At 41.4% G+C, this 70889-nt stretch overlaps 5 protein-coding genes across 8 annotated transcripts in view; 1 reads left to right on the top strand and 4 right to left on the bottom strand.

Annotated features, from left to right (window-relative positions):
* Window positions 1-4676, bottom strand: part of LOC117486890 — a 7063-nt gene extending 2387 nt beyond the window's left edge. Inside the window, 17 exon segments of the mRNA XM_034135477.1 lie at window positions 337-431; window positions 511-680; window positions 757-871; window positions 974-1173; window positions 1249-1363; window positions 1447-1658; window positions 1741-1774; window positions 1776-1898; window positions 2314-2534; window positions 2975-3077; window positions 3369-3536; window positions 3625-3702; window positions 3835-3978; window positions 4072-4193; window positions 4278-4364; window positions 4439-4497; window positions 4583-4676. Of these exon segments, the coding sequence (XP_033991368.1) occupies window positions 337-431; window positions 511-680; window positions 757-871; window positions 974-1173; window positions 1249-1363; window positions 1447-1658; window positions 1741-1774; window positions 1776-1898; window positions 2314-2534; window positions 2975-3077; window positions 3369-3536; window positions 3625-3702; window positions 3835-3978; window positions 4072-4193; window positions 4278-4364; window positions 4439-4497; window positions 4583-4605 (2069 nt within the window). The 5' untranslated portion in view covers window positions 4606-4676.
* Window positions 4677-12170: 7494 nt separating this feature from the next.
* Window positions 12171-13208, top strand: LOC117486914 (putative nuclease HARBI1). Its single transcript, XM_034135503.1, has one exon. It carries the CDS (start codon window positions 12171-12173, stop codon window positions 13206-13208), a length of 1038 nt encoding a protein of 345 aa, XP_033991394.1.
* Window positions 13209-16961: 3753 nt separating this feature from the next.
* Window positions 16962-24025, bottom strand: LOC117486892. 2 transcript variants are annotated; one of them, XM_034135481.1, is made up of 21 exons: window positions 23932-24025; window positions 23788-23846; window positions 23627-23713; window positions 23421-23542; window positions 23184-23327; window positions 22974-23051; window positions 22719-22886; window positions 22325-22427; window positions 21665-21885; window positions 21090-21246; window positions 20796-21007; window positions 20599-20713; window positions 20324-20523; window positions 20105-20219; window positions 19859-20028; window positions 19685-19779; window positions 19052-19182; window positions 18442-18631; window positions 18154-18295; window positions 17212-17308; window positions 16962-17074 (listed from the first exon to the last, which is right to left on the bottom strand). In XM_034135481.1, the coding sequence occupies exons 1-21, from the start codon at window positions 23952-23954 to the stop codon at window positions 16998-17000; spliced, it is 2706 nt and encodes a 901-aa protein (XP_033991372.1). In that variant the 5' UTR covers window positions 23955-24025; the 3' UTR covers window positions 16962-16997. The 2 variants fall into 2 exon arrangements, with proteins under 2 accessions (XP_033991372.1, XP_033991371.1); XM_034135480.1 differs by having other exon boundaries at window positions 20324-20713.
* Window positions 24026-36318: 12293 nt separating this feature from the next.
* LOC117486891 lies at window positions 36319-43386 on the bottom strand. Of its 2 annotated transcripts, XM_034135479.1 has the most exons (21): window positions 43293-43386; window positions 43149-43207; window positions 42988-43074; window positions 42782-42903; window positions 42545-42688; window positions 42335-42412; window positions 42080-42247; window positions 41686-41788; window positions 41027-41247; window positions 40454-40610; window positions 40160-40371; window positions 39963-40077; window positions 39688-39887; window positions 39469-39583; window positions 39223-39392; window positions 39049-39143; window positions 38416-38546; window positions 37806-37995; window positions 37511-37652; window positions 36569-36665; window positions 36319-36431 (listed from the first exon to the last, which is right to left on the bottom strand). In XM_034135479.1, exons 1-21 carry the CDS (start codon window positions 43313-43315, stop codon window positions 36355-36357), a joined length of 2706 nt encoding a protein of 901 aa, XP_033991370.1. In that variant the 5' UTR covers window positions 43316-43386; the 3' UTR covers window positions 36319-36354. The 2 variants fall into 2 exon arrangements, with proteins under 2 accessions (XP_033991370.1, XP_033991369.1); XM_034135478.1 differs by having other exon boundaries at window positions 39688-40077.
* Window positions 43387-55679: 12293 nt separating this feature from the next.
* Window positions 55680-62728, bottom strand: LOC117487053. Of its 2 annotated transcripts, XM_034135718.1 has the most exons (21): window positions 62644-62727; window positions 62500-62558; window positions 62339-62425; window positions 62133-62254; window positions 61896-62039; window positions 61686-61763; window positions 61431-61598; window positions 61037-61139; window positions 60376-60596; window positions 59804-59960; window positions 59510-59721; window positions 59312-59426; window positions 59037-59236; window positions 58820-58934; window positions 58574-58743; window positions 58400-58494; window positions 57769-57899; window positions 57159-57348; window positions 56863-57004; window positions 55930-56026; window positions 55680-55792 (listed from the first exon to the last, which is right to left on the bottom strand). In XM_034135718.1, exons 1-21 carry the CDS (start codon window positions 62664-62666, stop codon window positions 55716-55718), a joined length of 2706 nt encoding a protein of 901 aa, XP_033991609.1. In that variant the 5' UTR covers window positions 62667-62727; the 3' UTR covers window positions 55680-55715. The 2 variants fall into 2 exon arrangements, with proteins under 2 accessions (XP_033991609.1, XP_033991608.1); XM_034135717.1 differs by having other exon boundaries at window positions 59037-59426; window positions 62644-62728.
* Window positions 62729-70889: the final 8161 nt, after the last annotated feature.

Below are 70889 nucleotides of genomic sequence, written 5' to 3'. Positions count from 1 at the left end.
ATGGTTAGCCTACAAAGTCTCTGTATTTGTTTTTAAATTTGGCGTCAGACTGTCAGTTTACATAATGGTGAACATGAATGTTTACGGCTGCAAAACCCAGATTTCTTTTAATAATGTCCAAGCTGAGAATTTCTCTTTTCTGACCAAAAGTCTAAAACCCAATGACCTGAAGTTTATCATGTTAAGACAAACAGAAAGCATTAAAAAGCTGACATTTAGAAAACTGGAAGCACTTTTTGTTAATTAATCTTCCATGTCATTTTTCAAGCAACAGCTTTGATAATAAATTAATCATCCAACCTTCAGCTTGGTGATTCCAAGTCTCGAGATACTCACACAAACTCCGGCTCCTTCAACTGTGACAGCTTTCTCAATTCAAGTTCATCTGTGATGGAGATTTCATTCTCATACACCATCATATTGGGCAAAAACTAAGAAAAGACAAATGGAAAATCATTTCTCAGTTTTAAACCTACCGCAATCAGCAAGCTGTTCAGCAGCATGCTTTACCTTTCTGGTCGTCCCACAGGTGTTTGCAGTGAAGACAAAATAAGCGTACTGGTCGTTGCTGTATGTGGGGCCACAGGCGGGGTTTCTGAGGGTGAGCCGTCGGGGGTTCAGACTGGGAACAGACTCCATGGTTATAGCCAGAGCCGTGATGGTCCCATTAGGGAAACACCCTGAAAAAGACGATCAGACATTTGTATGCATTGGAGATTCAAGCCTACATAAGAAAACGTATTCTCTTTAACAAACCGATCAGCTTTGTGACGAAGTTGCAAGTCAAGGAGAAGTCTTTGATATGTTTGTTGGTCTTCGGATATCTCAGAGTCACATCCAGTCTGCTCTTGATGGATGACTCCTCAACAGCCTGAGAAGTTTTCAGAAACAATACATTGATTTAAAGAGGACTATAATCGTGACAAATGTTGATAAATCCCTGCACATTTAAAACTTTGGTTAAGAGTCATACCTCGACCGTAGCATCAGCTGCAGAAGATGGTACAATCAAACTGAAATGTGTGTCGTTGCCCATTAAGCCGTACTGCTGAGCCAGGCTCAAGGTCAGCATTCGTTTTCCCATTATGGTCTGAAAGTTTAATCCTTTGGTCCCGTATTTCACGAGGACATGGAAATTCTTATCATCACAGCTACCTGAGACAGAGGGAAGATCTGCAGAGGGAGGAAAATACTTTGAAACATCTGTGCTCGTTTTGTTATGAATTCCTCTTATCCATGGGTACAGACCTATGTCTTCTAGTTTAGCTCTCAGATAAGCAGTGGCAGTAAATGGAGCATGCTTTGGCAGGACCAGGAAGCCAAAGGTCAGATGAAGATTGTAAATTGTAACTCCCATTTCTTTCTGTTGGGAGAAACAGATAGTTATTAGCTGACAAAATTAAATAAAAAATGCATTTCATTTCCCACGTTGAGTGTAAGGCTCACCCTTTGTCCTACGACACGGTCCGTGAAGGGCACTTCAACAGTATAGACCTTTGAGAAGCCGTTAGGGGACATTTGTTCAAAGACTTTAAAGCCTCTGGCAATGCAGTCGGCCAAGGACAAAACCTCAGAGGGGGAGCTGATGTTCTTTAGTGTTACATCAAAGCCCACCGGCCCAATCAACGCCTTAAACATCATCTCCTTGGGAACAGTGGCTGTAGGTCAAAAATGAAGAAATTAAGGCAGGTTGCAATTTATGTAAAAAAGTAACATGAGTACCAAGATAATATGACTCACCGTCAATGACTTGTGGAGGTTGAAGCTGCAGGGGGGGTCTCGACGGGGAGGAAGACTTTGTATCTCGTGTCCTCATTAGTGTCGTCTTCAGTCCAGAGCAACTCGAGCATCAGCTCAATCATATAAGAAGTGAAGTACTGACCATCCTGGACATGACTCTGCATAAACAAACATCCTGAGTAAGGCCTTTCCTGAATAACATCATCATCTACAGATTTAAAGAAAAAGGGAAATTTGTCTGGCAATGAAGCACTAGATGTTGCAACAGTCAAACATACTCACACGATCTGTTTACATTTGTTTTGTACATACCAACAGGATTTCAGTAGTGTTATTTTCCATGAAACAACAAAGTGTGATTGCTTGTTAAACTGTGTCTCTAAAGTCTAAAATGACTTGAATGTACCATTTAACTACGCTGATTTCTCCACTGTTGTGAGAAATTCTTTAGATCCAAGAAATATAAACATCTACATTTTGCCCTTTTGTAGTATTTTAGATGTTTTTTTTGCATAGCTGCATACATGACTAAAACGACCTCGTCAATGTATGGACTCAATTGTTTTATCTAACCTTGATCTGGCAACCAGCAGCCCCAATAGGGATTTCAACAATGACGTAAAGGTCATCGAGAGTCAGGGAATAGTTTCTGGCCGAAATCTCTGTAGCTTCGAGCTTCCTTCCATCGACGCCCATGTTCATCTCCAACAGTCTGAAGTGTTTCGAGTAAATCAGAGGGTCAATGCGCCTCGGCAGGAACCAGCGGATTGAGGTTTCAGTAAAGAAAACCCCACCTGTACACCAAAAAAAAGCTAATAAATACACTTAAAGAAAGGTCTAACATGGAAAGATTTAAGGAAAAGGGCTAACGTTTCGGAAATAGTGAAATCCTCAAAACATTTTGACTGAACAAATAGTTAATCATTCGTATTTTATTTAAACAATCTGAAAAAGGAGAATTCAAATTATGAATGTAGCAGTTTTACAGCCACATACAGTAACAAATCCTTAAAGTGTCATTTAAAAAAAAAATAAAGCACTTCTTCCTGGATACAAGTTCTGGTGGGGAAGATATTTTTGGCTCCATTTTTAGAAAAGTTTGATATTTAAAAAAAGCTGGAATCAGAAATAATACTGGCAGATGTGTTTTTTTAATTCCTGACAGTAGAAAGTGCCCCAAATTCCGAGTGAAAAACACTAGAAGACATGACATCAGAGAGTCTCTTTACATTACCCTGAGCTTGAGGACAAGCGGCTCGTGCATAAAGTTGAGTAGTCAGCTTCGTCTTCTCAAATATAATCAAGGTGCTGAGCACAGTCATCGGCACACCTGCTACCTGCGGGGGGAGATTACACAACATGTGGATGTAAATGCATACTGTGGTAACATAATAATTTCCCTCGTAAAAATATGGGGGGGTTATAAATAAGAACTCACTGATTTAAGAGTGCCAACTGGATTCCAGACAAAGTAATGCATTTGAAAGGCTGTCTGATTACATTATTTTATCTATGGCTGCAAGTGTAAGCAAGTACCTAATGGGCTGCAAATGATTTAACAAGTCTGCCTGAGGGGAAAGATATCAAGTGAGAGTTGTTTGAATCTCAGTGAACTGCAGTCCACTTACATCCTTGGTGTATGTTTCACGTGAAGGATTTGGGCTTCGCAGCAACAGCCTGGTAGGAGTGCTTGAGATCCCATAACCATTTCTCTGGGCTTCGTCCACCTGCATGACCCTCTCCTCAGGAGTGAAGAACACCACTGTGTTGATTCTGAAGCTTGCGTCCATGGGTTGCTGTGAGGCAAATATCAAGACATTACATACAAGATGTTTCTAGAATAAGAAAAGAAAAAAAAGGCAAAATGAGCCAGTCTTACTGTACCTCAGCAGCTTTTCGGGGATCCGAGTCGGAGTATGCAGGCAGGTTATATTCATTTGGAGCTGCTTTTTTCACAGACACCTAGAAATGAGGCCACTCCATAAGTGATAATCAATCTCTGCAGTGACATGCAATGTACCGGCCTTGACACTCATACGAGGCATCAAGCCACTAATCATATAGACGGGAACATGCCATGCTGCGTTCACTTACCTCCATGTAGTTGGGTTTACAGATAATTTCCCGGGAGGCCCAGGGAGAGTAGTAGCAAGTTTCTTCCACCAGGTGAAACTCGTCTTCAACCACATTGTCAGATTGTAGCCGCAGACCTAGTTTTGTTGTGAATGCTTTATCATCCTAAAAACACATGGAAACAAGTCTCAAAATTAATTGCCATGTCAAAAGCAATATTTGGTGCTGCGTCACAAACTAGCATTCAGTCGTTTTTACCACATTTTGAGCAAAACAGTTTTGGACGGAGGCATAGATCACAGCGTTTCCCCTGTGGTCTTTCTTGATGGTGAAGCCACACTGAGAAGATAGACTTGGCATGAGGATGATTGAAGAGTTATCTGAGGAAACGAACAAGAAAAGTTCGAATTAAAAAAAATGAGATTAAGTTAAGAAAAAGCAACACATTTGAAATGTCAGCTTACTTATGACAGCGGACACTTCAAGAAAACTTCCTCCAAGTCCACTGACATCCACACGCAGCAAGTTTCCAAGGCATTTAGAGTTGATTTCTGGGATTAAAGATTTATATTAGATAGCAGCACACAAGTGTGTTGAAAAATATATCAAAAGGACAAAAACATACTTATTGGGTGCTTATTTTGTGCCTCAATGTTAACAACTGCTACAAGGAGAATGAACCACCTGAAAAAGATTGAATACATTTTAAATGTATAAAGAAAAATAAACCTTAATTTAAAATATATAGATAAAAAACAAAACTACAAACCCCAATCCAGCTGAACAACCCATGGCAAGAGTTGGGAGACTGGTGAAGGTCCCTGGTTTTTGCACTTTTTAAATGAATTTGTTGAGGATGAGGGAGGGTCCTGCTCAGCAGATATAACCACACACAGGTGGAGCACATTACTGCATAATGAGGTGATTGAGCAGGCCTGTGTGTAAAGTCTGAAGGGAATCCCAACATTTAGGGCGTTGAGGGTAGCAGAATGGCTGACTGAGCAGGGGAGAAGTATAGAAATATCTTTCATTAAAAAAGAAGCTGAAGCAATAATACTGAAGCATGGCCAAAGCAGTCGGATGAAGTTAAAAATAACTGAGAACAGCTAAATCTGTTAATCAGCTACCCAGTTTAGAGATTAGTAAGTATTTGGCATGAACATTAAGTTAATTTACTTATTTGTTTTGAACAATATTATATATTTGGTATGTTTCTTTTTTTCTTTGCATACACTTTTATGTTTAAATACTATACATTTTGCTGATATACTCACTTACTTTTACTTAAGTAACGTTTCTAATGCAGGACATATACTTGTATCAGAGAGAGTATTTTTACTGTGTAGTTTAAGAACTTTTACTTAAGTAAAATATCTGAATGTGTGTACAAGAAACTCCCTCTAAAAGGAAACTTTGGGATTGTAGCTTTTGCACACGGCCAGGAGTTCAAAACTTTAATCTCAATCAGATCCGACCAGATTTTGAAATCCCATTTTTTGTGATCCAGGATCCACAAATCGGCCAGATTTTGTCCCTGTAGTTCAAAGCAATTCAGGATAGGATCACCCTGATCCAGATTACGACTTTTCAAGATTACTAGATCCTGAATATCAGTGCTTTAATCCTACCGATCGCCATCTAGTGGATATGAAAAATAATACAAGGAAGACAAGAGACCACATTGCAGAGACATCTATAATGTTTAATTATATTTTTAAATACATAAAGGACATTAAATCAGAATGGAATTGTAATTTTAAAAAATACTCTCACTAGGGTAACAACAAAAAAACATTCATTCAAAGGCAGCTGGATCATCCAGGCGTGCTTTGAGGAGCTGAATTCTTAGTGAGGTTTCAGTTTGCTGAAGCCGGCACAGCTGTATTTGTTCTTCTGCCAGACGGATCTGAATCTCTGCCCTCTCCGTTTCACGGCTCAACAGTGTCTCGTAGGCATCATCCCTCTGCTCTGGAACTGGTGATGGACTTCAGACGGCGCCAACACTCCCCCCGACACCAGTGAACATCCAGGGAGCGGACATTGAGATTGTGGAATCTTACAAATACCTGGGTGTTCACCTGAACAATAAACTGGACTGGACTGATAATTCTGCTGCTCTGTACAAGAATGGACAGAGCAGACTCTTTCTGCTGAGGAGACTGAGGTCTTTCGGGGTGCAGGGGGTACTCCATACCTGCCAACCCTACCGATTTGGGCGGTAGTCTACCGCTTTTGACATGTTTCTACCACCTACCGATTTAGCTGGCTTTCCCTACCGATTTCAATCTTCCCAAATTATTTTTTTTTTTAAAATGCCCCTTGGCGCACTGACAAGCTGCTCGACTTTGGCTCCTATCCAATGAAATTGGATTTGCTCGTCACGTGATTAGTGTTTGGTTTTGGCGCCCCAGTTAAGTGTTGTTTATTCACATGACACACTGACAGCGACACACTGACAGCAACACACCGACAGCGACACACAGCGACAGGTTTTGATGGTTGTGATATGGAACTTCCCGAGAAGAAGAAGCCCACCAAGCGGTGGGACAATGTATTTAAAGCCAAGTGGACAGCAGGTCACCCGTTCATCAAGGTATCACGGAGAGGAGAGAAGCACGCATTCTGCGAATTGTGTAGGTCCGACGTCTCGATTTGCCATGGCGGACATAACGATGTAGTCAAACACATAGCCCCCGAAAAACACAAAAGTAATGCGATGGCAGTCAAGGGTACTACTTTATCTGTCATGAATATGTTTGTTAAGAAGAACCAGTCAACTGCTGTGATTAATGCCGAACTGTTATTCCAAGGAATGGTGATCGAGCACAATTTACCACTCGCCCTGAATGATCACTACTCAAAGCTGGTGTCTCGGATGTTTCCGGATAGTGAAATTGCCCGGCAATATGCATGTGGACGTACCAAAGCAACACATATAGCGTACAGTGTGGCAAGCCACTCGGTTGACGGACTGAAAAAGGCTGTGGGTTTGAAGAAGGCACCGTACAGCTTGGCAACTGATGGGAGTAGCGACGAAGAAGATAAGTTCTTCCCAGTACTTATCACTCATGTGGATGAAGAGACTGGCCTGATCACAACTTCATTCCTTGACATGCCAGTCGTAAATGAAGCGACTGGTGAGAACATCGCATCGGCCCTCAAGGCGTCCCTTAAACAAGGTGGATTAGATGTTGAACAGTGTGTGGCTTTCTCGTCAGACAACGCGTCTGTAATGACTGGACAGCATCGTGGTGTGATGAGCTACCTCCGCAAGGGCAACAAAGACATCCATTTAGTGGGATGCCCATGCCACCTTAGTGCACTGGCAGCCAAGACTGGTGGGAAAGCGCTGCGAAGTTTCGATGTGGAGGATTTCATCATAGACCTCTACTATCATTTTGATAAAAGGTGGGCAAAGTTATTACTGAACACTTCATATAAAATTCAGGGAATATATTTGCATGCTTTACAATTTAAATGAGTGTTTTATCCTTTTAACCTTAATTTGTTATATTTAATTACTAGACAAATGGCCAGTGGCGACTGGTCATTAGGGGCACAGCCCCACCTAGTGTCAGCAGAAAGTATTAAAAATAATGATTACAAAAAAATAAATAAAAAAATATATAAAATATATTTTAAGATCATGTTTAATCATCTGATTCGTCTGTACATTGCTGTTTTAGTCTGTGTTCTTCTAATTTCTTCCATTTGAAATGGCACATAAATTATGATATTAAACTTATATTCAAGTTCATTATATTAAACTATTTTACATTTCTGTTTCTTAGTGCCAAGAGGAAGCATCAACTGAGGGAGTTTCTCGTCTTCAACGATGTGGTCGTGAGGAAGATCCTGAAGCACGTTTCCACAAGATGGCTCAGCCTACACAAGTGCATCGAGAGGACGCTCAATCTCTGGGAAGGCTTGAGGTCCTACATCTTGTCAACCTTAGATGCTGATGAAGATGACATGGAGCCTCCGTCGAAGAGACAGAGGTAAGCTCAGCATTGGTATTTATTTTGAGAACCATATACAAATATTTAGTAAAAATGTTTAGGCATAGCGTTAATGCTATCATAAATAAATAGGCTACATTCTGAAAAGAATAATAAGTAATCTTGAATAAAACGCCATGATTTAGGTAGCTAATTTATTAATTTAATTAAGTACTATAGAGTAATTATTTACTTATACTCTACATTTTGTGAAAAGTGAAATATATCTCATTAAGAAATATAGACAATTCATGTTTACTTTAAATGTTGTGAAAATAAAATGTTTTGAATGTTCTTCATCAACCAGCATACCTTATTTTTGTATTAATATTTTAACCACCTATTACCTTTCATTTAGGTTGAAGAAGGGTGGTGCTCGTGAACAGAGGCTTCTGAAAGTATTCAAGAGTCCAACAGCAAAGCTGTACATGTACTTTCTACATGCCATCCTGCCAAACTTCGACAGCTTCAATGTACTCCTGCAGTCTGACGCCCCAATGATTCATCGGCTGTATCCATCAATGCTCAAGATCTATCAGGTATTCTAACTATTGTAGATAGCATAAGATTTCAGTCGTATATATGTAAAAAATAACGTTTTATACAATAGAACAATTACACTTGATTATAAATGTAGCACAGGTTTAATGATTCTGGGAACTATTATAAATTGTACATTCTGTGATGAAGCCATATCTTGTTTTGTTAATCCAGACAATTACTTTTTTCTCAGAGCTTCCTGTCCTGTTTGGTGAAGCCAGCTGTACTGCAGGAGGAGAGTGATGTCCTTCAGGTGGACTTCAGAAATCCCTCCAATCAGAAAGACAGCCAGGAGTTGTTCGTGGGGTTTGCAGCAATGCAAATGATCATAAAAGAAGACATGGAGGGCATGCATGAGGTGAAGAAATTCAGGTTGGAGGTCAGGGACTTCTATGTGAATGTGCTGGCCTATATGGCAAAGAAGTTCCCCTTCAAAGACAATCTCATCTGCAATGCTGTTGTGGTGGACCCTGCTGTTCGACAGAATCTGTCTATGAGGTCCTTTCTGAAGCTGCTGGATGAACTGCCCGCCTCTGCTGTCCCAACAGATAAACAGGATGCTGTGTGTGTGGAATTCATGCAGTACCAATCCGCCAAAGACACAGACCTACCCCCTTACACAGATGGAGAGCGGGTTGATGCTTTCTGGGCTGCCATGGCAAAGCTGAGGGATCCTGCAACAAGCCAGCCTTTTTATGAGAATCTCTGCACAGTTGCCCAGCATGTGTTGCTTGTGCCTCACAGCAATGCCTACTGCGAGGCCTTGTTCAGCATGGTGCGCAAGATCACTACTGATCAGCGGAGCCAGCTTGGGCGTGGCAAAGAAGGCCATTCTAAGTCAAGTGTTTACAGTGAAACTTATGGCATCCGAAACACTCTGTGTGGTCTGTTGGCAGGGAAGATAAATATCTTCAAAAAATTCACCTGCTGCAACTGGAAACCAGACCCTGAACTTCTGAAGAAAGCCAAATCCGCCACGTACCAAGCACTAAAATGATTGAACATTCTGTGTAATGATATATTGATGATGTGATGCATGCAATATATTAAATGCATGGTTTATACCAGTAATTCATGTGGTTCCATTTCTTCTGATCACCTAATTCGGGCGTGCACATTTGCCACGCGCAAACCTACCTCTTTTGGATTTGGAAAGGTTGGCATGGTATGGTACTCCTTCAGACTTTTTACGACTCTGTTGTGGCATCAGCCATTTTCTATGGTGTGGCCTGCTGGGGCAGCAGCATCTCGGCTGCTGACGGGAAGAGACTGAACAGACTGGTAAGGAAGGCCAGCTATGTCCTGGGGAGTCCTCTGGACACTGTGGAGGTGGTGGGAGACAGGAGAATGGCAGCCAAGCTGTCCTACCTGCTGGACAATATGTCCCACCCCCTCCAGGACACCCTGTCCTCACTGTGCAGCTCCTTCAGCGACAGGCTGCTGCACCCCAGCTGTCTCACTGAGAGATACCGCAGGTCCTTCCTTCCTGCAGCGGTCAGACTATACAACCAGCACAGCCCCTAGTAGACACCCCCCCCCCTCCCCTACACACACCACAACACAGACTATATCACCCCTTGCTGCTAAATACCAATCAACTATGTGCAATATGTGCTATATGTGCAATATATAAGTATATATATGCCGTTAATAACTGTGTAATTTATAACTGGCTGCTAATCCTTAGAACCGTTACAAGGTGTGTTTTTTTTGCATTTTGTATCTTGTAAATTGTGTAACTTGCTGCAGTTAAATACCATCATACTATGTGCAATATGTGCTATATGTGCAATATATACATTATATACATATGCCATTAATAACTGTGTAATATATACCTGGCTGCTAAATCCTAAGAACTGTTACAGGATTTGTATTTTGGAAAGTATTTTTCTTTTCTTTTTTATATTACATTTTTATTATATCATAACTTAGTACTTTTTTCTTAACATAGGTAACATTAAGCTGTCTGTGGCTCTTTCCTGCTGTAACGATGCAAATGTCCCCTCTGTGGGACTAATAAAGGTATTCTGATTCTGATTCTGATTTTCTGGTGCGCTTGCATTTTCTCTTTCGAGGTGGCTCTTGCAGTGTGTCATCAGGCCTGGCTGAAGGTCCAGCTTCTGGATCCACAAGGGTCAGGAGGACCTCATCTTCAATGGTGTGTGTCACATCAGGTGCATTGACGACCTGAAATGAAAGTTTATCAATATACTTTATACCCCTTAAAGGTAGGGAAGGTAAGTTTGAGAAACCGGCTCGAGATCGCTAGAATTTGAAAATACACAACCGGAGAAAATCTGCCACTTCCTTATAGAGCCCCTCCTCCAACACACACGAACGTGCACATGACCAATGAGGGCACGAGATAAGTTTGTGCACAGATGGAAGGCTGACAGGCAGGTAGGCCATCCAGTTATTTTAGCCGGGCCGGCTAAAATGATTGGTCGTGCTTTTTACAGTATTACGGTTTCCACAGATGACTTTTTTATGGATTTTTTGTCAAAGCACTTAAGATATTCATTGCTATCGGGATGTTAAGAGCATTCCATGGAATATAACAAAAAGTGTATCTCGAGCCGGTTTCTCAAACGTACCTACCCTACCTTTAATAAGATGATCACAAGCATGCAAGCTCCTGGAAAATTGTAGTACTAGGATGCTATATAAAGGCCCTGACACACCAGGCCGAAATTGGCCGTTTTCGTTAGTCGGACGACGAAGCGTGCCCTGTCGCCCAAACTCAATTTGGTGTGTCCCGCACCGTCGGCCGTGACACGCCTTATTTGGCCTTTCATGGTCGTGCGTCGGCCACAGGCAGTCGGACAAAGAAATCACTCTGATTGGCTGTTCAGCTAGCGAATCAGTGCATGAGAAGCGAAACGGTTGCTTGAGAATGTCTTCCACAAGCAACACTCCAATGGCCAACACACTCTCACTCCCTAAACGTCCAGGAGCGACGCTTGGTCAGGGTCCCGTGGCGTGCAGTTGGGACGCGCCGAGGCTCCTTCAGCTTCATAAACGGACGCAAGGAGCCTTCAACTGATTGCAATGTATTCCCATCAGCGGCGGTATTTGACGCTCATGGAAGCACCGCATCCGTTTATGTCGGCGGCTGTTTAAAGGCAATGTGAGCGTCCATTCCCATTGGATAACAGAGGATTTTACACCCGGAAGTAACTATTCTCCTTACTGTCGATTGATTTTACAGTGATATCTGCACTACTCATCAACTCAAAAACACCAGATTATCCTTGCTAATTACACAACATTGATTGGTTTAAATTGTGTGCAATGCTTTTGTATTTTTCCCCTTCGATTTAGGATGGCAGAAGACACTACACTACCCAGAATCCTCAGCTATTGTTTAGGACTACACCATGTGCTTTGTTTGACAAACCCCGTGATTAGTTCTCAAGCTCTGTGATTGGTTGACCTCCAACTGCATTCCATATGAAAAAAACGTTCGAGTCTTGATTTGGATAGTGTGCCATCGATGGGTTTCATTCCATTTCAAAGTGCTGTTTGACGCGGTGTAAACTTTGCGCACTGCCACTCCAACATCCAACAACATCTGCTCAGACCCATCTGCACGGGTCTCAGCAGATGTAAAATTAGGCCCCTTTTTGTCCATCTTTCCAACTCAATGGTTTGGTCAGGTCAGCAATTAGTTTTATAGGTCTGGCCTTGCTATTAATTACATAATTAACCACAGGCCCTAACCAATCTGGACATGCATTCCAGGTGTGTATTTGCAATTACTTATTATTCAGAGACTGATGTAGGCCTACTGACTGAAAGAACAGTCCGAACACAGTCATGGCAGGGATTGTTCACATCTTCCATGCTGGAAGGAGAGGTTACCGCCAAAGGGTCCACACCGAGCGCCCCAAACCTCTCCAACAGTACACAACAGAAGAACTGTACAATCGTTTTCGATTTGGACTTGATGACATCAACTACATTGCTGATCTGGTCAGGCCACAACTGCAGTGCAGAACCTTGCGTAGTCATGCTCTGACTGTAGAGGAACAGGTCCTCATTGCCCTGCGCTTTTACACATGTGGAACATTCTATCAGGTCATAGCTGACAGCATGGGAGTCCACAGGAGAACAGTGGGTGAAGTGGTGACAGCTGTGTCTGATGCACTGGCTCGCCTGCTGGATCACTTTGTGACTTTTCCCAATGATGGCCAGATTGCCAAAGTGAAGCAGCAATTTTTTCTTCTGGGAGACATGCCCAACACCATTAGGGTGATCGACTGCACCCATGTACATATTCAAGCACCTCGTCAGAGGGAGTGGGAATATGTCAACAGGAAAGGGATCAGCATCAATGTGCAAATTGTGGGAGATGCTGACCACCTTGCCATCACCAACTGTGTTGTGAGATGGCCTGGGTCAGTCCATGATGCACGAATCTTCAGAGAGAGCCGGTTGTTCACTGAATTTCAAACCAACAGGCCGGATGGAGTTATATTAGCCGACAGTGCCTACCCACTCCTACCATGGGTGATGACACCTTTTCCCACGGCAAACACTCCCTCACAGATGCGCTACAACAACGCCCATGGAAGAACAAGGTGTGTCATTGAGCGCTTGAATGGAGTACTGAAGAGGCGTTTTGCATGCCTGAACTATCTGAGAGTGGAACCCCAACGAGCATGCTGCATAACACTGGCTTGTATTGTGCTACACAATATCGCTGTCCATCGCAGAGTCCCCCTCTCTGACATCGATGATCCCCCAGAGTCCCTCGCACCTGCTGATGATCTAGGCCCACCTATGGATTTCCCTCTAAATGAGAGACTGAGTGGTGGTGCAATGCGAGATGCTATTGTCCGCAATTACTTTTGAAAGGTGATGACAGATGATGGACCTTTTTTTTGTTGAAGATATTTTTTCTTTAATCTAAATTACATTTGTGATTGACAATCGTTGTTGTGATACTTTTATGAGCATAAACATTTATGTCATCAACATTTGGTTGAAAACAAAATAGGCCACCACAAACGTGAGCAAAAATGGAAAAATAAAATGTATTTCCCATGAAGGCTAAAAATGGTATATTATTTCAGTTAACAAACTTTGCCATCTTATTTAAATTGAAACATATTTTAAAATAAATTGTACAGTACATTTTGCTCTGGTAATCCACCTCCTGGTGGGATCAGGATAATCCATTTTTTTGGGATCAAACTGATCCCAATCCTGTGTTACCCATTTTGAAGATTTGATCCAGATTAAAGCTTGGATTGGATTTCCTGATCTGATCGGATATCAAAGTGATCCTAATCCTGTTTTTTGGTTTTGAACTACCCAAAATCCAAATCTGATCTGATCAGATAGGGATTCAAAGTTTTGAACTCCAGGGCCCAGAACACAGGGAACATCAAGAAAAGCATAATGGGGCTCCTTTAAAGTATCAGATTTGGATAATCACTGTTTAAATGAAGCTCCTCGATGCACTTGCAAGTATGAGTGAAGGTCAAGAGATCAGTGAAAAAGATTTACATTTTAATTTAAACCTACCACAAGTCAAATATTAGCATACATATTTGAAATAATTTGTCAATGTTTAACAAACTAGAGAATACAATTCCTGAAGAAATTGCTAGTGGGAATGCTTTATGCTGAAAAGCTGACGCTGAATTGCTATGCTGAAATGTAATGTGTAAGAAGAAAGTGAAGAATTTAGATTGAAATGATACATGAACACTGGGGGCTTGAATGTGTGATGAGAGAAGAAAAGAAAGTAAAAAGGCTTGGAAAAGCAGCAGAATATTTGAACTGCAAACTTTTGAACTAACTTGATGGCGAATGCTCTATCACCATGGCAACGGCATTTGATGACACCCCATAATACGCTTAGATGTGTTGATGGCTGCATCGTTACCAAACCTGTGAAGTTTTGGGCCATTTCGAGCATTTGAACTGAAGTTGTGAGAAAACCGTGTTTCATAGTGAACGTTATGTTGCCAAGGCAACGGCATTTGAAGAAATCTTAAAACTGTCAAATAGATGTCTTCACGGCTGGACTGTTAGCACACATGTGAAGTTTGAGTTTAAAACCACAGCACTGAGACTGCTCTTGTAAAGGTCTTCAATGACATCCACTTAAACACAGACAGTGGCAGAACTTCAGTGTTAGTATTATTAGATCTCAGTGCTGCGTTTGACACTGTTGACCACAACATATTACTAGACCGACTAGAAAACTGGGTGGGACTTTCGGAAACAGTTCTAAATTGGTTTGAGTCCTACTTAAAGGACAGAAAAAACTTTGTTTCTATAGGTAAATACACATCTGGGTTGACAAATATGACATGTGGGGTACCTCAAGGCTCCATCTTGGGGCCTCTTCTCTTTAACATCTACATGCTACCACTGGCTCAGATAATGAAAAACAACAAAATAAGTTACCATAGCTATGCGGATGACACACACATTTACGTAACAATTTCACCAGGAGACTATGCTCCAATTCAAACACTGAGTAAGTGCATTGAACAAATCAATGACTGGATGTGTCAGAACTTTCTCCAATTAAACAAAGATAAAACTGAGGTAATGGTTTTTGGAGCCAAGGCAGAACGTATAAAAGTTAGCGCTGAGCTTCAGTCTGCAATGTTCAAAACAACAGATAAAGCCAGAAATCTAGGTGTAGTCATGGACTCTGACCTGAGTTTCAACAGTCACATTAAAACAGTTACTAAATCAGCCTACTATCACCTAAAGAATATATCCAGGATTAAAAGACTAATGTCACAGCAGGATTTGGAAAAACTTGTCCATGCTTTTATCTTCAGTAGACTGGACTACTGTAATGGTGTCTTTACAGGTCTCACTAAAAAATCTATTAGAAAGCTGCAGCTAATTCAGAACGCCGCTGCTCGAGTCCTCACTAACACTAAGAAAGTGGATCACATCACTCCTGTTCTGAAGTCCTTACACTGGCTTCCTGTGTGTCAAAGAATAGATTTCAAAATATTGTTGCTGGTTTATAAAGCTTTGAATGGTTTAGGCCCAAAATACATGTCTGACCTACTGCTAAATTATGAACCATCCAGAACTCTCAGGTCTTCAGGGACTGGTCAGCTTTCTGTCCCCAGAGTCAGAACTAAACATGGTAAAGCAGCGTTCAGTTATTATGCTCCAAATATCTGGAACAAACTCCCAGAAACCTGCAGGTCTGCTGCAACTCTTACTACTTTTAAATCCAGGCTGAAGACTTTTCTTTTTGCCGCTGCTTTTAATTAAACTATTCATATCTTAAACTGCACTGTAACTTTTATCCATGTATTTTTTCTTTTAATGTTTATTTTATTATCTTTTATTTTTAATGACTGATTTTAAATGCCATTTTCTTAATGTCTACCATTTTTGTAAAGCACTTTGAATTGCCTTGTGTTGAAAGGTGCTATATAAATAAACTTGCCTTGAGCACTTTTTGACCATTTTCATAGGAGTTATAGCAATATCGTGTTTTACGGCGAGGGATGCATTGCCATGGCAACAGCTTTTGAGGAAAACTCACTAATGGCACATAGACATGAAGGCTGGACCATTAACCATTATCTGAAGTCTGCTGCTCTGAGCATGTCAGTTGGAGTTATGACATCGTGTTCCATGACACAGGTGTTTATATTTGAGCTAACGACGTGTCCAGAGATCAAAGGTTTCCATGGTGATGTGCAGTAATCAGTGAGAGGAGAGCCTTTTCATTGTTCTGAATGAGAGATAAACCTCTTACATGTGAACGTTTTGTTGAACCGTAACAGATATTGGTGAAATTTCAACGTGTGAAGCATCTGAAGGAAGTTGAGCATCTGAAGTGTGCTTTTTGTGTACTTTCGGGTTAATGTGGCCTTTTTGGCAGATTAACTAAAGGTGTGCGGCTAATGCTGTGAGTAAAGATCAGCTTGAATTTACAATTGGCTTTAATGGAGACATGAACGTTTTTGTCACTTCATGCCCTCAAGAGGCATTTGGTTTAATTTATTTTTCAAGCTTAGAGATGTTTTCCTACGTTTGTCATGACAAATTAAGTCTCAGGAGTGTAGTGTTTGGGAATTATGGCAGGTTTAAAAAAAATATATGAAGGCGAATTTCAAGCTGTCCTCCACTCTAGCTTTGAGATCACACACACCTTAATGTTAAAATCTGAAGAAGGCCTCTTTACCAAGGTCGGAACAATGTTTAATATTTCTAAAAGAATGAATCAGATTTAAAAGTTGTTTAACATGAATGTCAGAAAGATATATATTTTTTTTAACTAAATGCTCACTCCAGGCAGTCTCCAACAAATGCATAAATTAGGCATATTTTGAGTTTCAACAATATGAATACTAAAATATGGCACACTTTTGGAAAGGTATTTTTCAAGCCTCAGGAGACTAAAGTTCAAGGTGCAATGTTATGATGAAGCAGTATGTCCGTATTGTATGCCTATTGCATGAAACCGTACACACAGGCAGTTGCTGTACAGTACATAATACATTTAAATATATGTGATTTGGAACGGAAAATTAGTTTGGACCTCCCCATAACCATAGAAAACACAACTATAGATTAAAAAAAACTCCAATATTCCCAAGAAAATACTACAAGTGTGAATTATTTAAAAATATTTTATTAGGACTTTGTTTAGGAGCTCATTATAATGATTGGTCCTGAAGTTACGTGTTTGAAACCAGGGTCATCTGAAACGTCACGATTTTGACCTGTGGGAGAAAAAAGAAAAATATATATCTTAGCCACTTTATTCAAAAGTCATTGTCCCATTTTATAATTTGAGCAAACACATGTAAACCTTATTGTACATTACTGGATAATGAAATCAGCATGTATGAGAGCATACCCTTCATCGTGTTGTCCTGGTCTGAACACTGCACATTACAAGCTGCATCCACTGGATTTCTAACATCACAGATTACCACCTCACAGTGGACAAAGACCTACAAGATATGAACAGATTTAAGGGTTTGTTATAGACAGCGTACTTTTGTTTTCCAAACTCTGATGCTGCGTTCACACCGGACGCGATGCTAATATTCACATCGCTCGAAGCGCTCGAGTTTCACCGCGGCTGCGTTTACTCTCATCATTCAAACAAGACGCGCTGGCTCGGGAGCTACAACTACAACAAAATGAACATATTTTACCGTGATTAAAATTGTAATACACGTTTCTAAATGATGCCGAAGTAACAACATACTGATACCGGTTGGTAAAAACCATAAATTAATGCTTGACAAGTCTGCAGCCAAGACGGCAGGCGAAAAACCTTTTTAAATGCTTGTTGAATGAAGATCGGGTCGACCAGGCTAAGCTAACGTTGTATATGCTCATTCCACACTCATAACAATGAGCCTACAGACATAAATAAACCAGCGACTGTATTCGCCATGACACAGACAGTCTGTGGTTTGTACTCGTTTAACTTTTGTCCAGTTTCTGAACAGATATGAGGAGCTGTGAGCTCTGTGTGCTAACTGCTAATGTTTTCTGGTTGAACGTCAGGCTGAGATCCTCACCGCTGATTGGCTTCTGCGAGAATGCGTCACGTGAATTTGACACTCGAGTTGAAAAAAATTGAACTCTCGCGTTTGACGCGGCACCGTTAAATCGCGTGATTCGCGCCCACCGCTTCATGCTCGCTGTTGGAGCGAATTTGCGTCTGTCCGCGTCTCTGCATTGACTTTACATGTAATTGCGCCACCCCCAAACAGCGCGTCCGGTGTGAACGCACCATGAAGCATCTAAAAATAAAAAGACTATTTATTCTTATGACTGATAGTACCTGGCGGTTCAAGTTATCCTTGTCTTCGGCGAAGGCAAACATCGGGACCTCAAACCGCTTGAAGTTGGAAGGATAATGAACTCTGCCCTTAGGCAAAACAGAGTGGAAGATCACTGGGTGCGGGTCCCTTGAGTTTGCACAACTGAGGGAGAAAAAAAAAAAAGTTATTTTATTTGGGTAAAGATGTCCAAAAGTCTGCAAAATGAGCACCCTATGATTTTAAACCATCCCTTTTGTTCAGTTTGACAAACAGTTAATTGGGACAAAAAATAAATATATACAAGTTACCCATTAACGATGAGGTCCCATCGAGGGAGGGAAGTCTTGTCCTCCTCCAACGTCACCCAGCAGTACGCCAGCTCAAGAGATACTTTAGGGTTGTAAGATCCCATCAGTTCCACCTCGAAATACAGCGGCTGTTGTTGGTACTTTGTGATGGGATCGTCCTCAACGCGCTGAAACACACTGTAGGAGTCGTCTGAAGTGAAGCAGAACATGTTGACCCGAATTAGACAGGAATAGAAACGGCCTGTACACAGAACATTAAGGTGCATAACGCAGAAGAGTTTAACTTGGATTTACATAGTCAACATCCCAGGTGCCAACTCAGTTCATTGGTTTAAAGATTAACTTTATGAAAAAAACCATTCCAATTACTTAAAGCAACTAGATTCATATGAACTGTCCAAGTTACCCAAAATCCTGCATTTTGATAGAAAGTGTTATCCTATCTCTTTGCATTAAGCTTTTTCAACGTGTTGACATGATCGAAAGAACTCTTATTTCCCCCTGTTTCTAGCTTTGGGAGAGTTTCCAAATACTCAAAAAAATGAATCTAATCCTTAGCAAGCATGCAAGACAAAAACAAACCACACAAGGCATGAAGAACTTTCTTTACCCAAAGCAACTCTCATTTCAACCTGCATCTCGCCTCTTGCATCGTCAGTGTACGGTTCACTCCTGCGAGGTCGGGTGTTGAAGCCCATAGCCTGGTTTGTGTTGATGTCATAGTAACAGAACACCTGAAGCCTGAAAGAAGAAAACTCTTACGTGGGAACACTTAGAACTGTTCAATTGTTACCAATTGGCACCGTTAACATCTGGGATTGCACCATAGAAGGATTTATGGCGTACCAGTTGACTTCTGATAAGGAAAATACCATTTAAGAGTCTTTAAAGTTCTAACTTTTGTCACATGGTTAGCCTACAAAGTCTCTGTATTTGTTTTTAAATTTGGCGTCAGACTGTCAGTTTACATAATGGTGAACATGAATGTTTACGGCTGCAAAACCCAGATTTCTTTTAATAATGTCCAAGCTGAGAATTTCTCTTTTCTGACCAAAAGTCTAAAACCCAATGACCTGAAGTTTATCATGTTAAGACAAACAGAAAGCATTAAAAAGCTGACATTTAGAAAACTGGAAGCACTTTTTGTTAATTAATCTTCCATGTCATTTTTCAAGCAACAGCTTTGATAATAAATTAATCATCCAACCTTCAGCTTGGTGATTCCAAGTCTCGAGATACTCACACAAACTCCGGCTCCTTCAACTGTGACAGCTTTCTCAATTCAAGTTCATCTGTGATGGAGATTTCATTCTCATACACCATCATATTGGGCAAAAACTAAGAAAAGACAAATGGAAAATCATTTCTCAGTTTTAAACCTACCGCAATCAGCAAGCTGTTCAGCAGCATGCTTTACCTTTCTGGTCGTCCCACAGGTGTTTGCAGTGAAGACAAAATAAGCGTACTGGTCGTTGCTGTATGTGGGGCCACAGGCGGGGTTTCTGAGGGTGAGCCGTCGGGGGTTCAGACTGGGAACAGACTCCATGGTTATAGCCAGAGCCGTGATGGTCCCATTAGGGAAACACCCTGAAAAAGACGATCAGACATTTGTATGCATTGGAGATTCAAGCCTACATAAGAAAACGTATTCTCTTTAACAAACCGATCAGCTTTGTGACGAAGTTGCAAGTCAAGGAGAAGTCTTTGATATGTTTGTTGGTCTTCGGATATCTCAGAGTCACATCCAGTCTGCTCTTGATGGATGACTCCTCAACAGCCTGAGAAGTTTTCAGAAACAATACATTATGATTTAAAGAGGACTATAATCGTGACAAATGTTGATAAATCCCTGCACATTTAAAACTTTGGTTAAGAGTCATACCTCGACCGTAGCATCAGCTGCAGAAGATGGTACAATCAAACTGAAATGTGTGTCGTTGCCCATTAAGCCGTACTGCTGAGCCAGGCTCAAGGTCAGCATTCGTTTTCCCATTATGGTCTGAAAGTTTAATCCTTTGGTCCCGTATTTCACGAGGACATGGAAATTCTTATCATCACAGCTACCTGAGACAGAGGGAAGATCTGCAGAGGGAGGAAAATACTTTGAAACATCTGTGCTCGTTTTGTTATGAATTCCTCTTATCCATGGGTACAGACCTATGTCTTCTAGTTTAGCTCTCAGATAAGCAGTGGCAGTAAATGGAGCATGCTTTGGCAGGACCAGGAAGCCAAAGGTCAGATGAAGATTGTAAATTGTAACTCCCATTTCTTTCTGTTGGAGAAACAGATAGTTATTAGCTGACAAAATTAAATAAAAAATGCATTTCATTTCCCACGTTGAGTGTAAGGCTCACCCTTTGTCCTACGACACGGTCCGTGAAGGGCACTTCAACAGTATAGACCTTTGAGAAGCCGTTAGGGGACATTTGTTCAAAGACTTTAAAGCCTCTGGCAATGCAGTCGGCCAAGGACAAAACCTCAGAGGGGGAGCTGATGTTCTTTAGTGTTACATCAAAGCCCACCGGCCCAATCAACGCCTTAAACATCATCTCCTTGGGAACAGTGGCTGTAGGTCAAAAATGAAGAAATTAAGGCAGGTTGCAATTTATGTAAAAAAGTAACATGAGTACCAAGATAATATGACTCACCGTCAATGACTTGTGGAGGTTGAAGCTGCAGGGGGGTCTCGACGGGGAGGAAGACTTTGTATCTCGTGTCCTCATTAGTGTCGTCTTCAGTCCAGAGCAACTCGAGCATCAGCTCAATCATATAAGAAGTGAAGTACTGACCATCCTGGACATGACTCTGCATAAACAAACATCCTGAGTAAGGCCTTTCCTGAACAACATCATCATCATCTACAGATTTAAAGAAAAAGGGAAATTTGTCTGGCAATGAAGCACTAGATGTTGCAACAGTCAAACATACTCACACGATCTGTTTACATTTGTTTTGTACATACCAACAGGATTTCAGTAGTGTTATTTTCCATGAAACAACAAAGTGTGATTGCTTGTTAAACTGTGTCTCTAAAGTCTAAAATGACTTGAATGTACCATTTAACTACGCTGATTTCTCCACTGTTGTGAGAAATTCTTTAGATCCAAGAAATATAAACATCTACATTTTGCCCTTTTGTAGTATTTTAGATGTTTTTTTTGCATAGCTGCATACATGACTAAAACGACCTCGTCAATGTATGGACTCAATTGTTTTATCTAACCTTGATCTGGCAACCAGCAGCCCCAATAGGGATTTCAACAATGACGTAAAGGTCATCGAGAGTCAGGGAATAGTTTCTGGCCGAAATCTCTGTAGCTTCGAGCTTCCTTCCATCGACGCCCATGTTCATCTCCATCAGTCTGAAGTGTTTCGAGTAAATCAGAGGGTCAATGCGCCTCGGCAGGAACCAGCGGATTGAGGTTTCAGTAAAGAAAACCCCACCTGTACACCAAAAAAAAGCTAATAAATACACTTAAAGAAAGGTCTAACATGGAAAGATTTAAGGAAAAGGGCTAACGTTTCGGAAATAGTGAAATCCTCAAAACATTTTGACTGAACAAATAGTTAATCATTCGTATTTTATTTAAACAATCTGAAAAAGGAGAATTCAAATTATGAATGTAGCAGTTTTACAGCCACATACAGTAACAAATCCTTAAAGTGTCATTTAAAAAAAAATAAAGCACTTCTTCCTGGATACAAGTTCTGGTGGGGAAGATATTTTTGGCTCCATTTTTAGAAAAGTTTGATATTTAAAAAAAGCTGGAATCAGAAATAATACTGGCAGATGTGTTTTTTTAATTCCTGACAGTAGAAAGTGCCCCAAATTCCGAGTGAAAAACACTAGAAGACATGACATCACAGAGTCTCTTTACATTACCCTGAGCTTGAGGACAAGCGGCTCGTGCATAAAGTTGAGTAGTCAGCTTCGTCTTCTCAAATATAATCAAGGTGCTGAGCACAGTCATCGGCACACCTGCTACCTGCGGGGGGAGATTACACAACATGTGGATGTAAATGCATACTGTGGTAACATAATAATTTCCCTCGTAAAAATATGGGGGGGTTATAAATAAGAACTCACTGATTTAAGAGTGCCAACTGGATTCCAGACAAAGTAATGCATTTGAAAGGCTGTCTGATTACATTATTTTATCTATGGCTGCAAGTGTAAGCAAGTACCTAATGGGCTGCAAATGATTTAACAAGTCTGCCTGAGGGGAAAGATATCAAGTGAGAGTTGTTTGAATCTCAGTGAACTGCAGTCCACTTACATCCTTGGTGTATGTTTCACGTGAAGGATTTGGGCTTCGCAGCAACAGCCTGGTAGGAGTGCTTGAGATCCCATAACCATTTCTCTGGGCTTCGTCCACCTGCATGACCCTCTCCTCAGGAGTGAAGAACACCACTGTGTTGATTCTGAAGCTTGCGTCCATGGGTTGCTGTGAGGCAAATATCAAGACATTACATACAAGATGTTTCTAGAATAAGAAAAGAAAAAAAGGCAAAATGAGCCAGTCTTACTGTACCTCAGCAGCTTTTCGGGGATCCGAGTCGGAGTATGCAGGCAGGTTATATTCATTTGGAGCTGCTTTTTTCACAGACACCTAGAAATGAGGCCACTCCATAAGTGATAATCAATCTCTGCAGTGACATGCAATGTACCGGCCTTGACACTCATACGAGGCATCAAGCCACTAATCATATAGACGGGAACATGCCATGCTGCGTTCACTTGCCTCCATGTAGTTGGGTTTACAGATAATTTCCCGGGAGGCCCAGGGAGAGTAGTAGCAAGTTTCTTCCACCAGGTGAAACTCGTCTTCAACCACATTGTCAGATTGTAGCCGCAGACCTAGTTTTGTTGTGAATGCTTTATCATCCTAAAAACACATGGAAACAAGTCTCAAAATTAATTGCCATGTCAAAAGCAATATTTGGTGCTGCGTCACAAACTAGCATTCAGTCGTTTTTACCACATTTTGAGCAAAACAGTTTTGGACGGAGGCATAGATCACAGCGTTTCCCCTGTGGTCTTTCTTGATGGTGAAGCCACACTGAGAAGATAGACTTGGCATGAGGATGATTGAAGAGTTATCTGAGGAAACGAACAAGAAAAGTTCGAATTAAAAAAAATGAGATTAAGTTAAGAAAAAGCAACACATTTGAAATGTCAGCTTACTTATGACAGCGGACACTTCAAGAAAACTTCCTCCAAGTCCACTGACATCCACACGCAGCAAGTTTCCAAGGCATTTAGAGTTGATTTCTGGGATTAAAGATTTATATTAGATAGCAGCACACAAGTGTGTTGAAAAATATATCAAAAGGACAAAAACATACTTATTGGGTGCTTATTTTGTGCCTCAATGTTAACAACTGCTACAAGGAGAATGAACCACCTGAAAAAGATTGAATACATTTTAAATGTATAAAGAAAAATAAACCTTAATTTAAAATATATAGATAAAAAACAAAACTACAAACCCCAATCCAGCTGAACAACCCATGGCAAGAGTTGGGAGACTGGTGAAGGTCCCTGGTTTTTGCACTTTTTAAATGAATTTGTTGAGGATGAGGGAGGGTCCTGCTCAGCAGATATAACCACACACAGGTGGAGCACATTACTGCATAATGAGGTGATTGAGCAGGCCTGTGTGTAAAGTCTGAAGGGAATCCCAACATTTAGGGCGTTGAGGGTAGCAGAATGGCTGACTGAGCAGGGGAGAAGTATAGAAATATCTTTCATTAAAAAAGAAGCTGAAGCAATAATACTGAAGCATGGCCAAAGCAGTCGGATGAAGTTAAAAATAACTGAGAACAGCTAAATCTGTTAATCAGCTACCCAGTTTAGAGATTAGTAAGTATTTGGCATGAACATTAAGTTAATTTACTTATTTGTTTTGAACAATATTATATATTTGGTATGTTTCTTTTTTTCTTTGCATACACTTTTATGTTTAAATACTATACATTTTGCTGATATACTCAGTTACTTTTACTTAAGTAACGTTTCTAATGCAGGACATATACTTGTATCAGAGAGAGTATTTTTACTGTGTAGTTTAAGAACTTTTACTTAAGTAAAATATCTGAATGTGTGTACAAGAAACTCCCTCTAAAAGGAAACTTTGGGATTGTAGCTTTTGCACACGGCCAGGAGTTCAAAACTTTAATCTCAATCAGATCCGACCAGATTTTGAAATCCCATTTTTTGTGATCCAGGATCCACAAATCGGCCAGATTTTGTCCCTGTAGTTCAAAGCAATTCAGGATAGGATCACCCTGATCCAGATTACGACTTTTCAAGATTACTAGATCCTGAATATCAGTGCTTTAATCCTACCGATCGCCATCTAGTGGATATGAAAAATAATACAAGGAAGACAAGAGACCACATTGCAGAGACATCTATAATGTTTAATTATATTTTTAAATACATAAAGGACATTAAATCAGAATGGAATTGTAATTTAAAAAAATACTCTCACTAGGGTAACAACAAAAAAACATTCATTCAAAGGCAGCTGGATCATCCAGGCGTGCTTTGAGGAGCTGAATTCTTAGTGAGGTTTCAGTTTGCTGAAGCCGGCACAGCTGTATTTGTTCTTCTGCCAGACGGATCTGAATCTCTGCCCTCTCCGTTTCACGGCTCAACAGTGTCTCGTAGGCATCATCCCTCTGCTCTGGAACTGGTGATGGACTTCAGACGGCGCCAACACTCCCCCCGACACCAGTGAACATCCAGGGAGCGGACATTGAGATTGTGGAATCTTACAAATACCTGGGTGTTCACCTGAACAATAAACTGGACTGGACTGATAATTCTGCTGCTCTGTACAAGAATGGACAGAGCAGACTCTTTCTGCTGAGGAGACTGAGGTCTTTCGGGGTGCAGGGGGTACTCCATACCTGCCAACCCTACCGATTTGGGCGGTAGTCTACCGCTTTTGACATGTTTCTACCGCCTACCGATTTAGCTGGCTTTCCCTACCGATTTCAATCTTCCCAAATTATTTTTTTTTAAAATGCCCCTTGGCGCACTGACAAGCTGCTCGACTTTGGCTCCTATCCAATGAAATTGGATTTGCTCGTCACGTGATTAGTGTTTGGTTTTGGCGCCCCAGTTAAGTGTTGTTTATTCACATGACACACTGACAGCGACACACTGACAGCAACACACCGACAGCGACACACAGCGACAGGTTTTGATGGTTGTGATATGGAACTTCCCGAGAAGAAGAAGCCCACCAAGCGGTGGGACAATGTATTTAAAGCCAAGTGGACAGCAGGTCACCCGTTCATCAAGGTATCGCGGAGAGGAGAGAAGCACGCATTCTGCGAATTGTGTAGGTCCGACGTCTCGATTTGCCATGGCGGACATAACGATGTAGTCAAACACATAGCCACCGAAAAACACAAAAGTAATGCGATGGCAGTCAAGGGTACTACTTTATCTGTCATGAATATGTTTGTTAAGAAGAACCAGTCAACTGCTGTGATTAATGCCGAACTGTTATTCCAAGGAATGGTGATCGAGCACAATTTACCACTCGCCCTGAATGATCACTACTCAAAGCTGGTGTCTCGGATGTTTCCGGATAGTGAAATTGCCCGGCAATATGCATGTGGACGTACCAAAGCAACACATATAGCGTACAGTGTGGCAAGCCACTCGGTTGACGGACTGAAAAAGGCTGTGGGTTTGAAGAAGGCGCCGTACAGCTTGGCAACTGATGGGAGTAGCGACGAAGAAGATAAGTTCTTCCCAGTACTTATCACTCATGTGGATGAAGAGACTGGCCTGATCACAACTTCATTCCTTGACATGCCAGTCGTAAATGAAGCGACTGGTGAGAACATCGCATCGGCCCTCAAGGCGTCCCTTAAACAAGGTGGATTAGATGTTGAACAGTGTGTGGCTTTCTCGTCAGACAACGCGTCTGTAATGACTGGACAGCATCGTGGTGTGATGAGCTACCTCCGCAAGGGCAACAAAGACATCCATTTAGTGGGATGCCCATGCCACCTTAGTGCACTGGCAGCCAAGACTGGTGGGAAAGCGCTGCGAAGTTTCGATGTGGAGGATTTCATCATAGACCTCTACTATCATTTTGATAAAAGGTGGGCAAAGTTATTACTGAACACTTCATATAAAATTCAGGGAATATATTTGCATGCTTTACAATTTAAATTAGTGTTTTATCCTTTTAACCTTAATTTGTTATATTTAATTACTAGACAAATGGCCAGTGGCGACTGGTCATTAGGGGCACAGCCCCACCTAGTGTCAGCAGAAAGTATTAAAAATAATGATTACAAAAAAATAAATAAAAAAATATATAAAATATATTTTAAGATCATGTTTAATCATCTGATTCGTCTGTACATTGCTGTTTTAGTCTGTGTTCTTCTAATTTCTTCCATTTGAAATGGCACATAAATTATGATATTAAACTTATATTCAAGTTCATTATATTAAACTATTTTACATTTCTGTTTCTTAGTGCCAAGAGGAAGCATCAACTGAGGGAGTTTCTCGTCTTCAACGATGTGGTCGTGAGGAAGATCCTGAAGCACGTTTCCACAAGATGGCTCAGCCTACACAAGTGCATCGAGAGGACGCTCAATCTCTGGGAAGGCTTGAGGTCCTACATCTTGTCAACCTTCGATGCTGATGAAGATGACATGGAGCCTCCGTCGAAGAGACAGAGGTAAGCTCAGCATTGGTATTTATTTTGAGAACCATATACAAATATTTAGTAAAAATATTTAGGCATAGCGTTAATGCTATCATAAATAAATAGGCTACATTCTGAAAAGAATAATAAGTAATCTTGAATAAAAGGCCATGATTTAGGTAGCTAATTTATTAATTTAATTAAGTACTATAGAGTAATTATTTACTTATACTCTACATTTTGTGAAAAGTGAAATATATCTCATTAAGAAATATAGACAATGCATGTTTACTTTAAATGTTGTGAAAATAAAATGTTTTGAATGTTCTTCATCAACCAGCATACCTTATATTTGTATTAATATTTTAACCACCTATTACCTTTCATTTAGGTTGAAGAAGGGTGGTGCTCGTGAACAGAGGCTTCTGAAAGTATTCAAGAGTCCAACAGCAAAGCTGTACATGTACTTTCTACATGCCATCCTGCCAAACTTCGACAGCTTCAACGTACTCCTGCAGTCTGACGCCCCAATGATTCATCGGCTGTATCCATCAATGCTGAAGATCTATCAGGTATTCTAACTATTGTAGATAGCATAAGATTTCAGTCGTATATATGTAAAAAATAACGTTTTATACAATAGAACAATTACACTTGATTATAAATGTAGTACAGGTTTAATGATTCTGGGAACTATTATAAATTGTACATTCTGTGATGAAGCCATATCTTGTTTTGTTAATCCACACAATTACTTTTTTCTCAGAGCTTCCTGTCCTGTTTGGTGAAGCCAGATGTACTGCAGGAGGAGAGTGATGTCCTTCAGGTGGACTTCAGAAATCCCTCCAATCAGAAAGACAGCCAGGAGTTGTTCGTGGGGTTTGCAGCAATGCAAATGATCATAAAAGAAGACATGGAGGGCATGCATGAGGTGAAGAAATTCAGGTTGGAGGTCAGGGACTTCTATGTGAATGTGCTGGCCTATATGGCAAAGAAGTTCCCCTTCAAAGACAATCTCATCTGCAATGCTGTTGTGGTGGACCCTGCTGTTCGACAGAATCTGTCTATGAGGTCCTTTCTGAAGCTGCTGGATGAACTGCCCGCCTCTGCTGTCCCAACAGATAAACAGGATGCTGTGTGTGTGGAATTCATGCAGTACCAATCCGCCAAAGACACAGACCTACCCCCTTACACAGATGGAGAGCGGGTTGATGCTTTCTGGGCTGCCATGGCAAAGCTGAGGGATCCTGCAACAAGCCAGCCTTTTTATGAGAATCTCTGCACAGTTACCCAGCATGTGTTGCTTGTGCCTCACAGCAATGCCTACTGCGAGGCCTTGTTCAGCATGGTGCGCAAGATCACTACTGATCAGCGGAGCCAGCTTGGGCGTGGCAAAGAAGGCCATTCTAAGTCAAGTGTTTACAGTGAAACTTATGGCATCCGAAACACTCTGTGTGGTCTGTTGGCAGGGAAGATAAATATCTTCAAAAAATTCACCTGCTGCAACTGGAAACCAGACCCTGAACTTCTGAAGAAAGCCAAATCCGCCACGTACCAAGCACTAAAATGACTGAACATTCTGTGTAATGATATATTGATGATGTGATGCATGCAATATATTAAATGCATGGTTTATACCAGTAATTCATGTGGTTCCATTTCTTCTGATCACCTAATTCGGGCGTGCACATTTGCCACGCGCAAACCTACCTCTTTTGGATTTGGAAAGGTTGGCATGGTATGGTACTCCTTCAGACTTTTTACGACTCTGTTGTGGCATCAGCCATTTTCTATGGTGTGGCCTGCTGGGGCAGCAGCATCTCGGCTGCTGACGGGAAGAGACTGAACAGACTGGTAAGGAAGGCCAGCTATGTCCTGGGGAGTCCTCTGGACACTGTGGAGGTGGTGGGAGACAGGAGAATGGCAGCCAAGCTGTCCTCCCTGCTGGACAATATGTCCCACCCCCTCCAGGACACCCTGTCCTCACTGTGCAGCTCCTTCAGCGACAGGCTGCTGCACCCCAGCTGTCTCACTGAGAGATACCGCAGGTCCTTCCTTCCTGCAGCGGTCAGACTATACAACCAGCACAGCCCCTAGTAGACACCCCCCCCCCCCCCCCCCCTCCCCTACACACACCACAACACAGACTATATCACCCCTTGCTGCTAAATACCAATCAACTATGTGCAATATGTGCTATATGTGCAATATATAAGTATATATATGTCGTTAATAACTGTGTAATTTATAACTGGCTGCTAATCCTTAGAACCGTTACAAGGTGTGTTTTTTTTTGCATTTTGTATCTTGTAAATTGTGTAACTTGCTGCAGTTAAATACCATCATACTATGTGCAATATGTGCTATATGTGCAATATATACATTATATACATATGCCATTAATAACTGTGTAATATATACCTGGCTGCTAAATCCTAAGAACTGTTACAGGATTTGTATTTTGGAAAGTATTTTTCTTTTCTTTTTTATATTATATTTTTATTATATCATAACTTAGTACTTTTTTCTTAACATAGGTAACATTAAGCTGTCTGTGGCTCTTTCCTGCTGTAACGATGCAAATGTCCCCTCTGTGGGACTAATAAAGGTATTCTGATTCTGATTCTGATTTTCTGGTGCGCTTGCATTTTCTCTTTCGAGGTGGCTCTTGCAGTGTGTCATCAGGCCTGGCTGAAGGTCCAGCTTCTGGATCCACAAGGGTCAGGAGGACCTCATCTTCAATGGTGTGTGTCACATCAGGTGCATTGACGACCTGAAATGAAAGTTTATCAATATACTTTATACCCCTTAAAGGTAGGGAAGGTAAGTTTGAGAAACCGGCTCGAGATCGCTAGAATTTGAAAATACACAACCGGAGAAAATCTGCCACTTCCTTATAGAGCCCCTCCTCCAACACACACGAACGTGCACATGACCAATGAGGGCACGAGATAAGTTTGTGCACAGATGGAAGGCTGACAGGCAGGTAGGCCATCCAGTTATTTTAGCCGGGCCGGCTAAAATGATTGGTCGTGCTTTTTACAGTATTACGGTTTCCACAGATGACTTTTTTATGGATTTTTTTGTCAAAGCACTTAAGATATTCATTGCTATCGGGATGTTAAGAGCATTCCATGGAATATAACAAAAAGTGTATCTCGAGCCGGTTTCTCAAACGTACCTACCCTACCTTTAATAAGATGATCATAAGCATGCAAGCTCCTGGAAAATTGTAGTACTAGGATGCTATATAAAGGCCCTGACACACCAGGCCGAAATCGGCCGTTTTCGTTAGTCGGACGACGAAGCGTGCCCTGTCGCCCAAACTCAATTTGGTGTGTCCCGCACCGTCGGCCGTGACACGCCTTATTTGGCCTTTCATGGTCGTGCGTCGGCCACAGGCAGTCGGACAAAGAAATCACTCTGATTGGCTGTTCAGCTAGCGAATCAGTGCATGAGAAGCGAAACGGTTGCTTGAGAATGTCTTCCACAAGCAACACTCCAATGGCCAACACACTCTCACTCCCTAAACGTCCAGGAGCGACGCTTGGTCAGGGTCCCGTGGCGTGCAGTTGGGACGCGCCGAGGCTCCTTCAGCTTCATAAACGGACGCAAGGAGCCTTCAACTGATTGCAATGTATTCCCATCAGCGGCGGTATTTGACGCTCATGGAAGCACCGCATCCGTTTATGTCGGCGGCTGTTTAAAGGCAATGTGAGCGTCCATTCCCATTGGATAACAGAGGATTTTACACCCGGAAGTAACTATTCTCCTTACTGTCGATTGATTTTACAGTGATATCTGCACTACTCATCAACTCAAAAACACCAGATTATCCTTGCTAATTACACAACATTGATTGGTTTAAATTGTGTGCAATGCTTTTGTATTTTTCCCCTTCGATTTAGGATGGCAGAAGACACTACACTACCCAGAATCCTCAGCTATTGTTTAGGACTACACCATGTGCTTTGTTTGACAAACCCCGTGATTAGTTCTCAAGCTCTGTGATTGGTTGACCTCCAACTGCATTCCATATGAAAAAAACGTTCGAGTCTTGATTTGGATAGTGTGCCATCGATGGGTTTCATTCCATTTCAAAGTGCTGTTTGACGCGGTGTAAACTTTGCGCACTGCCACTCCAACATCCAACAACATCTGCTCAGACCCATCTGCACGGGTCTCAGCAGATGTAAAATTAGGCCCCTTTTTGTCCATCTTTCCAACTCAATGGTTTGGTCAGGTCAGCAATTAGTTTTATAGGTCTGGCCTTGCTATTAATTACATAATTAACCACAGGCCCTAACCAATCTGGACATGCATTCCAGGTGTGTATTTGCAATTACTTATTATTCAGAGACTGATGTAGGCCTACTGACTGAAAGAACAGTCCGAACACAGTCATGGCAGGGATTGTTCACATCTTCCATGCTGGAAGGAGAGGTTACCGCCAAAGGGTCCACACCGAGCGCCCCAAACCTCTCCAACAGTACACAACAGAAGAACTGTACAATCGTTTTCGATTTGGACTTGATGACATCAACTACATTGCTGATCTGGTCAGGCCACAACTGCAGTGCAGAACCTTGCGGAGTCATGCTCTGACTGTAGAGGAACAGGTCCTCATTGCCCTGCGCTTTTACACATGTGGAACATTCTATCAGGTCATAGCTGACAGCATGGGAGTCCACAGGAGAACAGTGGGTGAAGTGGTGACAGCTGTGTCTGATGCACTGGCTCGCCTGCTGGATCACTTTGTGACTTTTCCCAATGATGGCCAGATTGCCAAAGTGAAGCAGCAATTTTTTCTTCTGGGAGACATGCCCAACACCATTAGGGTGATCGACTGCACCCATGTACATATTCAAGCACCTCGTCAGAGGGAGTGGGAATATGTCAACAGGAAAGGGATCAGCATCAATGTGCAAATTGTGGGAGATGCTGACCACCTTGCCATCACCAACTGTGTTGTGAGATGGCCTGGGTCAGTCCATGATGCACGAATCTTCAGAGAGAGCCGGTTGTTCACTGAATTTCAAACCAACAGGCCGGATGGAGTTATATTAGCCGACAGTGCCTACCCACTCCTACCATGGGTGATGACACCTTTTCCCACGGCAAACACTCCCTCACAGATGCGCTACAACAACGCCCATGGAAGAACAAGGTGTGTCATTGAGCAGCTTGAATGGAGTACTGAAGAGGCGTTTTGCATGCCTGAACTATCTGAGAGTGGAACCCCAACGAGCATGCTGCATAACACTGGCTTGTATTGTGCTACACAATATCGCTGTCCATCGCAGAGTCCCCCTCTCTGACATCGATGATCCCCCAGAGTCCCTCGCACCTGCTGATGATCTAGGCCCACCTATGGATTTCCCTCTAAATGAGAGACTGAGTGGTGGTGCAATGCGAGATGCTATTGTCCGCAATTACTTTTGAAAGGTGATGACAGATGATGGACCTTTTTTTTGTTGAAGATATTTTTTCTTTAATCTAAATTACATTTGTGATTGACAATCGTTGTTGTGATACTTTTATGAGCATAAACATTTATGTCATCAACATTTGGTTGAAAACAAAATAGGCCACCACAAACGTGAGCAAAAATGGAAAAATAAAATGTATTTCCCATGAAGGCTAAAAATGGTATATTATTTCAGTTAACAAACTTTGCCATCTTATTTAAATTGAAACATATTTTAAAATAAATTGTACAGTACATTTTGCTCTGGTAATCCACCTCCTGGTGGGATCAGGATAATCCATTTTTTTGGGATCAAACTGATCCCAATCCTGTGTTACCCATTTTGAAGATTTGATCCAGATTAAAGCTTGGATTGGATTTCCTGATCTGATCGGATATCAAAGTGATCCTAATCCTGTTTTTTGGTTTTGAACTACCCAAAATCCAAATCTGATCTGATCAGATAGGGATTCAAAGTTTTGAACTCCAGGGCCCAGAACACAGGGAACATCAAGAAAAGCATAATGGGGCTCCTTTAAAGTATCAGATTTGGATAATCACTGTTTAAATGAAGCTCCTCGATGCACTTGCAAGTATGAGTGAAGGTCAAGAGATCAGTGAAAAAGATTTACATTTTAATTTAAACCTACCACAAGTCAAATATTAGCATACATATTTGAAATAATTTGTCAATGTTTAACAAACTAGAGAATACAATTCCTGAAGAAATTGCTAGTGGGAATGCTTTATGCTGAAAAGCTGACGCTGAATTGCTATGCTGAAATGTAATGTGTAAGAAGAAAGTGAAGAATTTAGATTGAAATGATACATGAACACTGGGGGCTTGAATGTGTGATGAGAGAAGAAAAGAAAGTAAAAAGGCTTGGAAAAGCAGCAGAATATTTGAACTGCAAACTTTTGAACTAACTTGATGGCGAATGCTCTATCACCATGGCAACGGCATTTGATGACACCCCATAATACGCTTAGATGTGTTGATGGCTGCATCGTTACCAAACCTGTGAAGTTTTGGGCCATTTCGAGCATTTGAACTGAAGTTGTGAGAAAACCGTGTTTCATAGTGAACGTTATGTTGCCAAGGCAACGGCATTTGAAGAAATCTTAAAACTGTCAAATAGATGTCTTCACGGCTGGACTGTTAGCACACATGTGAAGTTTGAGTTTAAAACCACAGCACTGAGACTGCTCTTGTAAAGGTCTTCAATGACATCCACTTAAACACAGACAGTGGCAGAACTTCAGTGTTAGTATTATTAGATCTCAGTGCTGCGTTTGACACTGTTGACCACAACATATTACTAGACCGACTAGAAAACTGGGTGGGACTTTCGGAAACAGTTCTAAATTGGTTTGAGTCCTACTTAAAGGACAGAAAAAACTTTGTTTCTATAGGTAAATACACATCTGGGTTGACAAATATGACATGTGGGGTACCTCAAGGCTCCATCTTGGGGCCTCTTCTCTTTAACATCTACATGCTACCACTGGCTCAGATAATGAAAAACAACAAAATAAGTTACCATAGCTATGCGGATGACACACACATTTACGTAACAATTTCACCAGGAGACTATGCTCCAATTCAAACACTGAGTAAGTGCATTGAACAAATCAATGACTGGATGTGTCAGAACTTTCTCCAATTAAACAAAGATAAAACTGAGGTAATGGTTTTTGGAGCCAAGGCAGAACGTATAAAAGTTAGCGCTGAGCTTCAGTCTGCAATGTTCAAAACAACAGATAAAGCCAGAAATCTAGGTGTAGTCATGGACTCTGACCTGAGTTTCAACAGTCACATTAAAACAGTTACTAAATCAGCCTACTATCACCTAAAGAATATATCCAGGATTAAAAGACTAATGTCACAGCAGGATTTGGAAAAACTTGTCCATGCTTTTATCTTCAGTAGACTGGACTACTGTAATGGTGTCTTTACAGGTCTCACTAAAAAATCTATTAGAAAGCTGCAGCTAATTCAGAACGCCGCTGCTCGCGTCCTCACTAACACTAAGAAAGTGGATCACATCACTCCTGTTCTGAAGTCCTTACACTGGCTTCCTGTGTGTCAAAGAATAGATTTCAAAATATTGTTGCTGGTTTATAAAGCTTTGAATGGTTTAGGCCCAAAATACATGTCTGACCTACTGCTAAATTATGAACCATCCAGAACTCTCAGGTCTTCAGGGACTGGTCAGCTTTCTGTCCCCAGAGTCAGAACTAAACATGGTAAAGCAGCGTTCAGTTATTATGCTCCAAATATCTGGAACAAACTCCCAGAAACCTGCAGGTCTGCTGCAACTCTTACTACTTTTAAATCCAGGCTGAAGACTTTTCTTTTTGCCGCTGCTTTTAATTAAACTATTCATATCTTAAACTGCACTGTAACTTTTATCCATGTATTTTTTCTTTTAATGTTTATTTTATTATCTTTTATTTTTAATGACTGATTTTAAATGCCATTTTCTTAATGTCTACCATTTTTGTAAAGCACTTTGAATTGCCTTGTGTTGAAAGGTGCTATATAAATAAACTTGCCTTGAGCACTTTTTGACCATTTTCATAGGAGTTATAGCAATATCGTGTTTTACGGCGAGGGATGCATTGCCATGGCAACAGCTTTTGAGGAAAACTCACTAATGGCACAGACATGAAGGCTGGACCATTAACCATTATCTGAAGTCTGCTGCTCTGAGCATGTCAGTTGGAGTTATGACATCGTGTTCCATGACACAGGTGTTTATATTTGAGCTAACGACGTGTCCAGAGATCAAAGGTTTCCATGGTGATGTGCAGTAATCAGTGAGAGGAGAGCCTTTTCATTGTTCTGAATGAGAGATAAACCTCTTACATGTGAACGTTTTGTTGAACCGTAACAGATATTGGTGAAATTTCAACGTGTGAAGCATCTGAAGGAAGTTGAGCATCTGAAGTGTGCTTTTTGTGTACTTTCGGGTTAATGTGGCCTTTTTGGCAGATTAACTAAAGGTGTGCGGCTAATGCTGTGAGTAAAGATCAGCTTGAATTTACAATTGGCTTTAATGGAGACATGAACGTTTTTGTCACTTCATGCCCTCAAGAGGCATTTGGTTTAATTTATTTTTCAAGCTTAGAGATGTTTTCCTACGTTTGTCATGACAAATTAAGTCTCAGGAGTGTAGTGTTTGGGAATTATGGCAGGTTTAAAAAAAATATATGAAGGCGAATTTCAAGCTGTCCTCCACTCTAGCTTTGAGATCATACACACCTTAATGTTAAAATCTGAAGAAGGCCTCTTTACCAAGGTCGGAACAATGTTTAATATTTCTAAAAGAATGAATCAGATTTAAAAGTTGTTTAACATGAATGTCAGAAAGATATATATTTTTTTTAACTAAATGCTCACTCCAGGCAGTCTCCAACAAATGCATAAATTAGGCATATTTTGAGTTTCAACAATATGAATACTAAAATATGGCACACTTTTGGAAAGGTATTTTTCAAGCCTCAGGAGACTAAAGTTCAAGGTGCAATGTTATGATGAAGCAGTATGTCCGTATTGTATGCCTATTGCATGAAACCGTACACACAGGCAGTTGCTGTACAGTACATAATACATTTAAATATATGTGATTTGGAACGGAAAATTAGTTTGGACCTCCCCATAACCATAGAAAACACAACTATAGATTAAAAAAAACTCCAATATTCCCAAGAAAATACTACAAGTGTGAATTATTTAAAAATATTTTATTAGGACTTTGTTTAGGAGCTCATTATAATGATTGGTCCTGAAGTTACGTGTTTGAAACCAGGGTCATCTGAAACGTCACGATTTTGACCTGTGGGAGAAAAAAGAAAAATATATATCTTAGCCACTTTATTCAAAAGTCATTGTCCCATTTTATAATTTGAGCAAACACATGTAAACCTTATTGTACATTACTGGATAATGAAATCAGCATGTATGAGAGCATACCCTTCATCGTGTTGTCCTGGTCTGAACACTGCACATTACAAGCTGCATCCACTGGATTTCTAACATCACAGATTACCACCTCACAGTGGACAAAGACCTACAAGATATGAACAGATTTAAGGGTTTGTTATAGACAGCGTACTTTTGTTTTCCAAACTCTGATGCTGCGTTCACACCGGACGCGATGCTAATATTCACATCGCTCGAAGCGCTCGAGTTTCACCGCGGCTGCGTTTACTCTCATCATTCAAACAAGACGCGCTGGCTCGGGAGCTACAACTACAACAAAATGAACATATTTTACCGTGATTAAAATTGTAATACACGTTTCTAAATGATGCCGAAGTAACAACATACTGATACCGGTTGGTAAAAACCATAAATTAATGCTTGACAAGTCTGCAGACAAGACGGCAGGCGAAAAACCTTTTTAAATGCTTGTTGAATGAAGATCGGGTCGACCAGGCTAAGCTAACGTTGTATATGCTCATTCCACACTCATAACAATGAGCCTACAGACATAAATAAACCAGCGACTGTATTCGCCATGACACAGACAGTCTGTGGTTTGTACTCGTTTAACTTTTGTCCAGTTTCTGAACAGATATGAGGAGCTGTGAGCTCTGTGTGCTAACTGCTAATGTTTTCTGGTTGAACGTCAGGCTGAGATCCTCACCGCTGATTGGCTTCTGCGAGAACGCGTCACGTGAATTTGACACTCGAGTTGAAAAAAATTGAACTCTCGCGTTTGACGCGGCACCGTTAAATCGCGTGATTCGCGCCCACCGCTTCATGCTCGCTGTCGGAGCGAATTTGCGTCTGTCCGCGTCTCTGCATTGACTTTACATGTAATTGCGCCACCCCCAAACAGCGCGTCCGGTGTGAACGCACCATGAAGCATCTAAAAATAAAAAGACCATTTATTCTTATGACTGATAGTACCTGGCGGTTCAAGTTATCCTTGTCTTCGGCGAAGGCAAACATCGGGACCTCAAACCGCTTGAAGTTGGAAGGATAATGAACTCTGCCCTTAGGCAAAACAGAGTGGAAGATCACTGGGTGCGGGTCCCTTGAGTTTGCACAACTGAGGGAGAAAAAAAAAAAAGTTATTTTATTTGGGTAAAGATGTCCAAAAGTCTGCAAAATGAGCACCCTATGATTTTAAACCATCCCTTTTGTTCAGTTTGACAAACAGTTAATTGGGACAAAAAAAAATAAAGAAATATATACAAGTTACCCATTAACGATGAGGTCCCATCGAGGGAGGGACGTCTTGTCCTCCTCCAACGTCACCCAGCAGTACGCCAGCTCAAGAGATACTTTAGGGTTGTAAGATCCCATCAGTTCCACCTCGAAATACAGCGGCTGTTGTTGGTACTTTGTGATGGGATCGTCCTCAACGCGCTGAAACGCACTGTAGGAGTCGTCTGAAGTGAAGCAGAACATGTTGACCCGAATTAGACAGGAATAGAAACGGCCTGTACACAGAACATTAAGGTGCATAACGCAGAAGAGTTTAACTTGGATTTACATAGTCAACATCCCAGGTGCCAACTCAGTTCATTGGTTTAAAGATTAACTTTATGAAAAAAACCATTCCAATTACTTAAAGCAACTAGATTCATATGAACTGTCCAAGTTACCCAAAATCCTGCATTTTGATAGAAAGTGTTATCCTATCTCTTTGCATTAAGCTTTTTCAACGTGTTGACATGATCGAAAGAACTCTTATTTCCCCATGTTTCTAGCTTTGGGAGAGTTTCCAAATACTCAAAAAAATGAATCTAATCCTTAGCAAGCATGCAAGACAAAAACAAACCACACAAGGCATGAAGAACTTTCTTTACCCAAAGCAACTCTCATTTCAACCTGCATCTCGCCTCTTGCATCGTCAGTGTACGGTTCACTCCTGCGAGGTCGGGTGTTGAAGCCCATAGCCTGGTTTGTGTTGATGTCATAGTAACAGAACACCTGAAGCCTGAAAGAAGAAAACTCTTACGTGGGAACACTTAGAACTGTTCAATTGTTACCAATTGGCACCGTTAACATCTGGGATTGCACCATAGAAGGATTTATGGCGTACCAGTTGACTTCTGATAAGGAAAATACCATTTAAGAGTCTTTAAAGTTCTAACTTTTGTCACATGGTTAGCCTACAAAGTCTCTGTATTTGTTTTTAAATTTGGCGTCAGACTGTCAGTTTACATAATGGTGAACATGAATGTTTACGGCTGCAAAACCCAGATTTCTTTTAATAATGTCCAAGCTGAGAATTTCTCTTTTCTGACCAAAAGTCTAAAACCCAATGACCTGAAGTTTATCATGTTAAGACAAACAAAAAGCATTAAAAAGCTGACATTTAGAAAACTGGAAGCACTTTTTGTTAATTAATCTTCCATGTCATTTTTCAAGCAACAGCTTTGATAATAAATTAATCATCCAACCTTCAGCTTGGTGATTCCAAGTCTCGAGATACTCACACAAACTCCGGCTCCTTCAACTGTGACAGCTTTCTCAATTCAAGTTCATCTGTGATGGAGATTTCATTCTCATACACCATCATATTGGGCAAAAACTAAGAAAAGACAAATGGAAAGTCATTTCTCAGTTTTAAACCTACCGCAATCAGCAAGCTGTTCAGCAGCATGCTTTACCTTTCTGGTCGTCCCACAGGTGTTTGCAGTGAAGACAAAATAAGCGTACTGGTCGTTGCTGTATGTGGGGCCACAGGCGGGGTTTCTGAGGGTGAGCCGTCGGGGGTTCAGACTGGGAACAGACTCCATGGTTATAGCCAGAGCCGTGATGGTCCCATTAGGGAAACACCCTGAAAAAGACGATCAGACATTTGTATGCATTGGAGATTCAAGCCTACATAAGAAAACGTATTCTCTTTAACAAACCGATCAGCTTTGTGACGAAGTTGCAAGTCAAGGAGAAGTCTTTGATATGTTTGTTGGTCTTCGGATATCTCAGAGTCACATCCAGTCTGCTCTTGATGGATGACTCCTCAACAGCCTGAGAAGTTTTCAGAAACAATACATTATGATTTAAAGAGGACTATAATCGTGACAAATGTTGATAAATCCCTGCACATTTAAAACTTTGGTTAAGAGTCATACCTCGACCGTAGCATCAGCTGCAGAAGATGGTACAATCAAACTGAAATGTGTGTCGTTGCCCATTAAGCCGTACTGCTGAGCCAGGCTCAAGGTCAGCATTCGTTTTCCCATTATGGTCTGAAAGTTTAATCCTTTGGTCCCGTATTTCACGAGGACATGGAAATTCTTATCATCACAGCTACCTGAGACAGAGGGAAGATCTGCAGAGGGAGGAAAATACTTTGAAACATCTGTGCTCGTTTTGTTATGAATTCCTCTTATCCATGGGTACAGACCTATGTCTTCTAGTTTAGCTCTCAGATAAGCAGTGGCAGTAAATGGAGCATGCTTTGGCAGGACCAGGAAGCCAAAGGTCAGATGAAGATTGTAAATTGTAACTCCCATTTCTTTCTGTTGGAGAAACAGATAGTTATTAGCTGACAAAATTAAATAAAAAATGCATTTCATTTCCCACGTTGAGTGTAAGGCTCACCCTTTGTCCTACGACACGGTCCGTGAAGGGCACTTCAACAGTATAGACCTTTGAGAAGCCGTTAGGGGACATTTGTTCAAAGACTTTAAAGCCTCTGGCAATGCAGTCGGCCAAGGACAAAACCTCAGAGGGGGAGCTGATGTTCTTTAGTGTTACATCAAAGCCCACCGGCCCAATCAACGCCTTAAACATCATCTCCTTGGGAACAGTGGCTGTAGGTCAAAAATGAAGAAATTAAGGCAGGTTGCAATTTATGTAAAAAAGTAACATGAGTACCAAGATAATATGACTCACCGTCAATGACTTGTGGAGGTTGAAGCTGCAGGGGGGTCTCGACGGGGAGGAAGACTTTGTATCTCGTGTCCTCATTAGTGTCGTCTTCAGTCCAGAGCAACTCGAGCATCAGCTCAATCATATAAGAAGTGAAGTACTGACCATCCTGGACATGACTCTGCATAAACAAACATCCTGAGTAAGGCCTTTCCTGAATAACATCATCATCTACAGATTTAAAGAAAAAGGGAAATTTGTCTGGCAATGAAGCACTAGATGTTGCAACAGTCAAACATACTCACACGATCTGTTTACATTTGTTTTGTACATACCAACAGGATTTCAGTAGTGTTATTTTCCATGAAACAACAAAGTGTGATTGCTTGTTAAACTGTGTCTCTAAAGTCTAAAATGACTTGAATGTACCATTTAACTACGCTGATTTCTCCACTGTTGTGAGAAATTCTTTAGATCCAAGAAATATAAACATCTACATTTTGCCCTTTTGTAGTATTTTAGATGTTTTTTTTTGCATAGCTGCATACATGACTAAAACGACCTCGTCAATGTATGGACTCAATTGTTTTATCTAACCTTGATCTGGCAACCAGCAGCCCCAATAGGGATTTCAACAATGACGTAAAGGTCATCGAGAGTCAGGGAATAGTTTCTGGCCGAAATCTCTGTAGCTTCGAGCTTCCTTCCATCGACGCCCATGTTCATCTCCAACAGTCTGAAGTGTTTCGAGTAAATCAGAGGGTCAATGCGCCTCGGCAGGAACCAGCGGATTGAGGTTTCAGTAAAGAAAACCCCACCTGTACACCAAAAAAAAGCTAATAAATACACTTAAAGAAAGGTCTAACATGGAAAGATTTAAGGAAAAGGGCTAACGTTTCGGAAATAGTGAAATCCTCAAAACATTTTGACTGAACAAATAGTTAATCATTCGTATTTTATTTAAACAATCTGAAAAAGGAGAATTCAAATTATGAATGTAGCAGTTTTACAGCCACATACAGTAACAATCCTTAAAGTGTCATTTAAAAAAAAATAAAGCACTTCTTCCTGGATACAAGTTCTGGTGGGGAAGATATTTTTGGCTCCATTTTTAGAAAAGTTTGATATTTAAAAAAAGCTGGAATCAGAAATAATACTGGCAGATGTGTTTTTTTAATTCCTGACAGTAGAAAGTGCCCCAAATTCCGAGTGAAAAACACTAGAAGACATGACATCAGAGAGTCTCTTTACATTACCCTGAGCTTGAGGACAAGCGGCTCGTGCATAAAGTTGAGTAGTCAGCTTCGTCTTCTCAAATATAATCAAGGTGCTGAGCACAGTCATCGGCACACCTGCTACCTGCGGGGGGAGATTACACAACATGTGGATGTAAATGCATACTGTGGTAACATAATAATTTCCCTCGTAAAAATATGGGGGGGTTATAAATAAGAACTCACTGATTTAAGAGTGCCAACTGGATTCCAGACAAAGTAATGCATTTGAAAGGCTGTCTGATTACATTATTTTATCTATGGCTGCAAGTGTAAGCAAGTACCTAATGGGCTGCAAATGATTTAACAAGTCTGCCTGAGGGGAAAGATATCAAGTGAGAGTTGTTTGAATCTCAGTGAACTGCAGTCCACTTACATCCTTGGTGTATGTTTCACGTGAAGGATTTGGGCTTCGCAGCAACAGCCTGGTAGGAGTGCTTGAGATCCCATAACCATTTCTCTGGGCTTCGTCCACCTGCATGACCCTCTCCTCAGGAGTGAAGAACACCACTGTGTTGATTCTGAAGCTTGCGTCCATGGGTTGCTGTGAGGCAAATATCAAGACATTACATACAAGATGTTTCTAGAATAAGAAAAGAAAAAAAGGCAAAATGAGCCAGTCTTACTGTACCTCAGCAGCTTTTCGGGGATCCGAGTCGGAGTATGCAGGCAGGTTATATTCATTTGGAGCTGCTTTTTTCACAGACACCTAGAAATGAGGCCACTCCATAAGTGATAATCAATCTCTGCAGTGACATGCAATGTACCGGCCTTGACACTCATACGAGGCATCAAGCCACTAATCATATAGACGGGAACATGCCATGCTGCGTTCACTTGCCTCCATGTAGTTGGGTTTACAGATAATTTCCCGGGAGGCCCAGGGAGAGTAGTAGCAAGTTTCTTCCACCAGGTGAAACTCGTCTTCAACCACATTGTCAGATTGTAGCCGCAGACCTAGTTTTGTTGTGAATGCTTTATCATCCTAAAAACACATGGAAACAAGTCTCAAAATTAATTGCCATGTCAAAAGCAATATTTGGTGCTGCGTCACAAACTAGCATTCAGTCGTTTTTACCACATTTTGAGCAAAACAGTTTTGGACGGAGGCATAGATCACAGCGTTTCCCCTGTGGTCTTTCTTGATGGTGAAGCCACACTGAGAAGATAGACTTGGCATGAGGATGATTGAAGAGTTATCTGAGGAAACGAACAAGAAAAGTTCGAATTAAAAAAAATGAGATTAAGTTAAGAAAAAGCAACACATTTGAAATGTCAGCTTACTTATGACAGCGGACACTTCAAGAAAACTTCCTCCAAGTCCACTGACATCCACACGCAGCAAGTTTCCAAGGCATTTAGAGTTGATTTCTGGGATTAAAGATTTATATTAGATAGCAGCACACAAGTGTGTTGAAAAATATATCAAAAGGACAAAAACATACTTATTGGGTGCTTATTTTGTGCCTCAATGTTAACAACTGCTACAAGGAGAATGAACCACCTGAAAAAGATTGAATACATTTTAAATGTATAAAGAAAAATAAACCTTAATTTAAAATATATAGATAAAAAACAAAACTACAAACCCCAATCCAGCTGAACAACCCATGGCAAGAGTTGGGAGACTGGTGAAGGTCCCTGGTTTTTGCACTTTTTAAATGAATTTGTTGAGGATGAGGGAGGGTCCTGCTCAGCAGATATAACCACACACAGGTGGAGCACATTACTGCATAATGAGGTGATTGAGCAGGCCTGTGTGTAAAGTCTGAAGGGAATCCCAACATTTAGGGCGTTGAGGGTAGCAGAATGGCTGACTGAGCAGGGGAGAAGTATAGAAATATCTTTCATTAAAAAAGAAGCTGAAGCAATAATACTGAAGCATGGCCAAAGCAGTCGGATGAAGTTAAAAATAACTGAGAACAGCTAAATCTGTTAATCAGCTACCCAGTTTAGAGATTAGTAAGTATTTGGCATGAACATTAAGTTAATTTACTTATTTGTTTTGAACAATATTATATATTTGGTATGTTTCTTTTTTTCTTTGCATACACTTTTATGTTTAAATACTATACATTTTGCTGATATACTCACTTACTTTTACTTAAGTAACGTTTCTAATGCAGGACATATACTTGTATCAGAGAGAGTATTTTTACTGTGTAGTTTAAGAACTTTTACTTAAGTAAAATATCTGAATGTGTGTACAAGAAACTCCCTCTAAAGGAAACTTTGGGATTGTAGCTTTTGCACACGGCCAGGAGTTCAAAACTTTAATCTCAATCAGATCCGACCAGATTTTGAAATCCCATTTTTTGTGATCCAGGATCCACAAATCGGCCAGATTTTGTCCCTGTAGTTCAAAGCAATTCAGGATAGGATCACCCTGATCCAGATTACGACTTTTCAAGATTACTAGATCCTGAATATCAGTGCTTTAATCCTACCGATCGCCATCTAGTGGATATGAAAAATAATACAAGGAAGACAAGAGACCACATTGCAGAGACATCTATAATGTTTAATTATATTTTTAAATACATAAAGGACATTAAATCAGAATGGAATTGTAATTTTAAAAAATACTCTCACTAGGGTAACAACAAAAAAACATTCATTCAAAGGCAGCTGGATCATCCAGGCGTGCTTTGAGGAGCTGAATTCTTAGTGAGGTTTCAGTTTGCTGAAGCCGGCACAGCTGTATTTGTTCTTCTGCCAGACGGATCTGAATCTCTGCCCTCTCCGTTTCACGGCTCAACAGTGTCTCGTAGGCATCATCCCTCTGCTCTGGAACTGGTGATGGACTTCAGACGGCGCCAACACTCCCCCCGACACCAGTGAACATCCAGGGAGCGGACATTGAGAATGTGGAATCTTACAAATACCTGGGTGTTCACCTGAACAATAAACTGGACTGGACTGATAATTCTGCTGCTCTGTACAAGAATGGACAGAGCAGACTCTTTCTGCTGAGGAGACTGAGGTCTTTCGGGGTGCAGGGGGTACTCCATACCTGCCAACCCTACCGATTTGGGCGGTAGTCTACCGCTTTTGACATGTTTCTACCACCTACCGATTTAGCTGGCTTTCCCTACCGATTTCAATCTTCCCAAATTATTTTTTTTTTTTAAAATGCCCCTTGGCGCACTGACAAGCTGCTCGACTTTGGCTCCTATCCAATGAAATTGGATTTGCTCGTCACGTGATTAGTGTTTGGTTTTGGCGCCCCAGTTAAGTGTTGTTTATTCACATGACACACTGACAGCGACACACTGACAGCAACACACCGACAGCGACACACAGCGACAGGTTTTGATGGTTGTGATATGGAACTTCCGAGAAGAAGAAGCCCACCAAGCGGTGGGACAATGTATTTAAAGCCAAGTGGACAGCAGGTCACCCGTTCATCAAGGTATCACGGAGAGGAGAGAAGCACGCATTCTGCGAATTGTGTAGGTCCGACGTCTCGATTTGCCATGGCGGACATAACGATGTAGTCAAACACATAGCCCCCGAAAAACACAAAAGTAATGCGATGGCAGTCAAGGGTACTACTTTATCTGTCATGAATATGTTTGTTAAGAAGAACCAGTCAACTGCTGTGATTAATGCCGAACTGTTATTCCAAGGAATGGTGATCGAGCACAATTTACCACTCGCCCTGAATGATCACTACTCAAAGCTGGTGTCTCGGATGTTTCCGGATAGTGAAATTGCCCGGCAATATGCATGTGGACGTACCAAAGCAACACATATAGCGTACAGTGTGGCAAGCCACTCGGTTGACGGACTGAAAAAGGCTGTGGGTTTGAAGAAGGCACCGTACAGCTTGGCAACTGATGGGAGTAGCGACGAAGAAGATAAGTTCTTCCCAGTACTTATCACTCATGTGGATGAAGAGACTGGCCTGATCACAACTTCATTCCTTGACATGCCAGTCGTAAATGAAGCGACTGGTGAGAACATCGCATCGGCCCTCAAGGCGTCCCTTAAACAAGGTGGATTAGATGTTGAACAGTGTGTGGCTTTCTCGTCAGACAACGCGTCTGTAATGACTGGACAGCATCGTGGTGTGATGAGCTACCTCCGCAAGGGCAACAAAGACATCCATTTAGTGGGATGCCCATGCCACCTTAGTGCACTGGCAGCCAAGACTGGTGGGAAAGCGCTGCGAAGTTTCGATGTGGAGGATTTCATCATAGACCTCTACTATCATTTTGATAAAAGGTGGGCAAAGTTATTACTGAACACTTCATATAAAATTCAGGGAATATATTTGCATGCTTTACAATTTAAATGAGTGTTTATATCCTTTTAACCTTAATTTGTTATATTTAATTACTAGACAAATGGCCAGTGGCGACTGGTCATTAGGGGCACAGCCCCACCTAGTGTCAGCAGAAAGTATTAAAAATAATGATTACAAAAAAATAAATAAAAAAATATATAAAATATATTTTAAGATCATGTTTAATCATCTGATTCGTCTGTACATTGCTGTTTTAGTCTGTGTTCTTCTAATTTCTTCCATTTGAAATGGCACATAAATTATGATATTAAACTTATATTCAAGTTCATTATATTAAACTATTTTACATTTCTGTTTCTTAGTGCCAAGAGGAAGCATCAACTGAGGGAGTTTCTCGTCTTCAACGATGTGGTCGTGAGGAAGATCCTGAAGCACGTTTCCACAAGATGGCTCAGCCTACACAAGTGCATCGAGAGGACGCTCAATCTCTGGGAAGGCTTGAGGTCCTACATCTTGTCAACCTTAGATGCTGATGAAGATGACATGGAGCCTCCGTCGAAGAGACAGAGGTAAGCTCAGCATTGGTATTTATTTTTGAGAACCATATACAAATATTTAGTAAAAATGTTTAGGCATAGCGTTAATGCTATCATAAATAAATAGGCTACATTCTGAAAAGAATAATAAGTAATCTTGAATAAAACGCCATGATTTAGGTAGCTAATTTATTAATTTAATTAAGTACTATAGAGTAATTATTTACTTATACTCTACATTTTGTGAAAAGTGAAATATATCTCATTAAGAAATATAGACAATTCATGTTACTTTAAATGTTGTGAAAATAAAATGTTTTGAATGTTCTTCATCAACCAGCATACCTTATTTTGTATTAATATTTTAACCACCTATTACCTTTCATTTAGGTTGAAGAAGGGTGGTGCTCGTGAACAGAGGCTTCTGAAAGTATTCAAGAGTCCAACAGCAAAGCTGTACATGTACTTTCTACATGCCATCCTGCCAAACTTCGACAGCTTCAATGTACTCCTGCAGTCTGACGCCCCAATGATTCATCGGCTGTATCCATCAATGCTCAAGATCTATCAGGTATTCTAACTATTGTAGATAGCATAAGATTTCAGTCGTATATATGTAAAAAATAACGTTTTATACAATAGAACAATTACACTTGATTATAATGTAGCACAGGTTAATGATTCTGGGAAACTATTATAATTGTACATTCTGTGATGAAGCCATATCTTGTTTTGTTAATCCAGACAATTACTTTTTTCTCAGAGCTTCCTGTCCTGTTTGGTGAAGCCAGCTGTACTGCAGGAGGAGAGTGATGTCCTTCAGGTGGACTTCAGAAATCCCTCCAATCAGAAAGACAGCCAGGAGTTGTTCGTGGGGTTTGCAGCAATGCAAATGATCATAAAAGAAGACATGGAGGGCATGCATGAGGTGAAGAAATTCAGGTTGGAGGTCAGGGACTTCTATGTGAATGTGCTGGCCCTATATGGCAAAGAAGTTCCCCTTCAAAGACAATCTCATCTGCAATGCTGTTGTGGTGGACCCTGCTGTTCGACAGAATCTGTCTATGAGGTCCTTTCTGAAGCTGCTGGATGAACTGCCCGCCTCTGCTGTCCCAACAGATAAACAGGATGCTGTGTGTGTGGAATTCATGCAGTACCAATCCGCCAAAGACACAGACCTACCCCCTTACACAGATGGAGAGCGGGTTGATGCTTTCTGGGCTGCCATGGCAAAGCTGAGGGATCCTGCAACAAGCCAGCCTTTTTATGAGAATCTCTGCACAGTTGCCCAGCATGTGTTGCTTGTGCCTCACAGCAATGCCTACTGCGAGGCCTTGTTCAGCATGGTGCGCAAGATCACTACTGATCAGCGGAGCCAGCTTGGGCGTGGCAAAGAAGGCCATTCTAAGTCAAGTGTTTACAGTGAAACTTATGGCATCCGAAACACTCTGTGTGGTCTGTTGGCAGGGAAGATAAATATCTTCAAAAAATTCACCTGCTGCAACTGGAAACCAGACCCTGAACTTCTGAAGAAAGCCAAATCCGCCACGTACCAAGCACTAAAATGACTGGAACATTCTGTGTAATGATATATTGATGATGTGATGCATGCAATATATTAAATGCATGGTTTATACCAGTATTCATGTGGTTCCATTTCTTCTGATCACCTAATTCGGGGCGTGCACATTTGCCACGCGCAAACCTACCTCTTTTGGACTTTGGAAAGGTGGCATGGTATGGTACTCCTTCAGACTTTTTACGACTCTGTTGTGGCATCAGCCATTTCTATGGTGTGGCCTGCTGGGGCAGCAGCATCTTCTCGGCTGCTGACGGGAAGAGACTGAACAGACTGGTAAGGAAGGCCAGCTATGTCCTGGGGAGTCCTCTGGACACTGTGGAGGTGGTGGAGACAGGAGAATGGCAGCCAAGCTGTCCTACCTGCTGGACAATATGTCCCACCCCCTCCAGGACACCCTGTCCTCACTGTGCAGCTCCTTCAGCGACAGGCTGCTGCACCCAGCTTGTCTCACTGAGAGATACCGCAGGTCCTTCCTTCCTGCAGCGGTCAGACTATACAACCAGCACAGCCCCTAGTAGACACCCCCCCCCCCCCCTACACACACCACAACACAGACTATATCACCCCTTGCTGCTAAATACCAATCAACTATGTGCAATATGTGCTATATGTGCAATATATAAATATATATATGCCGTTAATAACTGTGTAATTTATAACTGGCTGCTAATCCTTAGAAACCGTTACAAGGTGTGTTTTTTTTGCATTTTGTATCTTGTAAATTGTGTAACTTGCTGCAGTTAAATACCATCATACTATGTGCAATATGTGCTATATGTGCAATATATACATTATATACATATGCCATTAATAACTGTGTAATATATACCTGGCTGCTAAATCCTAAGAACTGTTACAGGATTTGTATTTTGGAAAGTATTTTTCTTTTCTTTTTTATATTACATTTTTATTATATCATAACTTAGTACTTTTTTCTTAACATAGGTAACATTAAGCTGTCTGTGGCTCTTTCCTGCTGTAACGATGCAAATGTCCCCTCTGTGGGACTAATAAAGGTATTCTGATTCTGATTCTGATTTTCTGGTGCGCTTGCATTTTCTCTTTCGAGGTGGCTCTTGCAGTGTGTCATCAGGCCTGGCTGAAGGTCCAGCTTCTGGATCCACAAGGGTCAGGAGGACCTCATCTTCAATGGTGTGTGTCACATCAGGTGCATTGACGACCTGAAATGAAAGTTTATCAATATACTTTATACCCCTTAAAGGTAGGGAAGGTAAGTTTGAGAAACCGGCTCGAGATCGCTAGAATTTGAAAATACACAACCGGAGAAAATCTGCCACTTCCTTATAGAGCCCCTCCTCCAACACACACGAACGTGCACATGACCAATGAGGGCACGAGATAAGTTTGTGCACAGATGGAAGGCTGACAGGCAGGTAGGCCATCCAGTTATTTTAGCCGGGCCGGCTAAAATGATTGGTCGTGCTTTTTACAGTATTACGGTTTCCACAGATGACTTTTTTATGGATTTTTTGTCAAAGCACTTAAGATATTCATTGCTATCGGGATGTTAAGAGCATTCCATGGAATATAACAAAAAGTGTATCTCGAGCCGGTTTCTCAAACGTACCTACCCTACCTTTAATAAGATGATCACAAGCATGCAAGCTCCTGGAAAATTGTAGTACTAGGATGCTATATAAAGGCCCTGACACACCAGGCCGAAATTGGCCGTTTTCGTTAGTCGGACGACGAAGCGTGCCCTGTCGCCCAAACTCAATTTGGTGTGTCCCGCACCGTCGGCCGTGACACGCCTTATTTGGCCTTTCATGGTCGTGCGTCGGCCACAGGCAGTCGGACAAAGAAATCACTCTGATTGGCTGTTCAGCTAGCGAATCAGTGCATGAGAAGCGAAACGGTTGCTTGAGAATGTCTTCCACAAGCAACACTCCAATGGCCAACACACTCTCACTCCCTAAACGTCCAGGAGCGACGCTTGGTCAGGGTCCCGTGGCGTGCAGTTGGGACGCGCCGAGGCTCCTTCAGCTTCATAAACGGACGCAAGGAGCCTTCAACTGATTGCAATGTATTCCCATCAGCGGCGGTATTTGACGCTCATGGAAGCACCGCATCCGTTTATGTCGGCGGCTGTTTAAAGGCAATGTGAGCGTCCATTCCCATTGGATAACAGAGGATTTTACACCCGGAAGTAACTATTCTCCTTACTGTCGATTGATTTTTACAGTGATATCTGCACTACTCATCAACTCAAAAACACCAGATTATCCTTGCTAATTACACAACATTGATTGGTTTTAAATTGTGTGCAATGCTTTTGTATTTTTCCCCTTCGATTTAGGATGGCAGAAGACACTACACTACCCAGAATCCTCAGCTATTGTTTAGGACTACACCATGTGCTTTGTTTGACAAACCCCGTGATTAGTTCTCAAGCTCTGTGATTGGTTGACCTCCAACTGCATTCCATATGAAAAAAACTTTCGAGTCTTGATTTGGATAGTGTGCCATCGATGGGTTTCATTCCATTTCAAAGTGCTGTTTGACGCGGTGTAAACTTTGCGCACTGCCACTCCAACATCCAACAACATCTGCTCAGACCCATCTGCACGGGTCTCAGCAGATGTAAAATTAGGCCCCTTTTTGTCCATCTTTCCAACTCAATGGTTTGGTCAGGTCCAGCAATTAGTTTTATAGGTCTGGCCTTGCTATTAATTACATAATTAACCACAGGCCCTAACCAATCTGGACATGCATTCCAGGTGTGTATTTGCAATTACTTATTATTCAGAGACTGATGTAGGCCTACTGACTGAAAGAACAGTCCGAACACAGTCATGGCAGGGATTGTTCACATCTTCCATGCTGGAAGGAGAGGTTACCGCCAAAGGGTCCACACCGAGCGCCCCAAACCTCTCCAACAGTACACAACAGAAGAACTGTACAATCGTTTTCGATTTGGACTTGATGACATCAACTACATTGCTGATCTGGTCAGGCCACAACTGCAGTGCAGAACCTTGCGTAGTCATGCTCTGACTGTAGAGGAACAGGTCCTCATTGCCCTGCGCTTTTACACATGTGGAACATTCTATCAGGTCATAGCTGACAGCATGGGAGTCCACAGGAGAACAGTGGGTGAAGTGGTGACAGCTGTGTCTGATGCACTGGCTCGCCTGCTGGATCACTTTGTGACTTTTCCCAATGATGGCCAGATTGCCAAAGTGAAGCAGCAATTTTTTTCTTCTGGGAGACATGCCCAACACCATTAGGGTGATCGACTGCACCCATGTACATATTCAAGCACCTCGTCAGAGGGAGTGGGAATATGTCAACAGGAAAGGGATCAGCATCAATGTGCAAATTGTGGGAGATGCTGACCACCTTGCCATCACCAACTGTGTTGTGAGATGGCCTGGGTCAGTCCATGATGCACGAATCTTCAGAGAGAGCCGGTTGTTCACTGAATTTCAAACCAACAGGCCGGATGGAGTTATATTAGCCGACAGTGCCTACCCACTCCTACCATGGGTGATGACACCTTTTCCCACGGCAAACACTCCCTCACAGATGCGCTACAACAACGCCCATGGAAGAACAAGGTGTGTCATTGAGCGCTTGAATGGAGTACTGAAGAGGCGTTTTGCATGCCTGAACTATCTGAGAGTGGAACCCCAACGAGCATGCTGCATAACACTGGCTTGTATTGTGCTACACAATATCGCTGTCCATCGCAGAGTCCCCCTCTCTGACATCGATGATCCCCCAGAGTCCCTCGCACCTGCTGATGATCTAGGCCCACCTATGGATTTCCCTCTAAATGAGAGACTGAGTGGTGGGTGCAATGCGAGATGCTATTGTCCGCAATTACTTTTGAAAAGTGATGACAGATGATGGACCTTTTTTTTGTTGAAGATATTTTTTCTTTAATCTAAATTACATTTGTGATTGACAATCGTTGTTGTGATACTTTTATGAGCATAAACATTTATGTCATCAACATTTGGTTGAAAACAAAATAGGCCACCACAAACGTGAGCAAAAATGGAAAAATAAAATGTATTTCCCATGAAGGCTAAAAATGGTATATTATTTCAGTTAACAAACTTTGCCATCTTATTTAAATTGAAACATATTTTAAAATAAATTGTACAGTACATTTTGCTCTGGTAATCCACCTCCTGGTGGGATCAGGATAATCCATTTTTTTGGGATCAAACTGATCCCAATCCTGTGTTACCCATTTTGAAGATTTGATCCAGATTAAAGCTTGGATTGGATTTCCTGATCTGATCGGATATCAAAGTGATCCTAATCCTGTTTTTTTGGTTTTTGAACTACCCAAAATCCAAATCTGATCTGATCAGATAGGGATTCAAAGTTTGAACTCCAGGGCCCAGAACACAGGGAACATCAAGAAAAGCATAATGGGGCTCCTTTAAAGTATCAGATTTGGATAATCACTGTTTAAATGAAGCTCCTCGATGCACTTGCAAGTATGAGTGAAGGTCAAGAGATCAGTGAAAAAGATTTACATTTTAATTTAAACCTACCACAAGTCAAATATTAGCATACATATTTGAAATAATTTGTCAATGTTTAACAAACTAGAGAATACAATTCCTGAAGAAATTGCTAGTGGGAATGCTTTATGCTGAAAGCTGACGCTGAATTGCTATGCTGAAATGTAATGTGTAAGAAGAAAGTGAAGAATTTAGATTGAAATGATACATGAACACTGGGGGCTTGAATGTGTGATGAGAGAAGAAAAGAAAGTAAAAGGCTTGGAAAAGCAGCAGAATATTTGAACTGCAAACTTTTGAACTAACTTGATGGCGAATGCTCTATCACCATGGCAACGGCATTTGATGACACCCCATAATACGCTTAGATGTGTTGATGGCTGCATCGTTACCAAACCTGTGAAGTTTTGGGCCATTTCGAGCATTTGAACTGAAGTTGTGAGAAAACCGTGTTTCATAGTGAACGTTATGTTGCCAAGGCAACGGCATTTGAAGAAATCTTAAAACTGTCAAATAGATGTCTTCACGGCTGGACTGTTAGCACACATGTGAAGTTTGAGTTTAAAACCACAGCACTGAGACTGCTCTTGTAAAGGTCTTCAATGACATCCACTTAAACACAGACAGTGGCAGAACTTCAGTGTTAGTATTATTAGATCTCAGTGCTGCGTTTGACACTGTTGACCACAACATATTACTAGACCGACTAGAAAACTGGGTGGGACTTTCGGAAACAGTTCTAAATTGGTTTGAGTCCTACTTAAAGGACAGAAAAAACTTTGTTTCTATAGGTAAATACACATCTGGGTTGACAAATATGACATGTGGGGTACCTCAAGGCTCCATCTTGGGGCCTCTTCTCTTTAACATCTACATGCTACCCACTGGCTCAGATAATGAAAAACAACAAAATAAGTTACCATAGCTATGCGGATGACACACACATTTACGTAACAATTTCACCAGGAGACTATGCTCCAATTCAAACACTGAGTAAGTGCATTGAACAAATCAATGACTGGATGTGTCAGAACTTTCTCCAATTAAACAAAGATAAAACTGAGGTAATGGTTTTTGGAGCCAAGGCAGAACGTATAAAAGTTAGCGCTGAGCTTCAGTCTGCAATGTTCAAAACAACAGATAAAGCCAGAAATCTAGGTGTAGTCATGGACTCTGACCTGAGTTTCAACAGTCACATTAAAACAGTTACTAAATCAGCCTACTATCACCTAAAGAATATATCCAGGATTAAAAGACTAATGTCACAGCAGGATTTGGAAAAACTTGTCCATGCTTTTATCTTCAGTAGACTGGACTACTGTAATGGTGTCTTTACAGGTCTCACTAAAAAATCTATTAGAAAGCTGCAGCTAATTCAGAACGCCGCTGCTCGAGTCCTCACTAACACTAAGAAAGTGGATCACATCACTCCTGTTCTGAAGTCCTTACACTGGCTTCCTGTGTGTCAAAGAATAGATTTCAAAATATTGTTGCTGGTTTATAAAGCTTTGAATGGTTTAGGCCCAAAATACATGTCTGACCTACTGCTAAATTATGAACCATCCAGAACTCTCAGGTCTTCAGGGACTGGTCAGCTTTCTGTCCCCAGAGTCAGAACTAAACATGGTAAAGCAGCGTTCAGTTATTATGCTCCAAATATCTGGAACAAACTCCCAGAAACCTGCAGGTCTGCTGCAACTCTTACTACTTTTAAATCCAGGCTGAAGACTTTTCTTTTTGCCGCTGCTTTTAATTAAACTATTCATATCTTAAACTGCACTGTAACTTTTATCCATGTATTTTTTCTTTTAATGTTTATTTTATTATCTTTTATTTTTAATGACTGATTTTAAATGCCATTTTCTTAATGTCTACCATTTTTGTAAAGCACTTTGAATTGCCTTGTGTTGAAAGGTGCTATATAAATAAACTTGCCTTGAGCACTTTTTGACCATTTTCATAGGAGTTATAGCAATATCGTGTTTTACGGCGAGGGATGCATTGCCATGGCAACAGCTTTTGAGGAAAACTCACTAATGGCACATAGACATGAAGGCTGGACCATTAACCATTATCTGAAGTCTGCTGCTCTGAGCATGTCAGTTGGAGTTATGACATCGTGTTCCATGACACAGGTGTTTATATTTGAGCTAACGACGTGTCCAGAGATCAAAGGTTTCCATGGTGATGTGCAGTAATCAGTGAGAGGAGAGCCTTTTCATTGTTCTGAATGAGAGATAAACCTCTTACATGTGAACGTTTTGTTGAACCGTAACAGATATTGGTGAAATTTCAACGTGTGAAGCATCTGAAGGAAGTTGAGCATCTGAAGTGTGCTTTTTGTGTACTTTCGGGTTAATGTGGCCTTTTTGGCAGATTAACTAAAGGTGTGCGGCTAATGCTGTGAGTAAAGATCAGCTTGAATTTACAATTGGCTTTAATGGAGACATGAACGTTTTTGTCACTTCATGCCCTCAAGAGGCATTTGGTTTAATTTATTTTTCAAGCTTAGAGATGTTTTCCTACGTTTGTCATGACAAATTAAGTCTCAGGAGTGTAGTGTTTGGGAATTATGGCAGGTTTAAAAAAAATATATGAAGGCGAATTTCAAGCTGTCCTCCACTCTAGCTTTGAGATCACACACACACCTTAATGTTAAAATCTGAAGAAGGCCTCTTTACCAAGGTCGGAACAATGTTTAATATTTCTAAAAGAATGAATCAGATTTAAAAGTTGTTTAACATGAATGTCAGAAAGATATATATTTTTTTTAACTAAATGCTCACTCCAGGCAGTCTCCAACAAATGCATAAATTAGGCATATTTTGAGTTTCAACAATATGAATACTAAAATATGGCACACTTTTGGAAAGGTATTTTTCAAGCCTCAGGAGACTAAAGTTCAAGGTGCAATGTTATGATGAAGCAGTATGTCCGTATTGTATGCCTATTGCATGAAACCGTACACACAGGCAGTTGCTGTACAGTACATAATACATTTAAATATATGTGATTTGGAACGGAAAATTAGTTTTGGACCTCCCCATAACCATAGAAAACACAACTATAGATTAAAAAAAACTCCAATATTCCCAAGAAAATACTACAAGTGTGAATTATTTAAAAATATTTTATTAGGACTTTGTTTAGGAGCTCATTATAATGATTGGTCCTGAAGTTACGTGTTTGAAACCAGGGTCATCTGAAACGTCACGATTTTGACCTGTGGGAGAAAAAAGAAAAATATATATCTTAGCCACTTTATTCAAAAGTCATTGTCCCATTTTATAATTTGAGCAAACACATGTAAACCTTATTGTACATTACTGGATAATGAAATCAGCATGTATGAGAGCATACCCTTCATCGTGTTGTCCTGGTCTGAACACTGCACATTACAAGCTGCATCCACTGGATTTCTAACATCACAGATTACCACCTCACAGTGGACAAAGACCTACAAGATATGAACAGATTTAAGGGTTTGTTATAGACAGCGTACTTTTGTTTTCCAAACTCTGATGCTGCGTTCACACCGGACGCGATGCTAATATTCACATCGCTCGAAGCGCTCGAGTTTCACCGCGGCTGCGTTTACTCTCATCATTCAAACAAGACGCGCTGGCTCGGGAGCTACAACTACAACAAAATGAACATATTTTACCGTGATTAAAATTGTAATACACGTTTCTAAATGATGCCGAAGTAACAACATACTGATACCGGTTGGTAAAAACCATAAATTAATGCTTGACAAGTCTGCAGCCAAGACGGCAGGCGAAAAACCTTTTTAAATGCTTGTTGAATGAAGATCGGGTCGACCAGGCTAAGCTAACGTTGTATATGCTCATTCCACACTCATAACAATGAGCCTACAGACATAAATAAACCAGCGACTGTATTCGCCATGACACAGACAGTCTGTGGTTTGTACTCGTTTAACTTTTGTCCAGTTTCTGAACAGATATGAGGAGCTGTGAGCTCTGTGTGCTAACTGCTAATGTTTTCTGGTTGAACGTCAGGCTGAGATCCTCACCGCTGATTGGCTTCTGCGAGAATGCGTCACGTGAATTTGACACTCGAGTTGAAAAAAATTGAACTCTCGCATTTGACGCGGCACCGTTAAATCGCGCCCACCGCTTCATGCTCGCTGTCGGAGCGAATTTGCGTCTGTCCGCGTCTCTGCATTGACTTTACATGTAATTGCGCCACCCCCAAACAGCGCGTCCGGTGTGAACGCACCATGAAGCATCTAAAAATAAAAAGACTATTTATTCTTATGACTGATAGTACCTGGCGGTTCAAGTTATCCTTGTCTTCGGCGAAGGCAAACATCGGGACCTCAAACCGCTTGAAGTTGGAAGGATAATGAACTCTGCCCTTAGGCAAAACAGAGTGGAAGATCACTGGGTGCGGGTCCCTTGAGTTTGCACAACTGAGGGAGAAAAAAAAAAAAGTTATTTTATTTGGGTAAAGATGTCCAAAAGTCTGCAAAATGAGCACCCTATGATTTTAAACCATCCCTTTTGTTCAGTTTGACAAACAGTTAATTGGGACAAAAAATAAATAAAGAAATATATACAAGTTACCCATTAACGATGAGGTCCCATCGAGGGAGGGACGTCTTGTCCTCCTCCAACGTCACCCAGCAGTACGCCAGCTCAAGAGATACTTTAGGGTTGTAAGATCCCATCAGTTCCACCTCGAAATACAGCGGCTGTTGTTGGTACTTTGTGATGGGATCGTCCTCAACGCGCTGAAACACACTGTAGGAGTCGTCTGAAGTGAAGCAGAACATGTTGACCCGAATTAGACAGGAATAGAAACGGCCTGTACACAGAACATTAAGGTGCATAACGCAGAAGAGTTTAACTTGGATTTACATAGTCAACATCCCAGGTGCCAACTCAGTTCATTGGTTTAAAGATTAACTTTATGAAAAAAACCATTCCAATTACTTAAAGCAACTAGATTCATATGAACTGTCCAAGTTACCCAAAATCCTGCATTTTGATAGAAAGTGTTATCCTATCTCTTTGCATTAAGCTTTTTCAACGTGTTGACATGATCGAAAGAACTCTTATTTCCCCCAGTTTCTAGCTTTGGGAGAGTTTCCAAATACTCAAAAAAATGAATCTAATCCTTAGCAAGCATGCAAGACAAAAACAAACCACACAAGGCATGAAGAACTTTCTTTACCCAAAGCAACTCTCATTTCAACCTGCATCTCGCCTCTTGCATCGTCAGTGTACGGTTCACTCCTGCGAGGTCGGGTGTTGAAGCCCATAGCCTGGTTTGTGTTGATGTCATAGTAACAGAACACCTGAAGCCTGAAAGAAGAAAACTCTTACGTGGGAACACTTAGAACTGTTCAATTGTTACCAATTGGCACCGTTAACATCTGGGATTGCACCATAGAAGGATTTATGGCGTACCAGTTGACTTCTGATAAGGAAAATACCATTTAAGAGTCTTTAAAGTTCTAACTTTTGTCACATGGTTAGCCTACAAAGTCTCTGTATTTGTTTTTAAATTTGGCGTCAGACTGTCAGTTTACATAATGGTGAACATGAATGTTTACGGCTGCAAAACCCAGATTTCTTTTAATAATGTCCAAGCTGAGAATTTCTCTTTTCTGACCAAAAGTCTAAAACCCAATGACCTGAAGTTTATCATGTTAAGACAAACAGAAAGCATTAAAAAGCTGACATTTAGAAAACTGGAAGCACTTTGTTAATTAATCTTCCATGTCATTTTTCAAGCAACAGCTTTGATAATAAATTAATCATCCAACCTTCAGCTTGGTGATTCCAAGTCTCGAGATACTCACACAAACTCCGGCTCCTTCAACTGTGACAGCTTTCTCAATTCAAGTTCATCTGTGATGGAGATTTCATTCTCATACACCATCATATTGGGCAAAAACTAAGAAAAGACAAATGGAAAATCATTTCTCAGTTTTAAACATACCGCAATCAGCAAGCTGTTCAGCAGCATGCTTTACCTTTCTGGTCGTCCCACAGGTGTTTGCAGTGAAGACAAAATAAGCGTACTGGTCGTTGCTGTATGTGGGGCCACAGGCGGGGTTTCTGAGGGTGAGCCGTCGGGGGTTCAGACTGGGAACAGACTCCATGGTTATAGCCAGAGCCGTGATGGTCCCATTAGGGAAACACCCTGAAAAAGACGATCAGACATTTGTATGCATTGGAGATTCAAGCCTACATAAGAAAACGTATTCTCTTTAACAAACCGATCAGCTTTGTGACGAAGTTGCAAGTCAAGGAGAAGTCTTTGATATGTTTGTTGGTCTTCGGATATCTCAGAGTCACATCCAGTCTGCTCTTGATGGATGACTCCTCAACAGCCTGAGAAGTTTTCAGAAACAATACATTGATTTAAAGAGGACTATAATCGTGACAAATGTTGATAAATCCCTGCACATTTAAAACTTTGGTTAAGAGTCATACCTCGACCGTAGCATCAGCTGCAGAAGATGGTACAATCAAACTGAAATGTGTGTCGTTGCCCATTAAGCCGTACTGCTGAGCCAGGCTCAAGGTCAGCATTCGTTTTCCCATTATGGTCTGAAAGTTTAATCCTTTGGTCCCGTATTTCACGAGGACATGGAAATTCTTATCATCACAGCTACCTGAGACAGAGGGAAGATCTGCAGAGGGAGGAAAATACTTTGAAACATCTGTGCTCGTTTTGTTATGAATTCCTCTTATCCATGGGTACAGACCTATGTCTTCTAGTTTAGCTCTCAGATAAGCAGTGGCAGTAAATGGAGCATGCTTTGGCAGGACCAGGAAGCCAAAGGTCAGATGAAGATTGTAAATTGTAACCCCCATTTCTTTCTGTTGGGAGAAACAGATAGTTATTAGCTGACAAAATTAAATAAAAAATGCATTTCATTTCCCACGTTGAGTGTAAGGCTCACCCTTTGTCCTACGACACGGTCCGTGAAGGGCACTTCAACAGTATAGACCTTTGAGAAGCCGTTAGGGGACATTTGTTCAAAGACTTTAAAGCCTCTGGCAATGCAGTCGGCCAAGGACAGAACCTCAGAGGGGGAGATGATGTTCTTTAGCGTTACATCAAAGCCCACCGGCCCAATCAACGCCTTAAACATCATCTCCTTGGGAACAGTGGCTGTAGGTCAAAAATGAAGAAATTAAGGCAGGTTGCAATTTATGTAAAAAAGTAACATGAGTACCAAGATAATATGACTCACCGTCAATGACTTGTGGAGGTTGAAGCTGCAGGGGGGTCTCGACGGGGAGGAAGACTTTGTATCTCGTGTCCTCATTAGTGTCGTCTTCAGTCCAGAGCAACTCGAGCATCAGCTCAATCATATAAGAAGTGAAGTACTGACCATCCTGGACATGACTCTGCATAAACAAACATCCTGAGTAAGGCCTTTCCTGAATAACATCATCATCTACAGATTTAAAGAAAAGGGGAAATTTGTCTGGCAATGAAGCACTAGATGTTGCAACAGTCAAACATACTCACACGATCTGTTTACATTTGTTTTGTACATACCAACAGGATTTCAGTAGTGTTATTTTCCATGAAACAACAAAGTGTGATTGCTTGTTAAACTGTGTCTCTAAAGTCTAAAATGACTTGAATGTACCATTTAACTACGCTGATTTCTCCACTGTTGTGAGAAATTCTTTAGATCCAAGAAATATAAACATCTACATTTTGCCCTTTTGTAGTATTTTAGATGTTTTTTTTGCATAGCTGCATACATGACTAAAACAACCTCGTCAATGTATGGACTCAATTGTTTTATCTAACCTTGATCTGGCAACCAGCAGCCCCAATAGGGATTTCAACAATGACGTAAAGGTCATCGAGAGTCAGGGAATAGTTTCTGGCCGAAATCTCTGTAGCTTCGAGCTTCCTTCCATCGACGCCCATGTTCATCTCCAACAGTCTGAAGTGTTTCGAGTAAATCAGAGGGTCAATGCGCCTCGGCAGGAACCAGCGGATTGAGGTTTCAGTAAAGAAAACCCCACCTGTACACCAAAAAAAAGCTAATAAATACACTTAAAGAAAGGTCTAACATGGAAAGATTTAAGGAAAAGGGCTAACGTTTCGGAAATAGTGAAATCCTCAAAACATTTTGACTGAACAAATAGTTAATCATTCGTATTTTATTTAAACTATCTGAAAAAGGAGAATTCAAATTATGAATGTAGCAGTTTTACAGCCACATACAGTAACAAATCCTTAAAGTGTCATTTAAAAAAAAAATAAAGCACTTCTTCCTGGATACAAGTTCTGGTGGGGAAGATATTTTTGGCTCCATTTTTAGAAAAGTTTGATATTTAAAAAAAGCTGGAATCAGAAATAATACTGGCAGATGTGTTTTTTTAATTCCTGACAGTAGAAAGTGCCCCAAATTCCGAGTGAAAAACACTAGAAGACATGACATCACAGAGTCTCTTTACATTACCCTGAGCTTGAGGACAAGCGGCTCGTGCATAAAGTTGAGTAGTCAGCTTCGTCTTCTCAAATATAATCAAGGTGCTGAGCACAGTCATCGGCACACCTGCTACCTGCGGGGGGAGATTACACAACATGTGGATGTAAATGCATACTGTGGTAACATAATAATTTCCCTCGTAAAAATATGGGGGGGTTATAAATAAGAACTCACTGATTTAAGAGTGCCAACTGGATTCCAGACAAAGTAATGCATTTGAAAGGCTGTCTGATTACATTATTTTATCTATGGCTGCAAGTGTAAGCAAGTACCTAATGGGCTGCAAATGATTTAACAAGTCTGCCTGAGGGGAAAGATATCAAGTGAGAGTTGTTTGAATCTCAGTGAACTGCAGTCCACTTACATCCTTGGTGTATGTTTCACGTGAAGGATTTGGGCTTCGCAGCAACAGCCTGGTAGGAGTGCTTGAGATCCCATAACCATTTCTCTGGGCTTCGTCCACCTGCATGACCCTCTCCTCAGGAGTGAAGAACACCACTGTGTTGATTCTGAAGCTTGCGTCCATGGGTTGCTGTGAGGCAAATATCAAGACATTACATACAAGATGTTTCTAGAATAAGAAAAGAAAAAAAGGCAAAATGAGCCAGTCTTACTGTACCTCAGCAGCTTTTCGGGGATCCGAGTCGGAGTATGCAGGCAGGTTATATTCATTTGGAGCTGCTTTTTTCACAGACACCTAGAAATGAGGCCACTCCATAAGTGATAATCAATCTCTGCAGTGACATGCAATGTACCGGCCTTGACACTCATACGAGGCATCAAGCCACTAATCATATAGACGGGAACATGCCCTGCTGCGTTCACTTGCCTCCATGTAGTTGGGTTTACAGATAATTTCCCGGGAGGCCCAGGGAGAGTAGTAGCAAGTTTCTTCCACCAGGTGAAACTCGTCTTCAACCACATTGTCAGATTGTAGCCGCAGACCTAGTTTTGTTGTGAATGCTTTATCATCCTAAAAACACATGGAAACAAGTCTCAAAATTAATTGCCATGTCAAAAGCAATATTTGGTGCTGCGTCACAAACTAGCATTCAGTCGTTTTTACCACATTTTGAGCAAAACAGTTTTGGACGGAGGCATAGATCACAGCGTTTCCCCTGTGGTCTTTCTTGATGGTGAAGCCACACTGAGAAGATAGACTTGGCATGAGGATGATTGAAGAGTTATCTGAGGAAACGAACAAGAAAAGTTCGAATTAAAAAAAATGAGATTAAGTTAAGAAAAAGCAACACATTTGAAATGTCAGCTTACTTATGACAGCGGACACTTCAAGAAAACTTCCTCCAAGTCCACTGACATCCACACGCAGAAAGTTTCCAAGGCATTTAGAGTTGATTTCTGGGATTAAAGATTTATATTAGATAGCAGCACACAAGTGTGTTGAAAAATATATCAAAAGGACAAAAACATACTTATTGGGTGCTTATTTTGTGCCTCAATGTTAACAACTGCTACAAGGAGAATGAACCACCTGAAAAAGATTGAATACATTTTAAATGTATAAAGAAAAATAAACCTTAATTTAAAATATATAGATAAAAAACAAAACTACAAACCCCAATCCAGCTGAACAACCCATGGCAAGAGTTGGGAGACTGGTGAAGGTCCCTGGTTTTTGCACTTTTTAAATGAATTTGTTGAGGATGAGGGAGGGTCCTGCTCAGCAGATATAACCACACACAGGTGGAGCACATTACTGCATAATGAGGTGATTGAGCAGGCCTGTGTGTAAAGTCTGAAGGGAATCCCAACATTTAGGGCGTTGAGGGTAGCAGAATGGCTGACTGAGCAGGGGAGAAGTATAGAAATATCTTTCATTAAAAAAAGAAGCTGAAGCAATAATACTGAAGCATGGCCAAAGCAGTCGGATGAAGTTAAAAATAACTGAGAACAGCTAAATCTGTTAATCAGCTACCCAGTTTAGAGATTAGTAAGTATTTGGCATGAACATTAAGTTAATTTACTTATTTGTTTTGAACAATATTATATATTTGGTATGTTTCTTTTTTTCTTTGCATACACTTTTATGTTTAAATACTATACATTTTGCTGATATACTCACTTACTTTTACTTAAGTAACGTTTCTAATGCAGGACATATACTTGTATCAGAGAGAGTATTTTTACTGTGTAGTTTAAGAACTTTTACTTAAGTAAAATATCTGAATGTGTGTACAAGAAACTCCCTCTAAAAGGAAACTTTGGGATTGTAGCTTTTGCACACGGCCAGGAGTTCAAAACTTTAATCTCAATCAGATCCGACCAGATTTTGAAATCCCATTTTTTGTGATCCAGGATCCACAAATCGGCCAGATTTTGTCCCTGTAGTTCAAAGCAATTCAGGATAGGATCACCCTGATCCAGATTACGACTTTTCAAGATTACTAGATCCTGAATATCAGTGCTTTAATCCTACCGATCGCCATCTAGTGGATATGAAAAATAATACAAGGAAGACAAGAGACCACATTGCAGAGACATCTATAATGTTTAATTATATTTTTAAATACATAAAGGACATTAAATCAGAATGGAATTGTAATTTAAAAAAATACTCTCACTAGGGTAACAACAAAAAAACATTCATTCAAAGGCAGCTGGATCATCCAGGCGTGCTTTGAGGAGCTGAATTCTTAGTGAGGTTTCAGTTTGCTGAAGCCGGCACAGCTGTATTTGTTCTTCTGCCAGACGGATCTGAATCTCTGCCCTCTCCGTTTCACGGCTCAACAGTGTCTCGTAGGCATCATCCCTCTGCTCTGGAACTGGTGATGGACTTCAGACGGCGCCAACACTCCCCCCGACACCAGTGAACATCCAGGGAGCGGACATTGAGATTGTGGAATCTTACAAATACCTGGGTGTTCACCTGAACAATAAACTGGACTGGACTGATAATTCTGCTGCTCTGTACAAGAATGGACAGAGCAGACTCTTTCTGCTGAGGAGACTGAGGTCTTTCGGGGTGCAGGGGGTACTCCATACCTGCCAACCCTACCGATTTGGGCGGTAGTCTACCGCTTTTGACATGTTTCTACCGCCTACCAATTTAGCTGGCTTTCCCTACCGATTTCAATCTTCCCAAATTATTTTTTTTTAAAATGCCCCTTGGCGCACTGACAAGCTGCTCGACTTTGGCTCCTATCCAATGAAATTGGATTTGCTCGTCACATGATTAGTGTTTGGTTTTGGCGCCCCAGTTAAGTGTTGTTTATTCACATGACACACTGACAGCGACACACTGACAGCAACACACCGACAGCGACACACAGCGACAGGTTTTGATGGTTGTGATATGGAACTTCCCGAGAAGAAGAAGCCCACCAAGCGGTGGGACAATGTATTTAAAGCCAAGTGGACAGCAGGTCACCCGTTCATCAAGGTATCGCCGAGAGGAGAGAAGCACGCATTCTGCGAATTGTGTAGGTCCGACGTCTCGATTTGCCATGGCGGACATAACGATGTAGTCAAACACATAGCCACCGAAAAACACAAAAGTAATGCGATGGCAGTCAAGGGTACTACTTTATCTGTCATGAATATGTTTGTTAAGAAGAACCAGTCAACTGCTGTGATTAATGCCGAACTGTTATTCCAAGGAATGGTGATCGAGCACAATTTACCACTCGCCCTGAATGATCACTACTCAAAGCTGGTGTCTCGGATGTTTCCGGATAGTGAAATTGCCCGGCAATATGCATGTGGACGTACCAAAGCAACACATATAGCGTACAGTGTGGCAAGCCACTCGGTTGACGGACTGAAAAAGGCTGTGGGTTTGAAGAAGGCGCCGTACAGCTTGGCAACTGATGGGAGTAGCGACGAAGAAGATAAGTTCTTCCCAGTACTTATCACTCATGTGGATGAAGAGACTGGCCTGATCACAACTTCATTCCTTGACATGCCAGTCGTAAATGAAGCGACTGGTGAGAACATCGCATCGGCCCTCAAGGCGTCCCTTAAACAAGGTGGATTAGATGTTGAACAGTGTGTGGCTTTCTCGTCAGACAACGCGTCTGTAATGACTGGACAGCATCGTGGTGTGATGAGCTACCTCCGCAAGGGCAACAAAGACATCCATTTAGTGGGATGCCCATGCCACCTTAGTGCACTGGCAGCCAAGACTGGTGGGAAAGCGCTGCGAAGTTTCGATGTGGAGGATTTCATCATAGACCTCTACTATCATTTTGATAAAAGGTGGGCAAAGTTATTACTGAACACTTCATATAAAATTCAGGGAATATATTTGCATGCTTTACAATTTAAATGAGTGTTTTATCCTTTTAACCTTAATTTGTTATATTTAATTACTAGACAAATGGCCAGTGGCGACTGGTCATTAGGGGCACAGCCCCACCTAGTGTCAGCAGAAAGTATTAAAAATAATGATTACAAAAAAATAAATAAAAAAATATATAAAATATATTTTAAGATCATGTTTAATCATCTGATTCGTCTGTACATTGCTGTTTTAGTCTGTGTTCTTCTAATTTCTTCCATTTGAAATGGCACATAAATTATGATATTAAACTTATATTCAAGTTCATTATATTAAACTATTTTACATTTCTGTTTCTTAGTGCCAAGAGGAAGCATCAACTGAGGGAGTTTCTCGTCTTCAATGATGTGGTCGTGAGGAAGATCCTGAAGCACGTTTCCACAAGATGGCTCAGCCTACACAAGTGCATCGAGAGGACGCTCAATCTCTGGGAAGGCTTGAGGTCCTACATCTTGTCAACCTTCGATGCTGATGAAGATGACATGGAGCCTCCGTCGAAGAGACAGAGGTAAGCTCAGCATTGGTATTTATTTTGAGAACCATATACAAATATTTAGTAAAAATATTTAGGCATAGCGTTAATGCTATCATAAATAAATAGGCTACATTCTGAAAAGAATAATAAGTAATCTTGAATAAAAGGCCATGATTTAGGTAGCTAATTTATTAATTTAATTAAGTACTATAGAGTAATTATTTACTTATACTCTACATTTTGTGAAAAGTGAAATATATCTCATTAAGAAATATAGACAATGCATGTTTACTTTAAATGTTGTGAAAATAAAATGTTTTGAATGTTCTTCATCAACCAGCATACCTTATATTTGTATTAATATTTTAACCACCTATTACCTTTCATTTAGGTTGAAGAAGGGTGGTGCTCGTGAACAGAGGCTTCTGAAAGTATTCAAGAGTCCAACAGCAAAGCTGTACATGTACTTTCTACATGCCATCCTGCCAAACTTCGACAGCTTCAACGTACTCCTGCAGTCTGACGCCCCAATGATTCATCGGCTGTATCCATCAATGCTGAAGATCTATCAGGTATTCTAACTATTGTAGATAGCATAAGATTTCAGTCGTATATATGTAAAAAATAACGTTTTATACAATAGAACAATTACACTTGATTATAAATGTAGTACAGGTTTAATGATTCTGGGAACTATTATAAATTGTACATTCTGTGATGAAGCCATATCTTGTTTTGTTAATCCACACAATTACTTTTTTCTCAGAGCTTCCTGTCCTGTTTGGTGAAGCCAGCTGTACTGCAGGAGGAGAGTGATGTCCTTCAGGTGGACTTCAGAAATCCCTCCAATCAGAAAGACAGCCAGGAGTTGTTCGTGGGGTTTGCAGCAATGCAAATGATCATAAAAGAAGACATGGAGGGCATGCATGAGGTGAAGAAATTCAGGTTGGAGGTCAGGGACTTCTATGTGAATGTGCTGGCCTATATGGCAAAGAAGTTCCCCTTCAAAGACAATCTCATCTGCAATGCTGTTGTGGTGGACCCTGCTGTTCGACAGAATCTGTCTATGAGGTCCTTTCTGAAGCTGCTGGATGAACTGCCCGCCTCTGCTGTCCCAACAGATAAACAGGATGCTGTGTGTGTGGAATTCATGCAGTACCAGTCCGCCAAAGACACAGACCTACCCCCTTACACAGATGGAGAGCGGGTTGATGCTTTCTGGGCTGCCATGGCAAAGCTGAGGGATCCTGCAACAAGCCAGCCTTGTTATGAGAATCTCTACACAGTTGCCCAGCATGTGTTGCTTGTGCCTCACAGCAATGCCTACTGCGAGGCCTTGTTCAGCATGGTGCGCAAGATCACTACTGATCAGCGGAGCCAGCTTGGGCGTGGCAAAGAAGGCCATTCTAAGTCAAGTGTTTACAGTGAAACTTATGGCATCCGAAACACTCTGTGTGGTCTGTTGGCAGGGAAGATAAATATCTTCAAAAAATTCACCTGCTGCAACTGGAAACCAGACCCTGAACTTCTGAAGAAAGCCAAATCCGCCACGTACCAAGCACTAAAATGACTGAACATTCTGTGTAATGATATATTGATGATGTGATGCATGCAATATATTAAATGCATGGTTTATACCAGTAATTCATGTGGTTCCATTTCTTCTGATCACCTAATTCGGGCGTGCACATTTGCCACGCGCAAACCTACCTCTTTTGGATTTGGAAAGGTTGGCATGGTATGGTACTACTCCAGACTTTTTACGACTCTGTTGTGGCATCAGCCATTTTCTATGGTGTGGCCTGCTGGGGCAGCAGCATCTCGGCTGCTGACGGGAAGAGACTGAACAGACTGGTAAGGAAGGCCAGCTATGTCCTGGGGAGTCCTCTGGACACTGTGGAGGTGGTGGGAGACAGGAGAATGGCAGCCAAGCTGTCCTCCCTGCTGGACAATATGTCCCACCCCCTCCAGGACACCCTGTCCTCACTGTGCAGCTCCTTCAGCGACAGGCTGCTGCACCCCAGCTGTCTCACTGAGAGATACCGCAGGTCCTTCCTTCCTGCAGCGGTCAGACTATACAACCAGCACAGCCCCTAGTAGACACCCCCCCCCCCCCCCCCCCCTCCCCTACACACACCACAACACAGACTATATCACCCCTTGCTGCTAAATACCAATCAACTATGTGCAATATGTGCTATATGTGCAATATATAAGTATATATATGTCGTTAATAACTGTGTAATTTATAACTGGCTGCTAATCCTTAGAACCGTTACAAGGTGTGTTTTTTTTGCATTTTGTATCTTGTAAATTGTGTAACTTGCTGCAGTTAAATACCATCATACTATGTGCAATATGTGCTATATGTGCAATATATACATTATATACATATGCCATTAATAACTGTGTAATATATACCTGGCTGCTAAATCCTAAGAACTGTTACAGGATTTGTATTTTGGAAAGTATTTTTCTTTTCTTTTTTATATTATATTTTTATTATATCATAACTTAGTACTTTTTTCTTAACATAGGTAACATTAAGCTGTCTGTGGCTCTTTCCTGCTGTAACGATGCAAATGTCCCCTCTGTGGGACTAATAAAGGTATTCTGATTCTGATTCTGATTTTCTGGTGCGCTTGCATTTTCTCTTTCGAGGTGGCTCTTGCAGTGTGTCATCAGGCCTGGCTGAAGGTCCAGCTTCTGGATCCACAAGGGTCAGGAGGACCTCATCTTCAATGGTGTGTGTCACATCAGGTGCATTGACGACCTGAAATGAAAGTTTATCAATATACTTTATACCCCTTAAAGGTAGGGAAGGTAAGTTTGAGAAACCGGCTCGAGATCGCTAGAATTTGAAAATACACAACCGGAGAAAATCTGCCACTTCCTTATAGAGCCCCTCCTCCAACACACACGAACGTGCACATGACCAATGAGGGCACGAGATAAGTTTGTGCACAGATGGAAGGCTGACAGGCAGGTAGGCCATCCAGTTATTTTAGCCGGGCCGGCTAAAATGATTGGTCGTGCTTTTTACAGTATTACGGTTTCCACAGATGACTTTTTTATGAATTTTTTGTCAAAGCACTTAAGATATTCATTGCTATCGGGATGTTAAGAGCATTCCATGGAATATAACAAAAAGTGTATCTCGAGCCGGTTTCTCAAACGTACCTACCCTACCTTTAATAAGATGATCATAAGCATGCAAGCTCCTGGAAAATTGTAGTACTAGGATGCTATATAAAGGCCCTGACACACCAGGCCGAAATCGGCCGTTTTCGTTAGTCGGACGACGAAGCGTGCCCTGTCGCCCAAACTCAATTTGGTGTGTCCCGCACCGTCGGCCGTGACACGCCTTATTTGGCCTTTCATGGTCGTGCGTCGGCCACAGGCAGTCGGACAAAGAAATCACTCTGATTGGCTGTTCAGCTAGCGAATCAGTGCATGAGAAGCGAAACGGTTGCTTGAGAATGTCTTCCACAAGCAACACTCCAATGGCCAACACACTCTCACTCCCTAAACGTCCAGGAGCGACGCTTGGTCAGGGTCCCGTGGCGTGCAGTTGGGACGCGCCGAGGCTCCTTCAGCTTCATAAACGGACGCAAGGAGCCTTCAACTGATTGCAATGTATTCCCATCAGCGGCGGTATTTGACGCTCATGGAAGCACCGCATCCGTTTATGTCGGCGGCTGTTTAAAGGCAATGTGAGCGTCCATTCCCATTGGATAACAGAGGATTTTACACCCGGAAGTAACTATTCTCCTTACTGTCGATTGATTTTACAGTGATATCTGCACTACTCATCAACTCAAAAACACCAGATTATCCTTGCTAATTACACAACATTGATTGGTTTAAATTGTGTGCAATGCTTTTGTATTTTTCCCCTTCGATTTAGGATGGCAGAAGACACTACACTACCCAGAATCCTCAGCTATTGTTTAGGACTACACCATGTGCTTTGTTTGACAAACCCCGTGATTAGTTCTCAAGCTCTGTGATTGGTTGACCTCCAACTGCATTCCATATGAAAAAAACGTTCGAGTCTTGATTTGGATAGTGTGCCATCGATGGGTTTCATTCCATTTCAAAGTGCTGTTTGACGCGGTGTAAACTTTGCGCACTGCCACTCCAACATCCAACAACATCTGCTCAGACCCATCTGCACGGGTCTCAGCAGATGTAAAATTAGGCCCCTTTTTGTCCATCTTTCCAACTCAATGGTTTGGTCAGGTCAGCAATTAGTTTTATAGGTCTGGCCTTGCTATTAATTACATAATTAACCACAGGCCCTAACCAATCTGGACATGCATTCCAGGTGTGTATTTGCAATTACTTATTATTCAGAGACTGATGTAGGCCTACTGACTGAAAGAACAGTCCGAACACAGTCATGGCAGGGATTGTTCACATCTTCCATGCTGGAAGGAGAGGTTACCGCCAAAGGGTCCACACCGAGCGCCCCAAACCTCTCCAACAGTACACAACAGAAGAACTGTACAATCGTTTTCGATTTGGACTTGATGACATCAACTACATTGCTGATCTGGTCAGGCCACAACTGCAGTGCAGAACCTTGCGGAGTCATGCTCTGACTGTAGAGGAACAGGTCCTCATTGCCCTGCGCTTTTACACATGTGGAACATTCTATCAGGTCATAGCTGACAGCATGGGAGTCCACAGGAGAACAGTGGGTGAAGTGGTGACAGCTGTGTCTGATGCACTGGCTCGCCTGCTGGATCACTTTGTGACTTTTCCCAATGATGGCCAGATTGCCAAAGTGAAGCAGCAATTTTTTCTTCTGGGAGACATGCCCAACACCATTAGGGTGATCGACTGCACCCATGTACATATTCAAGCACCTCGTCAGAGGGAGTGGGAATATGTCAACAGGAAAGGGATCAGCATCAATGTGCAAATTGTGGGAGATGCTGACCACCTTGCCATCACCAACTGTGTTGTGAGATGGCCTGGGTCAGTCCATGATGCACGAATCTTCAGAGAGAGCCGGTTGTTCACTGAATTTCAAACCAACAGGCCGG

Source organism: Trematomus bernacchii, unplaced genomic scaffold (assembly GCF_902827165.1).
Source record: "Trematomus bernacchii unplaced genomic scaffold, fTreBer1.1, whole genome shotgun sequence".
NCBI classification, from domain to species: domain Eukaryota; kingdom Metazoa; phylum Chordata; class Actinopteri; order Perciformes; family Nototheniidae; genus Trematomus; species Trematomus bernacchii.
The sequence above is the reverse complement of the archived record's forward strand: the minus strand, read 5'-3'. Positions and strand labels throughout refer to the sequence as shown.

Bases quoted from the DNA above. Each gene is read 5' to 3' on its own strand.
- LOC117486914 (XM_034135503.1), top strand. From the start codon at position 12,171: ATGGCAGGGATTGTTCACATCTTCCATGCTGGAAGGAGAGGTTACCGC.
- LOC117486892 (XM_034135480.1), bottom strand. From the start codon at position 23,954: ATGGGTTGTTCAGCTGGATTGGG. The intron at 23,052-23,183 runs GCAAGTGAACGC...CCTCATTTCTAG, and splicing joins GTAAACCCAACTACATGGAG to GTGTCTGTGAAAAAAGCAGC. The intron at 18,632-19,051 runs GTAAAGAAAGTT...GCTTCACTTCAG, and splicing joins TGAAATGAGAGTTGCTTTGG to ACGACTCCTACAGTGTGTTT.
- LOC117486891 (XM_034135478.1), bottom strand. From the start codon at position 43,315: ATGGGTTGTTCAGCTGGATTGGG. The intron at 42,689-42,781 runs GTAAAAACGACT...ATGTGTTTTTAG, and splicing joins ACTGTTTTGCTCAAAATGTG to GATGATAAAGCATTCACAAC. The intron at 40,078-40,159 runs GTGAGCCTTACA...TTTCTCCAACAG, and splicing joins ACCGTGTCGTAGGACAAAGG to AAAGAAATGGGAGTTACAAT.
- LOC117487053 (XM_034135717.1), bottom strand. From the start codon at position 62,666: ATGGGTTGTTCAGCTGGATTGGG. The intron at 62,040-62,132 runs GTAAAAACGACT...ATGTGTTTTTAG, and splicing joins ACTGTTTTGCTCAAAATGTG to GATGATAAAGCATTCACAAC. The intron at 61,140-61,430 runs GTAAGTGGACTG...CTCCCCCCGCAG, and splicing joins GTGAAACATACACCAAGGAT to GTAGCAGGTGTGCCGATGAC.